We start from the raw sequence: 72,089 nt of genomic DNA, 5'->3' as shown, positions 1-72,089 counted from the left end.
AAATTTGTTCAAAAACACGCGCTGAGGTCATTATATTTATTGTCTTTGTTGTCATATTATGTCTGAATACGGTCGAGTTTACGTTAATTGTTTACGTACAATTCAATGATGATCTGGGTATCATACTGATGAAAAAAGTTGATGATGGTGACAAGATTATTGCCTGGATGGACTTTGCAAACTCCTTCTTTATTCCAATAAACTTCATCGTAATTGGCTCAGTTTATATCATTGTTAATCTACTTCGCGTTAACGTAAACAAGCAAGTTACCAACAAACATCGTAACAAGTCAGTTACAATAACATTGCTGGGAGCAAATATCGTCTTTGTCTTAACTATGTCTCCATTTGTATTCTTAAATATTGTTAGATTTCAATTTAATTCAATTTATCTGTTTCTGACAGTATCAGACATTTTCATGTTTCTCTCCGATATGAATTGTGCTCTAAATTTCTTTGTTTACGTGCTAAGTGGGGCTAAGTTTAGATCAGATGTGATGCAGTTACTCGGATGTAAAATAGCAAAGCCTTAATAAAATGATATGTTACATAGACAGTACACCTAAAACCAAAAAAATAAAATAATTAAAAAGCCATGAATGCCATGGAATGGATGTTTAACATGAAACATGAAAGTTGAACTATTTATGGAGTGATATGATATTTTTGTGTTGGAAAACATGGATATAATTATAATCAAAGTGCTGCAGCACTGAATGCGACGGACATGCAACCGGAGAGACATTAAGGCTTCTTTTAGAAAAAACAAAACAAAAACAAAACACAAAATATATAACAGAGAAAATTCGTTCCATACAAGTTCGAGATTTGTAGAGCAATATATTGTGTGTCCCAAACTGATATAATTCAGATTTTCTACTTTCAAGCACTTAAATACAGAATGAAATTTATGCCTAAAAACTCTGGTCAAACTTGTAAATCAGTGTCCTTATCGATTTATTCCAAGAAATGACATGTAAATAGAAAAAAAATGTCAACGAAATATTTCTAAAATAAAACCAGGCAAATAAACTTCAAACATAAATTAATACATTATACATTTGAGAATGCTATTTAAAATTGCTTCGTGTTATATCATAGTGGGCATAAAGACAATAAAATATAAGTCATTTGTATTTTTTTATGTCTCATTAAAAAAATTTGGTTAAAATCATCAGCAATTAATAGTGTATTTTTTAGATTTTTTTTATTTACAAGGTAAAGATGTAGAGGCCAGAGCACATCGTTTTTATTTTAATTTAAATGTCACTTAAGCACAACAGTGTTTAGTTGTCCTTTTCAATTTCACACCAAATTCCATTTTCAACTTGTTTGCTTCTTACAATTGTATAGAATTTCTAAAAGTATTGGTTTATTACATGTATAATGTGTACTCCCTAATCGCCTGTCCACAAATCAGAACAGGTGAAGCAGAATCTATTTTTAGAATAGCGAAGGTTAACTCATATCATGACCTAGAAAAATATGTAAACAAACCACAAGAATCGGAAGTAGAACTGATATTATAACTTCCTTACCATGAAAGACTACATGGCGGTCAAGTGTTGAAAACTCTCTTCTTACATGCATTTTCAAAAATAGATATTTATACTAACCATTGTACTGTATCTAAGATATTAATTACTGCTGAATATTCAGCTAAACCCGCGGTATGAGTCATGAAAATAGTTCTTCTTTTATTAATGCGCGAGTTATCCTAGAGTCACGAAAAACTTTTGATTAACTTTCGATTTGTTAATAATAATGTTTTGTATAATGAAGAAATATTTATTTCCTACTAATAATGTTTTGGAACTCAGAGGTTACACCTTTATTGTAGTATAATTTGCAGTCCTACTTTTTCGACAGCGGTAAATCGTTTCGGCAGTAATTTGCATATTGCGCAATAATACTACGGGACTACAACGTTTTTATCAATAATATACGTTCATATTTTAACTTGGATAACTTAATTTGAAATTGAAAAGGCTAAATATGGAAGATTTTAAGATATCCAGACAAAGTATGGGAGTTTTGAAGGATCAAATTCATGTACTATTTCTTGGGCTGTTAATCGGTTTAGGACACACTGCGCGATTGTAGCCAACGAATTCCCATGTAGATGACTTAGCTCTGAACGCGCCTGAGGGCGCGTCCGTCGCAAAAAATCGAATTCTAACGGATGGAGCACGTAATGAAATATTCTATGACATGCGCAATATTTCTAGAAAATAAAAATATTAATTTAGATCTTTGCACGTTCTGTATTTCTTAACTTCCAGCATTTATTTCCTTTAAGTTAACAAAAGATAAAGACTACAAATGAAAAACCAGCATATGTATTGTGTAGAAACCATCGCAGTACGATTGTGCTTTGTAATTATTGACGAATAAATGCCTGTATTGATATAACCTACATATTTATTTGTTGATTCATTTTTTAAAACAAGGTTATAATATTGATTAATAATGCATAATTTATATTTGTCTGAAGGAACTGAACGAAAACATAATTTATGTTAACCCATTACTTCATGAGCATTTTGTGAAAAATTGCTGTTTTCATTGAAAAGTCTTCCGTTACAAGTTCAAATTTCTATAAAACTATAAAAACTGCTTCAATACTAATCAAACTTGGCACAAATGTTGACTGGACCATTGCCTTTGTAACAACATGCCCAGGCTTAAATTTCCTGTTACCATGGCAACGAGGGGACATCTCAAAATTGCCAAAAACCACTATTTTGCGTTGATGTTTTCCAACAAAATTTATTTCAAAGTGCTGCAACTTCTCATTGGATTGAGATAGAGTCAAATGCTTTCCAGCGTTGTTTACAGGTTACCTTATTATGGATCTGGGGTCATTTTTAGCCTCTCACAAGTCCAAAATTTTCTTGGCGATGAGGGGGACTGCCGCCTCCTTCAAATCCCCCCAACAAAAGGGGGGCACATCCCCCTTCTGGCAATTCCGTGATGTATCTTTTGGTTGGGGGCCCGCGCAGAAAAAGTCGTCACTTTTTTCAACAACATTTCTCAAACAAAAACAAGTGTTGGGGCCTAAATAAGGCATTTTTTCACCATTTGAGACAAAAAGGGGGAAGGTGAAAAGGGCGTTAAAAGGCGTGTATATCGGATAATGGGTTAACATGTTTATGCGCGTTTTTGTACATATTCAGTTAAGATTTATAATAAGTACGTCCCTTTCCTTAAAACATTTCATGCATTCATCAATTATTTCATCGTTGTAAACGTCGAAAAGCTTATGGATCTAGCTTTTCATCTTACTCTGAAATAAATGTGTTTTTTTCTGAGACCATGCTTAAAATATGACCGTTTGTTTTGATGACATACCTGTTAGTAAATTTGTTATATTATTGTACACCTCTTATCATATGTTAATATGCTGAGTGTATCAAACTTGAAACTTGAAAACCTGTGTATTCTTTGTAAGAGTTTGTGTTACTTGTTATAATTTACACGTATTGAAGGCCAGATATTCTTAAAAATAAATAATTAACAACCTATTTCTATGTCGACCCTTAATAAATATCCATATTGTTAGATGCTATTAGGTTTAAAAAGCAACAGGCAAACAATTAAGACATGCTGCTTCTTGCTTGTTTGTTTGTTCGCTTGTTTGTTTGTTTGTATTCAGGAAGATATATTTATACGATTAATTCAAATAATCTTAACAATGTTCAACGATTTGTCATATGCAAAAAGTTTTCTTGATGAATTTTTTTAGTTGTTCTGGTTCTGTTTAATATAGTCTCGGTTTCATTTCACGTTAACTTGTTTTATTCTTCAGTAATGTAGGACTTTTAAATTCTAAAACGAAAATTGTGTCCAAGAGAGGCATGAGATAAATGTGTGCTTTAAATAATATCTTCTCGAACGGAAGCTGTGAAACTGTATGTGGTTGTTTTCACTTTATGCTCGTCTGCTTGAGGGACTCGAATTTTACTTGTATCTCCAGTGATCGTCTGATTGCGTGTTGCTGTAAACGTATTAACATAACTATTCGGAAGGCTTTTAAATATTTTGAATCTCAATTAATCATAGCAATAATTATCAAAATAACAACACGCATTTGCGAAATGATTCGTCCTCAGGCAGTCCTTGCTGAAGCATTCGTTTAAACATAAATGCTGTCACACGCTATCGTTCACGCGTTTGCCTATAATTTGTGCTGATTAAAAATAATCAGAATTATTAGTGTAAACGTTTTGCATCACATTTAGAAGAACCATCGTCAATGTATGCACAAAGAAAATATTTTCACAAAATTCTATTATGGATATCCACTAATTTTTAAATAATACGAGCTCTTAATCTCAGGAAAGATTCTCATATAAGATGTCTAATATGACAAATGTTGGTATCAATGTATCCCAAGACAAAAACAAATTGTTGGAACAGGCTTCAAACATTATATTGTTAGAACGGTTAAAAACTTTAATTTTGTGTGAATGGGGCAACAGTTTACATTAATTTTCGTTCGAGAGATGGTTACGTATTCAGGTACGCTTGAACGGCATAATGACCACAAAAACTATCTTAACCTATTCGAACCTATTTTGGTCGTGGATACATGTTTGCATAACGATTGGAAGAGAACTGAGAATCTCCAAACCGTTTTAAATCAAGGAAATTTGTTCAAAACCATGCGCTAAAGTAATGATATTTATGTCATATGTTGCAATGTTCAATCGAAGTACGATTCAATAACGATGTTGATATCGTATGTGTGAAAGATGATGACATTATTATTGCCTTGATTGAATTTACAAACTCCTTCTTCATGATAATTGCCTATTTTCTCCAGCATAAAACAATACTTTAACACTCCACCAATAATTAAACTTTCATTTTTCACATTTTAATATTCATAATATTTAAATAAATGTTATTTTCTATTTACTTGTTTCTGATGTACTGTCTATGTAACAATTGAATTTATTTCTACAGATGACCTGTTGACTTTAAAGCGACCGTGTGACATACAAATACATAAACACGCATCACAGGATTTGTCTTTTCATACGAGAAAGGGACAAATAGCTGTTTGCCCTCTTTATTAAGGGACAGTTTTTAAGAAACCTGCCATTTCCTTATTGTTAAGGAAGTTACATAAACTTGTTATATATACAACAAAGAAAAAAAACTTAGCAGGGCATATGTTGGTGTTTTTTTAGTTCGTTTTGATATTGTATAATGTTCATATTTAATTTCTTGGAAAATCTTCAGTTTACAGGTTTTTCCACTTTTCATTCCATGTATATAATAGAATAATTATTTTCTTTCTGCAAAACATGGACGTTTCAAAAACTTAAATATAGGAGATATATTTCACACTTTTTAGCAAATATTAAAGATCCTGTAACACAAATATTTATGGTTTTATATTATAAATATGATGTTTAAATGTAGTGCTGTCAATATAGTAAATTCCAAAAGATATAACAGCATTTACATTTCATGTTAATAAAGGGAGGTAATAAGAAATTTATTTTCTATAAAGTCCTATAGTCAATTTTTTTCAATTTTCAATAAGAAATGTATGCATATATTTTAATGATTACATATAATGTGAACAAATATTTGCAGTACATACTTTACATATTTTTGATGTTTGAAAAATGTTTCAAAAGCATAATTATATACATATATAAAATTTCACTTAAGAGTGGTACAACATACATGATCTTTAACCTGGGACATTTTTGCTTAATTACGCATGTGTTTTCTTAACTGACTGTATACTCGGTTTATCCTTCTTGTAATAGAAATGCCGACTTTTTATTAGCTTACTTTTTTAATGAATTGTTAACGTTTTGCACCTAATTTTTCAAGGAGGCATCCAGTTTAAATTTCTTTCTGTGGCAAGTTATAAAAGGAGTAATTTGATTGGCTTATATTATATTCATATTATAATAAACGGATCGGTTTCTAAGTTATTTTCATCGTTGTTATCCGATCATTTGTTAGTTCATTGCCTGAATACGAATTAATAGCCTACACTTGTCATTGTTAGACAATTTGGTACAGTACCGTCTAGATCGGTACAACAAGGCTCAAGCATTGATTTTAGACATGTTTAAATATAGATTCGGGCCTTAAAAGTAAACACTTCCAAGCGTTAATATAATTCGACTGCTGTCAATTAATAATTTCATATAGCAGTATTAATCTTAAATAGAAATCATTCCTTGAAAATTATATAATAAACATTCCATTCATTTACCTAATACATTCATAATTTAGACTTGATTAAAAGATTATTGTTTATTTAAATTAGCTTGGTTGTTATTTAATCCTGGCGACACACTTACGGAATACCATTTTTTTTTAATTACGTCCAAAAGGTGATCATTTTATGTCCGAAAAGTTCTTACTATAAACTGGCAAAGAGATGATGTGTTGGGCTACGAGAACAAAGATTAAACTTGGTCAGCCGACATTAGCGATACAGATCCTTAACCTGCTAGTTTATAAAATGTGTTTCATATGCTTACAGGTTTTGGAGCAAGAAATATCAAGACAGAAATTTAAAACGTTAGTCAGCAGTAATAACAGCTGAATTTAGATTTTTCATTAATGTGTATACAATATCTCTTTTTAGAAGGAATAAAAGACTTTATTTATCAAAATTGTCCACCAAGTGTTTTTTCAACACGAACAATATGCATAAAAGTATGCTTAATTGCAGTAAGCTATTAATTAATGTAGCAAATACATTTTAGGGTTGGTCATAACAATATTGAATGTTCAAAAAATGTTCTAATATATCAAGAAAATGTCATTGTTAAAAATGCACGAAAGCACTGCGCTGGAGAAGGAGATTTGTTTCTTGAGATAATTAAATAATTTGAATTAAAATTTCATAGCTAATGGAGTTACCGTCACAAAAGTTACATCGAGTACAACGTCGCGTATTTTGAAAAGCGTTGTCTTTATTGTGACGTCACATGACATCAACGTATGACGCCGTAAGATAGGTACGTGCACGTTTTAATTCTTCATTACATGTATTTCGTTCTTGTTAAACTTGATGTAGAAAAACAAAAAAATCTTAGTGTTTTCCTTGTTGGATTGTTTGAAAATAAGTAAAACAAATGAAAAAGTTATAACCATTAAAAGTCTACGTAATTGTATGCATGCATAACGCATCACCAGATAGCCAGACAAATGGTCCATGAATCACAAGTATCTGCTGTCACCTTTAACATGTTCGTTGACTTTTTTTGCTGCTTATGTAATTGGTCAACTGATAATGCATATTTCAATGAAGATTTTTCAAAACTAGATGTCAGTAACTTTGATTTTCGTGAATAGATTTATGAAATTCGTCAAGGTAGGCTGAATTGGGTATATCTCTCAATCACTGGCTGATAGCTGAGCAAAGCTTGTGGTGTGTTCCATGTATTCATATTCGTACATTGATCACATGAGTTTCCATCTTGCAAGAGAATCTTTCCTAGGATTAAGATCTGGTATTATTGAAAAATCATTTGACATGATTCATTATAGTTATGGGTGACAAGAAGTCTGTTTTTTGTTTGTTTGTTGTTGTTGTTTTTTGTCAGCACAGAAATTGAACGTCATACTACAATAATGATTATTATACAGCAAAAATTACAGGGCAATCAGGGCACGACATTGAGGTTTAAACGAATGCTTTCGCAAGAACTGCCTGAGAACGAGTCAATTTATGAATGTGTTCGGTTATTTTGAAATGATTTAGTTATAAAATATTTTAAAGCCTTCCAGATAATTTTTTTCATTCATCTTTCACCTCATTTTAAGCCTTAAGACCCGTTAGTTTATGGTGAGACTGGTAATATTTGAGAGCTATCAAGAGGAATAGCATAAAGTAAACAAGAGGGCCATGATGGCCCTGAGGTCGCTCACCTGTATATAGGCCCTCCACCCCCCCCCAACATTGCAGGGCCAATTTAACCAAAGAGCTTTTATTTGCACAAACTTGGTAGACACCCATAAGAAGATGTTTCATGCTAAACATCTAAGCTCTAGCTCATTGGGCTTTTTAAAAGAAGATTTTTTTAAAGTTTTTACTATACACATATAGTTAAAAACAATGACACCCCTGGGGCCGGGCCAGTTTTGACCCTAGGGCTTTTATTTGAACAAACTTTGTAGACACTTACTAGAAGATGTTTCATGCTTAATATCTTAACTCTAGCTATTTGGGTTTTTTCAAAGAAGATTTTAAGTTTTTGCTATACACATATAAAGAAAATCAATGACCCCCGGGGTGGGGCCAATTTTGACCCAGGTCTTTTATTTGAACAAACTTTGTAGACACTCACTAAAAGATGTTTCATGCTTAATATCTTAACTCTAGCTATTTGGGTTTTTTCAAAGAAGATTTTTTAAGTTTTTGCTATACACATATAAGGAAAATCAATGACCCCCGGGGCTGTGCCAATTTTGACCCCAGGGCTTTTATTTGAACAAACTTGGTAGACACCTATTAGAACATGTTTGATGCTAAATATCTTAGCCATAGCTCTTTGAGATCTTTAAAAGAAGATTTTTTAAGTTTTTACTATATGCATATAGGGAAAATCAATGACCCCCCCCCCGGGGCGGGGCCAATTTTGACCCCAGGGCTTTTATTTGAACAAACTTGGTAGACACCTATTAGAACATGTTTCATGCTAAATATCTTAGCTCTAACTCTTTTGGTTCTTTAAAAGAAGATGTTTTAAGTTTTTACTATATGCATATAGGGAAAATCAATGACCCCCCGGGGCGGGGCCAATTTTGACCCCAGGGCTTTTATTTGAACAAACTTGGTAGACACCTATTAGAACACGTTTCATGCTAAATATCTTAGCTCTAACTCTTTTGGTTCTTTAAAAGAAGATGTTTTAAGTTTTTACTATATGCATATAGGGAAAATCAATGACCCCCTGGGGCGGGGCCAATTTTGACCCCAGGGCTTTTATTTGAACAAACTTTGTAGACACTCACTAAAAGATGTTTCATGCTTAATATCTTAACTCTAGCTATTTGGGTTTTTTCAAAGAAGATTTTTTAAGTTTTTGCTATACACATATTAGGAAAATCAATGACCCCCGGGCGGTGCCAATTTTGACCCCAGGGCTTTTATTTGAACAAACTTGGTAGACACCTATTAGAACATGTTTGATGCTAAATATCTTAGCCATAGCTCTTTGAGTTCTTTAAAAGAAGATCTTTTAAGTTTTTACTATATGCATATAGGGAAAATCAATAACCCTCCGGGACGGGGCCAATTTTGACCCCAGGGCTTTTATTTGAACAAACTTGGTGGACACTTATTAGAACATGTTTCATGCTAAATATCTTAGCTCTAACTCTTTTGGTTCTTTAAAAGAAGATGTTTTAAGTTTTTACTATATGCATATAGGGAAAATCAATGACCCCCCGGGGCGGGGCCAATTTTGACCCCAGGGCTTTTATTTGAACAAACTTGGTAGACACCTATAAGAACATGTTTGATGCTCAATATCTTAGCCATAGCTCTTTGAGTTCTTTAAAAGAAGATTTTTTAAGTTTTTACTATATGCATATAGGGAAAATCAATGACCCCCCGGGGCGGGGCCAATTTTGACCCCAGGGCTTTTATTTGAACAAACTTGGTAGACACCCATTAGAACATGTTTCATGCTAAATATCTTAGCTCTAGCTCTTTGGGTTCTTTAAAAGAAGATTTTTTAAGTTTTTACTATATACATATAGGGAAAATCAATGACCCCCTGGGGCGGGCCAATTTTGACCCCAGGGCTTTTATTTGAACAAACTTGGTAGACACTCACTAGAAGATGTTTCATGCCAAATATCTAAGCTCTAGCTCTTATGGTTTTTTAAAAGAAGATATTTAAAAAATTTTCTTTCGGTTGCCATGGCAACCAGAGTTCTGCATGGAATTAAATTCTTTGAACAATTTTTAAAGGTGACCACCAAAGGAACATTCCTGTGAAGTTTGGATGAAATTGGCTTAGTGGTTTATGAGGAGATGTCATTTAAAGTAAAAGTTTACGGACGGACGACGGACGGACGGACGGACGGACGCCGGACGAAAAGCGATCACAAAAGCTCACCCTGTCACTTTGTGACAGGTGAGCTAAAAATGCGCATACAGTTTGATCACTTCAGTTAGACAGGAAGTTATTTAAATTGCCTCTCTTCTGCAGCATTTACGTTGCAGAAATAAAAGGATATAACGAACAAAACATGCGTTATAGGAAAACAAAACAAACATTAAATAAAGCTCAGACTACATTAAGACCTAGGATAAAACAATTAACACCTACCACCACTACAGTTATATCACAAGGTTTTAAAATTTCGTTAACTTATTTTTAATTAAAGAGGTCATTTTAGTGAACATACTGTTTTACCACCAACCATAAGATTATAAATTAAATTATGAATTTCAATATAATTTCCTTTAAATTAACAGTAGATATAGCCTTATATCCTTCAAGATTACAAATGTATGTACAATTCATATAGTCTTTTCGTGAAGAGTATATTCTATGAAAATTGTTTCCTTTTTTTAAAAATACATGTATACTGCACTCTTTAATCTGAGTACAGAGTGAAGTAATTTCAGATCTCTCACAGATGAACAAAAGGAATACAAATCGAAGATAAACCAAGAAACTTTTCTGAATATTATTTGATTGACCCTTCAGTTCTACTCTGCCTAAAATAAAGCACACACGGAGCGTCACTTAATTGAGCTAAAGTCTCCCTCTACATTCTCTACCAGTAGAGCTGGAAAGTCGCTGAAATGTAATTAAAAAATGTCAGTGTAACTTAATAACAAACAAAAACACTTTTGCAAAGCCGTATGTTGTTTTCGTAATTGTAGTTTTTATCCTTTGTATAGGAAATAAATGCTGCAAGTACTGAAATACAGAACATGCAAAGATTGAAATAAATATTTTGTAATTTTCAAATAAAATTGTACACGCGGCCTACACTGTTCAGAACGTGTTGCATTCGTAAGATTTTAGGAGTCGTCTATATCATAAATGTCCATGTTCTCCGAACGGCACATAAAAAAACGAACCACTCCTGTTCATAACTTCATATTAACACCCGAGCTATGTAAATTGTTGTTTTTTTACCTCAACAATACCGTCTGTGTAAGATAGTATTGAATCAAGCCTTTTTAATCTCCTCTTCAATTTGATTCTTTAAGTCCGAGTAACAGCATCACATCTGATCTAAATTTAGCCCCACTTAGCACATATACAAAGAAATTAAGAGCACAATTCATATCCGAGAGAAACATGAAAATTTCTGCCATAGTCCAAAACAGATATATTGAAATGTTCATTCCCTCTGTACTAGGAACGATAAGATGAAAGAGTACAAATGGAGACATAGTTAAGACAAAGACGATGTTTGCTCCCAGCAAGGTCATGGTAACTGACCTGTTACGATTTTTGTTGGTAACTTGCTTGTTTACATTAACGCGAAGTAGATTAACGATGATATAAACTGAGCCAATTACGATGAAGATGATTGGAATAAAAAAAGAGTTTACAAAGTCCATCCAGGCAATAATCTTGTCACCATCATCTACCTTTTTTATCCATATGATACCAATATCTTCATTGAATCGAACGCCAACTATTACCGTAAACTCGATCGTATTCAGACATAAAATAACAGCACAGACAATAAATATAATAACACCAGCGCGTGCTTTTGTACAAATTTCCTTGATTTTAAACGGCATGGCGATACTTAGTACCCTTTCAACAGTTATGCAAACAAGCATCCACGACGAAAACTGAATGTTCGAATAGGTTAAGATAGTTTTTGTGGTCGTTATGTAAGAGTGTATGCCGTACAAGCTTATATTATTTATCCAATGCAACCATCTCTCGAACGAGACTGACAATGCAAGAGACATATCAGAAACTGCTAGAGCAATGAAGAACGTTGATGTTGAAGATTTTCTGTTCTGCTTCCGTAACATAACTGCAATTATCATAATGTTTCCGAAAAGCGATAGTAAAACCAAACCAATTATTGCCCAATTTACACAATTCCGTATAGTTTTATACGGTTCCGGAAATTCAAAGTTTGTAGCGTAGCTCCAATATTCATAATTGTCAATAGATATATTTGTACTTCCATTTGCCGTCATTAAATTTTCATCATTATCAATATATATACCTATACTTTCATTCACCATCATCAAATATTCCTCATTGTCAAAAAAAATATTTTGACTTCCATTCGCCATGATATATAATGTTTCTTCACTCAATTATAATCACATGTGTTAAAAGTCAGTGGACATCAGTAATTGTCAATTTTTTTAAAGTCTTTGCTTGTTATCTTCTTGTGATAGGAGCACAGAAGTTGACGAAGGTTTTAGCAAAAGTGCCGAAATAAGACCTAAATGATCAATTTCATTATGCAAATTACGACACGATAGCGCATGTCAAAATACCGGCTAAAATGATTGACTATATTATCTAGGGACGACTTGATACACAAATGTATAGGATTGTTTTGATGACAATTGATATAATCAATTGAATTCTATTATATTATCTAATTATAAGCCTTCAAGGTAATTTTGTTAATATAATCAATTGAATTCTAATATATTATCTAATTATAAGCCTTCAAGGTAATTTTGGTTGAAAATCTACAACTTCATTTTATACTTATTAACAAACAACACGCAAGCTGAGAAAACTTTGTTCGACAAGTTAATGTAAGTGGAAGACCACTCAAGAGGAATAATAATTATTAAGTAAAATCGGTATATACGATTTGATTTTATGACCATGTGTTAATTAGAGACAATTAAAAGTACAACAACTCAAAATCTCTTAGCACTGATATAAGCTGCATATTAAACAATAAAGAAAATCAGTATAAAAAACAAGATTGCATTTGAGAAAAATGCTATGCCACCGCATTAATACAATACTAAATAGTGGTGTAGGAACAGATTTTTTTTGTTTCTATACAATTTTGAAGATTGTCATAATGCATAGATCCCTGACCTTATAAATAATCTAATTCTTATTATCAGATAAGTGGTTAAATCTGTTGTTAACTCAATAAAAGATCAGAGTAGGAATATATCAATGCACGCGAGTCTAGTGAATTTGGTGGTGAAGGTCATATTTCACACAGCCTAAATTTCATGACTACATCAAAGGACAACACAGTAAGACACTTTGTCAAAATCTAGGTCAGCTGAAATCAAAGTTCACTTTACATCTTAAATCTGTGCACATGGTTCAAATTTCATAGCTGTACATCAAAGGACAAGAAAGTAGGTCACATCATCAAAATCTAGGTCACCTGATATCAAAGTTCAATTTTACAACTAAAACTGTGCACATGGTCAAAAATTTCATTGCTGTACATCAAAGGACAAGAAAGTAGGTCACTGTCCCCTTGGGCAAGGCAAAATTTTGAACCCAAGGGTTTAATTCAAAACAATCTTGATACAGGTCCACCAAACAACATTTCAAGTCAAATATATAAGCTGTAGCTTTCTCCCATTCAGAAAACATTTGTTTTATTTTCTGTTTTTACTATGTGTACATACTGAGAATCACTGCCCCCGGGCAGGGCCAATTTTGACACCAGGGGAAAAATTTGAACAACTTTGGAAGAGGACCTATAGATAATATTACATAGCAAACATCAAATCTATGTCTTGTACCTTCAGACAAAAATATTTTTTATTTTTTTACTATATGTACATAATGAAAATCAATGACCCCCGGGCGGAACCAATTTTTGACCCCAGGCTATAATTTGAACAATCTTGGTAAAGTTCACTTCGCAAAGTCTCATGCCATATATTTAACCTCTAGCCTATGTCAATTCAAAGAAGAAGATTTTTCAATTCAGAGAAGAAATTTTTCAAGTTTTTACTTTATACATATAAGGAAAACTATCGCCTCTGGAGCAGGGCAATTTTAACACTAGGGGCATAATTAAAACAACTTTTGTAAAGGACCCATAGATGATATAATATATCAAATATCAAAGCTCTAAGCCTTGTACCTTCAGACAAGAAGATTTTAGAATTTTTTACTATATGTACATAGTGAAAATCAATGACCCCTGGGGATGGGGCCAATTTTGACCCCAGGGCTATAACTTGTACAATCATTATAGAGGTTCACTACACAATGTTTCATGCAAAATATCTTAACTCTAGCATTTGTAAATTAAGAGAAGATGATTTTTTAAGTTTTTACTATATACATATAAGGAAACCTATGGCTCCCAGGGCGGGGCTAATTTTGACACTAGATGACAAAAATTTGAACAACTTTGGTAGAGTACCTATAGATGATATCATTTAAAAAATATTAAAGCTCTAAGCCTTGTACCTTCAGATGATAAGATTTTTTGACTTTTTTACTATTATGTATATATTGAAAATCAATGACCCCCCCGGGGCGCGGGCAATTTTGACCCCAGGGCTATAATATTGAAACAACTTTGCTAGAAGTTCACTTCTCAATGTTTCATGCAAAATATCTAACCTTTAGCATTTGTCAACTGATAGAAGAAATTTTTTCTAAGTTTTTACTATAAGTTTTTACTATATACATATAAGGAAAACCAATGACCCCTGGGGGCGGGGCAGATTTTGACCAGGGCTATTAATTTGAACAATCTGGGTAGAGGTCAACCAGACAATGCCTTATGCAAGATATCTAAAGCTCTAGGCCTTTTTTTGGTCTTTACAAGAAGGTATTTTTAAGTTTTTACTATATGTATCATATAGTGAAAATCAATGACCCTGGGGCGGGGCCTATTTTGACCCCAGGGCTATAATTTGAAACAATCTTGGTAGAGGTCTACCAGACAATGCCTTATGCAAAATATCTAAGCTCTAGGCCTTTTGTCTTTACAAGAAGATTTTTTTAAATTATTCTTATAATTCCTTTTGGTTGCCATGGCAACCAGATTTCTGCATGGAATGAAATTCTTTGAACAACTTTGGAAGCCCTTCACCCAAGGATCAATCCTGCCAAGTTTAGTTGAAATTGGACTAGTGGTTTTTTCACAAGAAGATTTTTTAAGTTCACTATATAATCTATATAACACACACACAACACAAACAAACACACACACAGGTGAATCGCTATATGCCACCGCATCGCAGATGCTGCGGTGGCATAAAAACCAACTCAAAAAGCTGCAAAATTAAAATGTTGGAAGCTCGGTTTGATGGATCGAGTCTGTTCACGGACGGTAATCATATACAGCAAGCTAACGTCCATGCACCCTAATGCAGGTTAAAAAAGAATTCATCATTGAAACATGAATGATTTGTAATTTGATTTTAGAAACATCCGCAAATGTTCAAAAGGCGGTTTTCAAGGAACCTTCAATGTGGTTCATGCTTTTCCATGAATAATAAGAAGGGTATGGTCCCGAAATAAAAGAATCTGCCATTAACGAAAAAAAACCTTGGGCGGATCTTTACAAATAGTAGGTCAAAGGATATGACGCTTGCATATCACAGATGTCAAAAGACAAATTAAAAAGCTTGGAACATAGCCTAAATGTTAATTAAACATTACTCAAGTAGTAATTATGGAACCACATTACCAAAAGAATTTATATTTATATCACAGGCACACACAAGTTTCACACAAAAAAATAAAGTAATACCGTTGGAGTGGATAAAAAAAACATGTATCACTAAAATGAAGTCCGAACATTGTGTATATACAAAACCAATTAAAAACTGTTGTGTATAAAAATTTTGCAAACAACTGAATTCCATACAAAATTAATAAAACTTAATAAAAAAATTCCTAAAATTATTATTAATTTTGTAATTCAAAATGACAATATCAATATACGTTATACAATATCTAATTTAAGTAAAACTCTTTGATTTGGTGACCACTGCATTATACCAGTCAATTAAATATGATAAAGTAATTTATAGTTGAAGTATCGTGTTCTATAACAATTCTGATCCATCGGGGCATTTGCGTTTCGGGAATTCTACACTTATCGGGTGACAAGGTGAAATAATTGGAAAGCCCATTTTCTAGACTAATTTCCCTTTTCCCAATAGTTTATCAATGTTAATGCAAAGTCAGTTAAATAGGTCAAGGTTCATTATGGCTGTAGTCACGTACAAGCATCGCACAAATTACTGTTGATGTGTATCTCTTGATTTTATATTTTATACGACTGAGAACAAAATTATGTAATACCGACTTCTTTATTTTTTTTTCATTTCCTGTCTGTAATAACAACGTTACATGAACATAAGACGTCGACACTCTTTACAGGGAAAATGGAAACACGTCTAAATTCCCCCATGCCCCTAGACCGTTTAAATGGTATTCAAACTTTCAATACTTAATTTAGCTGGAAAAATGAATCCAGTGGACCAAATATAACACAACATGAAGTTATTTTGAAACATTTTCCTTTTTAAATTTTTAAAAAAGGTGTTCTGCTAAAAATTTTTTAATCACTGTTTCTCAAATTTATTGGTGACAGGTCTGTTCTGAGAAATAAATTAAAATTGTTGCAACACTCTTTCCCCGTGGTATGCCCCCCCCCCCGTCCCACCCCGTGTCACACGCCTTAACGGTTCCCGTCTTCGACCCCCCACAGTATTTCAGTTTCAAAAAACATTTAAACGTGCTGTAAACAATACTGCCGCAAAGGAGGTAATTAAAAACACTTTCCCGGCCTCAAGTTCATTTTTTCCTTGACCTAAAATTTTACAAATATTATATCTTATCACTATGAGTTATTTAGGGCTAGCACAGCTTGGTGTAAATCTTCTATTACAATATCTACGTCTGCCTTTGTTGTACTTCTGCCCAGTGAAAGTCTTAAAGCATTTCTGGCAATACTCTCTGGAATGCCTGTAGCCAATAATATAGATGATGGTCTGTAAATATACAAAATAAGACAATATGATAATAAATGTACTTTACCTTTTACTTAGAAATATACATGTATTAAGAATGTGAAAGCTCCTAAGAATGCTCATTTATAAGGAAGGAATCAAGGAACTACAATATGCATCTTTATCCATCTTAGATCTACAACTGCATGTTATTATTTAAAAAAAAAAACAAATGACTATCATGACAGTCCATCTAAATTGACAACATCATATACGTGTCATGCTTCAAAATACCATGGACTCACCATGCATTAAAATATCATTGATTTACCCTGCATTAAAATATCATGGACTCACCCTTCATTAAAGTAATTAGTATCATAGACTCATCATTCATTAAAGTATCATAGACCCATCCCTCATTTAAATATCATTGATTTACCCTGCATTAAAATATCATAGACTCACACTGCAAAAAAAATATCATAGACTCACCCTACATTAAAATATCATGGACTCACACTGCATTAAAATATCAATGAATCACACTACATACAAATATCATGGACTCACACTGCATTAAAATATCATAGACTCACTCTGCATTAAAATATCATAGACTCACTCTGCATTAAAATATCATAGACTCACCCTGCATTAAAATATCATAGACTCACCCTGCATTAAAATATCATAGACTCACACTGCATTAAAATATCATAGACTCACCCTTCATTAAAATATCATGGACTCACACTGCATTAAAATATCATAGACTCACCCTGCATTAAAATATCATAGACTCACACTGCATTAAAATATCATAGACTCACCCTGCATTAAAATATCATAGACTCACACTGCATTAAAATATCATAGACTCACCCTGCATTAAAATATCATAGACTCACCCTGAATTAAATATCAATGACTCACACTGCATTAAAATGTAATAGACCCACACTGCATTAAAACATCAATGACTCACACTGCATACAAATATCATAGACTCACCCTGCATTAAAATACCGTGGACTTACATCATGGACCATCCTGTTTATAAATATCAATGACTCACACTGCATTAAAATATCAATGAATCACACTACATACAAATATCATGGACTCACACTGCATTAAAATATCATGGACTCACCCTGCATTAAAATATCATGGACTCACACTGCATATAAATATCAATGACTCACCCTGCATTAAAATATCATATACCCATACTGCATTAAAATATTATAGACTCACCCTGCATTAAAATATCATAGACTCAACCTGCATTAAAATATCATGGACTCACACTGCATACAAATATTATAGACTCACCCTGCATTAAAATACCATAGACTTACATCATGGACCATCCTGTTTTTAAATATCAATGACTCACACTGCATTAAAATGTAATAGACCCACACTGCATTAAAATATCATAGACTCACCATGCATTAAGATATCATGGACCCACACTGCATCAAAATATCATAGACTCATCCTGCATTAAAATATCATGGACCCACACTGCATCAAAATATCATAGACTCACTCTGCTTTAAAATATCATTGATATACCCTGGATTAAAATATAATGGACTTACATAATGGACCATCCTGCTTTCAAATATCAATGGACTAGTCCTGCTTTGAAATTTAATATGAATTCACTCTGGTTTGAAATAGATAACCAGTTGACTATATATGATATTCCTCTCTGCTTTGAAATATCATAAACTCAACCTGTTTTCACCAAAGTAAGTGCTCCTTACTTCCTATTAACCAAGTTATGATGACCTTTAAACAGAAGATACAATTCAGATATTACCTATTTTGTGCATGACATGCTGCACCTACACTGGCCTGTAGTCTTTGACACCTTGCTAAAACATTATGACCTGAAAACAAATTAAAATGGTCAGCATTTGATTAAGGTTCAATGCCACCAGTTCACATTATATATATGTAGAATTGTAAGGAATGTACAATTTGCTCATCTGGTTGGGATTTTAGAAAAAAACTAATGATACATCAATGACCAAATGGTTAGGGTCATTGAATTCTAAACACTAGACCCTGGTCACTGCAGGTATGAACCATGCAAGGGACTTTTGATTTGTTTAGCAATCAAACAGAATGTCAGTGGTTCCCTAATCAGGATGCCTTTACATGCCTGAAAAAATGCATAAAGTGAAACATGGGGTCTTCCTCCACAGTCTCTATATGACCTTTACAGTGTTTCTGTAATGTCTATAAAATCAATTCAATAAAAAGTACAATAACATAACTTGAGATGGAAGGCTTCATTGCGCCCCTTCTTGCATTATTTCAGCCATAAGAAAATGCAGCCCCTCATAACTTTCTTGCATTAAAGAATCCATTGTGTCCATATGCAAGAGTATTAAGAGATGAAAAAAAAATTTCAATTGTTCACCTCACAAATAGTTTATGATATTATTTTTACCTTTTCACAATTTTCCAACAAGTTTCACTACAGTGATATAACCTTTCAACATACATGTTTACTAACATAATTCATAAGAAACTTTACCTAGTAATTTGTAGGGACGTCCACTTTCCCCTCACCACTGTGGGTTCGAATCCCTTTGAATTCTTTTATGTGAGAAAGCTATCCAGCTAGCTTACGTAATCTACTCAGGTGCCCATTCTTGCCTGAAATAATGCATGGAAGGACACCTAAATTCTTCCTTCACCAGTAGAGCTGGAACATCGCCATATGACCTATACCATGTTGCTGTGACGTAAAACAATCAAACCTAGTCATTTGTCCTAATTGATTTTCTCCATGATACATATCATGCATTACAGTGATTTTTATCTTGTAACTAATCCTATGTTTCACTACAGTGATTTTACCTTGTAATTTATCCTGCATATTTAAGTGCAGTGCTTTTTACCTTGAATGTTACCGTACATGTTTCACCACAGTGATTTTTACCTACCAATTTACTGTACATGTACATGATTCACTAGAGTGACTTTACCTTGCAACTTATCCCCAAGAATAGAAACATTACAGGTGTTAGGTAGTCTGGTGCTGCCAGGCAATTTGCCATTGAAATGAAGCTGCCCTGGAAATGTCTCCTACAAAAATATATATACATTTCTTGAATTTTATGTGTATTTTCCAGGTTCATTTTACAAACTTTTTACATCTTTCATCCTCATGATTTCATCCATAAGAAATTCATGTGAAATTTTCCTCACACATCTATTTTTTCTTCTCATAAAATCTTCATCGTCCTTTTACAGCAAATTAAAGGATACTAAATCTATATCTTATGAAATATCTAAATCAAATTTATCAACTGGTAAAATTATATTGGTTCCATTATTATATGGTTGATACCCGAAAATGTTGTAACACAGAATGTCTGAATAATGTACGTAAACAGAATAAAATATGTTCCAGAACAAAATATTATTTTTCTAGTTTAAGTAGGGTTTAAACCATTTAGCAATGATTTAGTGCATGCGCCATCCGCTTTTAAGGCAAAAAAATACCATATCTATTTCATACAAGCATTTTGGAAGTATACTTTTTTTTAAAATTAATTCAAACAATAGTTTTTGCATCAGATATATAAATTTATACACTTTAACTACGGATGCTAGTAAGTGAATACATTTTCAAAATATCAAAAAATATGTACAAATGTACAATATTCAGTATGTTGAATGCAATTGTAACCTGAAATTCATTTAATTGTAGTTTTAAGAAAAGTTAAAAAAAAATTGTTTTTTGTAGGTGTTCTCATCACAAATGTAACTACACCATAATTGATCTAAAGAGTGGCCTATATATCAGGTCAAATGGTAAATAAGAAATAAACAAGAGCTGTCGGTAAGCAGCGTGCTTGATTATTCTCTGTGGTGATAGTAAAATAAGAGCCTGGATTATGTAGTATTTTCCATTTTCAAAAAGGGGCCATAAGTCTGTTAAAATCCAAGTTTAACATAGAGTTATGGACTTTGGTCAGTGACCATCAATTATGCTCTTGAATAAGTACCTTCAGTATGTTTGGAGATACCGACTTACAGGCAAAAACTTAGCCAAAGTGTGAAACGGATGCCAGGGTGAGTACAATCGCTCTTTCTATACTTCAAATACAAGTAGTTGAGCTAAAATTTGAAAGATTTTACATGTAGTTTGGTCTCCAAATAATCCCTACATTCTTCCATCTGTTGTTGATACATAGCCAGGTTTTTCGTCACTAATTCACAAGCCTATAAAAGTAACAAAATCAAGCATACTAACAGTGTATACATGGATACTAGACTATTTTTAGTACATGAATAAAATACAAGAATCCTGCAGCAAAATTCAGAAAGGGGCATAAATCAGTAAAATTCCAAGCTTCAGTTATAGTTCTTTTTACAATGAAATACAAATATCTCTTAACACATTTGTGCAGATTCAAATGAATACCTTCAATACATGTAATTATAGAGATGATTTTAAAGGCAAAACCTTCACCAGGACTAGTCATGGGATCATAATTCAGTAGAAATCCATGCAAAACTTTTGGTGCTTAGAAAATGACCAACTATTTTCCAAAAAATGTACGGTCCCAAACATATACAAGTAGAAAATTATAGGTGAAATTATGCCAATGATAAAAATGAAAATATATTTATACACATAAACCCTAATAAAGTGTTTCATTGATAAAGCCTTGGAAAGAAGTAAAGTTCTCACATTTTCTTTGAAAATTCTAGCTAAAAGTAGTTAATATTGATACAAAAGTTATTTGATTTAAACCAATGCCCTTTGAATCTGAACTTTATATGTAAAATTGCCATGTGTTTTTTTACCTTTCCAAGACCAGCAATCATTCCTGTGTTTTCAGTCCTGAAAAAAAAACATGATCACCATTTCAAAAAAAGTCATTATTTCTAGCATTTAAACAGCTTAAAAATTTATTACATCTTATTCTAGTAACTAACAAGTCTTATTCTTATACCTACAGCTTGATAAGATAAGATAATATAAGATAAGTGAATTTTATTATAGTGACATTGTGTTATGTACATACATAATAACGATACATATTTATTTTTTACAACACCCGGCCATGTTGGGCCTACAAGTCACTTAATCATATTTAATCATTTTCAAAAATATAGATTGATTAAAACCTATAACAAATACTCAAACAGTATTCACATAGGGCAGCAGTGGAATAGCGCTTTAAAGTATGTTAAAACACAGCTATAATGATTTGTAATCAAAGCCATCTTTTAAACTAACAATATTTTATAAACCTGTTCAAAGTATAGAATAAAACTGTTATCAACTTGAGTTGAAAAGGGACATAACTTTGATAAAATGTACCCTCAACTTGTGACTAAGGTTTTTTGTGCCATCTAATATAATACAACAGATGTCAAGTGTGAAAGATGAATAATTTTGATAATAATGTTCCATACTGAATTACTACATTTGACCTGATAGAAATCAAAGATTTGACCCTATCTAACTTAAACAATGTCATATATTAACCATAGATTAAAGTCTCTAATTATTCACTGAAAACAATTAATCTTAGGCTAAAGACAAGAATAAAATATTGCTCTGGGTTGCGATAAAAAAAAAATCACAAAACAACAAATAACAAGCATTTGATTTTTTATTTCGGGCATATACAGTAGTCCCCTTTCCGGTTCCCTCAATAGTTCTTTAATGTCATACCTCCTGTTTGCCATTTATAAGAATTGAGGTGAAAAATCTTTTTTTTGAAAATATCGACCAAAAAATAAAAAAAGTTTGTCTCATCACTAAGTGTTATTTTCCTGCTTGAAAGGGAAATTAGTTTATAAAACCTTTCTATTATTACGATGGGGTTTTTAAAAGCAAATCTAAAAGGAATGAAAAATTTTGGAGAGAAAATCCCGTTTCTCGAAAAAAACTAAGTTAAAGGGGGGGAATTTCTGGAAAAGTTTTGCTAGAGTTTTTAAACCTTCTAAAAAATGTTGGTGATAAAAAGAAAAAAATATGAAGTTTGAAGTAGATACTTAGGAAAAAAAAGTTATTTAAAAAAAAGAAAAACTTTTTTCCCCCTAAAAAATCAAAGTTAAAGGGATAATATTGAATTTTTTGTGCTAGAGTTATAAACCTTGTCATTTGATGTGGTTGATAAACCAGAATTATATTTAAAAGTTTAAGTAAAACATTAAGAAATAAAGCTTAGTGAAAAAGCTGAAAAATTTAAATCAGAAATCTTGAATTCAGGCTTTTGTTGCCATAGCAACCAGAATTTTTTCAACATAAGAAGAAAAGAAAAAGATGTGCAGTAATCTCCAGCTGCCATTACCCATATTTTCAAGTTTCTAACAATTATTTTTCATACTTTTTGATTATTCACTGGATCCGGTTTATGCTGTTAAATTTGCCTTTTATTTTCAGACTATTTGTTCCCATAGCAACCAGAATTTTCAACATAGGAAGAAAAAAAAACGACGTGCTTAATCTCCATACTGCCATCTATCCATATATCAAGTTTCATAAAAATATTTCAGTAACTTTTTGCGTTATGGGGGACCATTTTTGGGACGCGGCTGACAGGAAGGGGGAAGACAGACAGACGACGGAGGGGAAACCTAAAGTCCCTCCCTTAAACCGGTAGGGGACTAAAGGGTAGCCCAAAAAAAAATCCTTTAGACTTTTATTTTTTTCAAAATAAAAGAAATTTTTTAGAAAATAGGTTCCTATTTTTATAAAAGGGATTGCCCCCTCCCCCTAAATTTTTTTAGGGGTGATAATTAAACTTCATTTTTTTTAATAAAACTAACAGATCAGTAAGGAACCATACCCTGTTTTAAAATTTTTTTCCTGGCCTCACCCAAACGCATGGGATAAAATGGGACTTGTTTTTTCCAGGTCTTTTGCATACACACTCCTATTTTGGCCCCTTTTAAAAAGTATGAAATAATTTATTATAATTACCAAAAATTATACTGAAAAGAAATAAATAAATGTTCATGTTTTTCAGGAAGACTGGGCTTGCCCAACTGTGTTGCCTCATTAAATAAAGTTGTTATTTGCTTGCTTTCTTTTCCTTCACTTTCCCTTCCCTTCCTTTCCCTCTTCCCTTCCCTTCCCTTCCCTTCCCTTCCCTCCCCTCCCTTCCCTTCCTTTCCTTTCTTACTTACTTATGTACATAAAAAAATGAAATGAACATTATATATAATATAAAATGACATATCTTTTTATAACAACACCATGTCATCTTTCAACATCAACGCTTTGTTAAAAATAAATATTATTATTCCAAGATTGGCACAGACTGGGCCAGATAAATATATTATTCACTGGTCAAAATAGACCGGGAGGGACCGGAGAATAGTATTTTCTGTTCGGTTATACATGCAGATGTGTAGCAAATAAAAATTGTTATTATTAAGTTTTTAATTGTGTTCTGCACAATGCATAAGCCTTATGACATAGAGTATAACAGGGATGTGCTGGTCAGATGGGTAGTGACAATCAAGTTAACCGAGCCCGAGCCTTAGTTACATTAAGCAGGTTTCGTAATTCCTAGAAAGTATGAATGCATGATACACAAAAGTTAAGTCCAACACGATCATTAACATACTGTTTAATTCTTTATGTCTGGACAAACCATTCAGCATTTGTAGCAGGAATTTCTAAATATATACATGTACTTACTGAATAGTGAACAGTGCAGACCATGGATGTGCTGGTGGACCCTAGTCTGCATTGGTTGCATGAGAGGCATGGGAAAAATCTGTTGCCACCAGCAGGGTACCTTGGATTTAAAAAAGTGCCTCGAGCTTGGCAGAGAGTGATATGTGAACAAGAGTCGTCCATAAGAAAGCGTACTTGACTATTACCAGTACTTGCCAGAAAGCTGGGAGTTACAAAAAACTTAACCAAACATGTTTTGTAAATGCCAACACCCTGGTGAGAATGATAGCTTTTCCTATTATACAAATATAACAGCCGAGCAAAAACTAATCTTACCTTATGACCAACCACAGTGAGATAGTCTACTCCAAGTTCGTGGACGTCTACAGGAATCTTGCCAATAGCTTGTGCAGCGTCTGTGTGGACAAAAATTCTCTCTGTTTCACCTGGATGTCTTGTTAATGCCTTTATAGCATCATTGATTTCTTTTACAGGCTATAATGTACATAATTGTGCAGATTACCAGGTATTGTATATCAAAAGAGGATTTATTATAAACTATGTAGTCACAAGAACATTTATGAAAACAATGATAGAAAAATGTGTCAGTGAGTCCAAGTTGCTTAATCCAAGAAACATATATAAATAACTTTATGTTATATTCAAACTTTAATAACTGTTTACACAATGCATGGATGGAATTCTGTGAAAAATTAATAACTCTAGGTCTAGATCAAAAACTTCTGAGTAAAATTTCAGATCATTTCCTCACACTTTTTTTCTCTCCCAGAATTATTAGTCTAATTGTGAGAAGCATGTGAGTCTGTGATTGTATATGAGATATACCTGGATAATTCCTGTCTCATTGTTTGCAAGCATCACTGTAACCATGATTGTGTTTGACCTTATGGCAGCCAAAACATCCTTGACCTCTAACCTTCCAGTGACCTTGCACAGTGGTACATAGCTTATTTCTAAAAATAAACGATTATAACTTAAATATCTTAATATTAGCTCATACAGTCAATAAATATTTTAAAATTTTCACAAAAATGAAAAACAGCTTTGTTAATATTGAAATATGAATAGGTCCATTTAATATATTTAGTATGGTAAAGGTGAAAAACCTGCTTGACTTGTATCTTGCAGATGTTGTAGCATAACATTTACAGCTGGGTGCTCCATATGTGATGATATGATATGTGGCAAAGGTTTTGCATGATCTCTACTTGGGGTACGTGATTTCGTGCACACCTTGTGAAAGTATTCTACAGCTGTTTGAAGTATCATATTGTCTGCCTAGAAAAAGGTCAAAGAATCAAAATTCAGGTAATTTCATAGTAAATTTTGTTGGGTTTTATGTTGCACCAACACATTATAGGTTATATGGTAACTTTCCAGTTTAACAGGTGGAGGTAGACCTTAGGTGCCCTCCATGCATTATTTCAGACAGAAACTGGAAATCCTAAGTAGAACCACCAACGTTCTGTAAGCTAGCTGGATAGCTTCCTCACATGAAAGAATCCACAGTCCCTCTTGAGACTCTAACCCACAGCAATGAGGGGCAAGTGCCTTGAAGTCAACAACCTGAACCACTTGACAACACACGCTCCTAATATATATTAATGTGATGAAGGCATTTGAGTTATATAAATCGCAGAGTAGTATAAAATGGAGATTTAAATTGTTTGGTTAAATTCATATTGTCTAAATGAGTTCCTATGAGTTCCTTGTCTCAAGCATTTCTGAAACAAAAAGATGCTTTCCATGTATAATTTCTATTGTAAGTCATAAATAAATTATTTAACCTACACTTATTTACCTTACTTTTTCAGTTGAGTTTTAAGGCACACAATTATGTTGCACATTTTAGACTGTATAATATTTTTTCAGCTTTACTGGTAGAGAAAGACTTTGTATATCATTTCTATTTCAGGTATGTTCTGAAGGGCATCTGAGTAGAAACACCAACATTCCTTAAGTGAGTTGGATAAAAATAATAATAAAAAGATAAAAATAAAAACTAGAAATGTGTCATCACACCACAGATGCCCCTGCATGCAGCCAAAATTTCAAATGTTGTAATATTTAGTTCCAAATTTGTTTGCACAAACTAATTGTTTTCATTTTAAGTTAAAACTATTCAATGTTCATGAACAAAAAACATTTTTATGTTACAGGCACTGAAACTATTCAGTGTTTTGTAAATTGCATATTGCATTATGTGTAGCCAAACTAATGACTACATATATTTCCACAAAAGTATGAGTGCTGAAACTGAAAATTCAAATTTTTCCAACATTCAAGAGAGATAACTTTGTCCATAATCATTGAACCATGATCAAATTCAAACTTGAACTTCTTATTCCTAAGATGTATCAAATTTGAGTTGAATGTGTACAACAATTGGAGTGATAATGAACGGAAACTTAAAATTTCATCAAGGGGTATAACTCTGTCAAAAAACATCGGACCATGACCAAATTCCAACTTGACCTGTATTTTCTTATGATATATCCATTGGTCAAATTTAAGTTGAATGTGTGCAACTGTTACTAAGATAATAAACGACAACTGATGATGACGAAATGATAGAAGGACGGAAGGATGGAAGGACAAAAGGACGGAACAGGGTAACACTATATGCCCGGGCCATAATTTATGACAAGAACATAAAAAAAAAACAAAAAAAAACATTGATACCTCTGTGCCCCCTGATGTAAAGACAATATCTGAAATAAAACATGAATTATCATTGTAGTACATTCAATAATTTATCACAATCACTCTCAATTACTCAAAATCCTCTCCAAGCATAATCATTATGTGACAGAAATACTGTAAAATAGTAGACATTTTTAATATAACTTTAATATTTGTTGTTATTTCATGCAAATGCTAGATAACATTCCAGCTTGGGGTACTTTTGGTCAAAGGAAAAATATTTGTTACTTTTTAAAACCAGTCTTTTTAGGTGCATTTAGTATAGTAATTTTTTAACTGTGTGAAATTGTTTATTTCAACAAAAGCAAATACCAAGCTAAGCAAAATAAATGAAATAATATCTGACAATAAAAATGTGAGGAAATATCTATCTGTTATGATACCAAAATGAACTTCAGCAAATTTGTCAGTTTTGATATCAGGAATTTCAGTTTGATTGGGAAATTTTTTGAAAGATTGGAAAAAAATACATTGTATTTGATGTTGGGAATGAGTCTTGTAATACTTAGGTGACACTGTTAAAAAGGCGTTGTATGCATTGTTAATGTGAACAATTTTAATGAACAGCCAACAGTAAACAGGCTAGTCTGGCTGTATTTCCTAAGGCACAGACAGGTTACATCTGCTGAAACAAGTTATCTTACATTATAGTTTAATTACAACTAAAGCTGTGCTTGTGTTATATAAATGTAAATAAATTGACAACATCTCAACACCAGGAAAGATTAAAGTAGCTAGAATATTTATCTCAACCTTATTGTCATAAAGATAAACTGTATAATGTATCTATTACATTTATAATTTAAAACTTAAATACCTGATGATTTGGCACCCAGCATTCTTGCAACATTTTCTCTTGCTTGATCTATCAAAGCTTTTGCACTCTTTCCTGAAACAAATTTATCACATGAACTATTGAATATGCTGTTTTAAACTTCATATTTTCAAATATTTTATGCTTTTATTATTAATATTTTTTTCACTTCATGTTATTTTTTGTTGGGTTTCACATCACACCAACACAGTCAAGGTCATAATATTGAGAAAGACCTCAGATGCCTTATTTCAGGCACTAAGGGGTACTTCAGTAGAACCATCAATATTCTATAACCTAGCTTGATAGCTTTCTCACATAAAGAATTTGAAGATGCTTGTATGGCTCAAACCTACATCAGTGAGAGGCAATTAAAGTGGCTTAAAGTCAACAACCGTAACCACTTTAAATGAATAATAAACAGTGCAGACCACTATCAGATGGCATGGATATACCTTACAATAAGGGTCTGCACTAGTAACATGGGCAAAACCCGATTGCCACCAACAGTCAAAGGGATCAATCATTATAAACACTTTGTATCAGATGAGGGAAAAGTGTTCACAAATTAGAGATTTATGATAACCAACTTGGCCATTATTTAAGTGAGGTAACAAAGATCATTTTAAGGCTGTTTTATACATAAAAAGAATAGCTGTCGATAGGGCAGCATGCTTGACAATTAACAGTGCTTCATTGAAACAAGAGTCTGGATAATGTGGGTTTTTCTTGTTTAAAAAAGGGTCATAATTCTGTCAAAATCCATGTTAATATTATCGGCCTTGGATGGTGACCTCCTATTTTGATCTCAAATAAGTGAGTGAATTTTCAACCCATTCCCTTTAGTAGTTTAAAAAACCAACTTGCATTCAAAAACTTAACCCAAGTATGATGACATGGATGCCTAGGAGAGAACAAAAGCTCTCCCTATTCTTAGAATAGCCAGGCTTAAAATGATTATCATGAAAATTATAATCAATGGCACTTTACTCTTACCAGCATGGTGTGAGCTGCTTGGATTTCCCCAGGCACTTTTCAATGCATCTTGTATACTCTCAACCACTTCTGGTTCAAGAGGAGTTGTAGCATTGTAATCTAGATATATCACACTGGAAAAAAAACTATTACACAATAGTTACATAATACAGCTAGGGCATTGACTGCCACATCTAGTTATAAAGACCTGAGGTTCATATCAGGTTCATATTTGAACTGTAGTCCTATAGATATGATATCGCTTTGAGATATTTTTGCTTCTAGCCAAAGCAGTCGGGCTTGACTGACATAAACTATAACAAGCCCAGAACGTTGATATATTGGAATATTTGAACTGTACCATTAAACAATGTAGTTCAAGAAAATTTTGAAAGGCTAGTCAATCATACGATGTTTCAATTTCTGTCAACTAGTACTGCTTTAGGCCACAAAACAGTATCCTGTATATGGTGTGTAGTTTATTTTGGAAAGAGTATATAATGATAATTTTCTACACACTAACTAGTTAATTAAAATTTTACGTGAAAGTCTATATACATGTATTAAAACATTACACACTGGAGAGTTTTATTAACATGACATCAAAGCGGACATACTCTTTAATTGTTATTGACTTAACATCTCTGTAAGTAAATAAAAAACGCTACTGTTAAGTGTTTTGTAATCTTATAAGATGCATGAAGATCGCTGAGGCATTGCAAAAAAAACACATCAAAACACAACAACAACTGGTCCCTCTTTCAGTCTTTTGATCAGTATTTATTTATTTATTTATACATTTTAGGAACATAGCACATGATACAAAATATAAAATCATACAGTTAAGAGATAACATATATAAATCATATATATAAAATGAGATCATAAAACAGCATAAAAGAGCACACTTTTGTCATAAAAAATAAAATAAGAGGTACTATGCACCTATGGATAGCCCATTAAGCTAAATGCTTATTTCCAATGGGGTCCATAGAAATAAAAAAAAAACATAATTTTAACCCTTTCCCCCCCCCTAAAAAACAAACAAACAAAAAACAACAAGATAAAAAACTAAACTAACTAACTTTGGTCAAAATTTTGGTTGAAAAAGGAAATATATTTATAAAAGTATGCCATAACAAGGTAACATTTATTACAGGTCAAGTATTTAGCTTGCATAGCGTTGCACACACACAGAAGTGAATAAAACGGTGACAAAAACATGAGATGTGCGCAACAAAAGAATAAAACATACCCATCCATGTTTCTCAAATTATGTTTCTACTTTGACACGTTCTCGCGGAAAATCTCCAAATAAAAGAGTATTGTGTAAGTAGGTTGTAGAGTACTAAATTACAACATTGATACACACTAATTCATGTTTAACGTTATCCGGTCTTTTTTAAAAAAAAAAAACTCTCCAGCCAGAAGGTGTCGGTCCCTCTCAGTGCTTGTCCTATTTATTCTGTTGTAAATCAGGTACATTTCAGGCTTAATTCTTACAATAAGTAAGTATCATGATATAAAATTACACTCACTTTTATAGATAATAAATGCAATTGAAAGTAAAATGACCGCCAAATTTCATTTAAAAATTAATGTCAGAGTTGTTAATTACATGTAGCTAGTATGCTGAAAAATAACTCATTTCATTCTCTTTCCCTTTTGTATCAACTGGTCCCAGTTTAGAATAATAATATGCAGATATATACAATACAAATACTATATAAATGGAGTAAATCTGATTTTTGATATAATTATGAGGTTAAACGTTTTAAATTGGTAATTATAATCAAACACTTATTTTAAGTAGATAACATACAAAGTTAAAAAGTTGGCCTCTGACTTAACATGCAATAACAAAGAATTACTAGAATACATGTAGTACATATTTTCATGGACCAAATATACACTTATGCCTATATAGTAGTATAGCGCTAACATTTAGCACCTCTTTACATATTGTTTGTATAATGCTATAATGACATCACGCTAAAATACATGCACGGCCGTGCAGTACAATTTTTCGCAGTCGCAAAATCAGTACAGGTATGTGATATAACAAATTTATACATCAATATGATCTTTTTACAGTTAATTGAAAATTGTATAAATGATCTCATTTTACAAATAAATTTTGATTTAGACAACTTTTATATTGAAAGTGAAAATTTTTGATTGCTGAAAAATAACAATTCAAACTATTCTACAATAGAATATTTATGATTTTACTTAGTAGTCAGCTTTATTTGTCACCAATGAATACAATGTATTTTGTATTTTGAGACAAACGAAATCATTTACGTTGCTGATATCTGTTTGTAGAACGTCTAATGGCTAGAACGTACTAGGTTACAAGATAATAACGAACAAATCAGTTTTATAAATGTTTTCAAAATGGGAGCAACGCACGTGAAATGATGTGCAAGTGCAAATATTATGACTTTTGTGCTTAATTTCACGTCATAGACAAAAACGTGAGAATAACAGTTTTATGCTTAGAAGATGTAAATAAAAATAGAAAAGCTCTACCTTTTATAATTTAATACAGGAATTATTTTGCTGTTTAAAGTCTTCTCACAACTCCTACTTAATTACCTTGTAAATAACATAAAGGTCAGAGTCTTGCGTTGTAACATGGCCAGGGATTGGCTGAAAAAAAGTGCAAGGAAAACCGTAGGATTCAATTGGACATGAGGTGATTGGATGAAAATGTGGTATTTTTAAGTATGAAAACTAATTTAGAAACTAGCACGATATTGTTTTCTAAAGAAATAGAGGGTATTGAATGAGTGTAGATTTAATACTAAATTTATTGAACATGTTGAATAAAATCATATTATGCAAGCCTCTGGCGAGCAAAATGTTGTTTTATTCAACGTGTTAAATAATAAGGTATTGAATCTACACGAGTATAATATTCTATTTCTCACATATATAAAATATGATTGGTAAACTGTTAAAAAAATGTTTATATATAGAGTCAAAGTGTTATTACACTATAGTGTAATATCGTTTTTATAAATTGGCTTATTACACTCCTGCACCGCTTTTTATGTGATAAAGTGAATATTTCATAAGTCTCTATGATAATTTGTGACTTGGATATTTGCATTTATAGAAAGTGTATGTCAGTCCTGTGAGTGGCAGAAAATTCTAATGAAAAGGGGGTGTCATTTTGCCAAAAATTTGGTTGGCTACAGGACCATTTTTATGTGTCAGGCATTCAGCTAGAAAAATCACCTCTTTAGCATGAAAACTCCATTTTAAGGTAGGTTTAGCAACCATTTCTTATAATGTAAGTCTATGGAAAATCAATGTGAGTGTCTGACCTAAAGGCCGAAGCTGCAAGAGTACGGTAAGAGTTCGTGTCGGACGGAATATAACGTTGGTTTTATTTCTGTTGAAAGCGTAAGCGGCCTTTCCAAAATGTAAACAAACTGACGATATGGCAAATTTATTTTACGCCTCTGTGACAGCATTAAAGGCATTCGGAATCGTCATTATTGAAAGTGTTCGAGCCATATCACGTATTAGTTTTACGAAAGCAAAATGTATTTCTGATGATATAATTCTTATAACCGGAGGGGGCAGGGGTATTGGAAGACAGTTGGCTCTTGAATTTGCAAATTTTCAGCCTAAATGTGTATGTGTTTGTATATTATCTTTCATGCAATAAATCACAGATATATAATATTGAGCTCCATGATCGCATATTCAAAATATATTCTTTTTCAGACAAATGCAGAAAAAAGTGTGTTAGCACTGTGGTCAAATATCCCCAATATGTTTTGAGAGAGTGCAGATCATTCCATATATATTCTATTATATCATATATATGTGCAGCCTGACCAGGAATCGAACACGGAACACTCAGAATACTGTACCGCGGCTCTAAAGACTGAGCTTTCCAACTACTTAATTACAATTCATCTATCATAAATAGTGAACAGTTCTGAACCGTGACATGCTCCCCTGCTATATTGAAATTCGTCCTCGTATTTCACAGAGTTACAGAGCAAAGTAAATTGAACTTTGAGCTATATTCAGTTACGGCCCCACGTTGGGCGTGAAATGTCACAGGGTCCGAAAAATGTGCAGCCTGACCGGGACTCGAACCTGGGACCCTTGGACTATTGTACTGCGGCTCTACTGACTGAGCTATATGGCCGCTTACACTTAAATAGAGAACAGTTCTGAATAGTGACATATATATATAATGCACCGATGGACAGTTTTCTTATCTGTAGAATAATAGAATTTCGAGTAAAGATAACCAGTTTGTATTTCCCTGTATAAATCATATAAAAATGGTCTGGGAAGCACTTCTATTTCGTAACTTAATGAAAGTAAGACTTTTCTGATATTACAATTTGTTGGAAATATTGAGTAGCATGTGACTGAATGAATCCACACCCTAACAATTAATTTTTAGTTATCCAAATATTGATTATGGAATTAGACCTGCCTTACTTTACATTATTATCATGTTTTCAATCACAAAATCACAAATTTAAAAAGATATAAATTCCTTTAAGCTGATGGCACTTTATACTTGTTGATTATCTTGATTCTTCAAATTGTGTAAACTTAATTACACCAGGGATTTGCATGGAAACTATTAACATAATGAGAATTGAAAATTTCATCCTAAAAATAGCCTTTAAGTTAAATCCTACTGATGTCAGAATGATGATTGAATGCTGGCATTGTATGAAATGTATGTAATGCTCAAGTCCACTGTATCTCAGACTTTGACAATTGGGCAAACCATGCTTCACAAGTTGTCCATATCCCTTGTTATTTTTGTCCCAAAACAAAACAAACTGCAATGACCCAGCAGGGGAAGGATTTTCCAAGGATTGATTCAGATTGAAAAGTTAAAAGCAGGTTTTCTCTGTTTCATGTATTGCAGATTGTAATATGGGGAAGGAATGAAGATTGGTTGAAGAAAACTGTTGCTGACATAGAAAGTCGTGGTGTCAGATCAACATACAGAGTCTGTGACGTCAGCTCAAGGGAACTTATATATGAAAAAGTAAGAGTTAACCTTTTATCTGAACCAAAAGTTATATGTCTCTAAAACCAGTATACAATGCTGTTTACTGAGATTGAAAATTCCACTCCGCGCCGCGTACACTCATAATTACAAGAAAAATTTAGGAGAACTCGATGCAGGATGAGTAGTAAAATGTTGTCTGCACATTGGATTTAGAAGCTACTCGTCCTGCAAGAAAATATTTTTGGATGCCTGGTCTATACTGTTGCTTCTTAAAATTTGTATTCTGAAAGCAAAATCATTTTTTTTTTCATATGAGTTGTTCAAAGCAGGGCAAATCCTTCACAAAAATCAGACTGGTTAAAGAGTCAGGTGGTTAATAACAAATGATTTTAACATTGATTCCGTGTTATAACTGTAGGTCAAAGAAAAGTTTTGTTTTTTGTTGTTGTTCTTTTCATTATTGATCATAATTCTATAAAGAACAGACTCAATCAAACCAAGTCTGCAACATTTTTTTTATTTTGCTGTTTTGGGCATTTTTAGGGAATTTAGTTCTTTAGAAGTTTTACATGTAATCAATTTTGTCAATTGTCTTACTCTTTCGAAACAAATTTGTTTTCTTTAAGAAAGAAAATAATTATGAATATTGTTAATTAAGTATTTTATCATAACCTGCAAGGTGTTTTTTTTTTTTACAAATAGACTTACTCCGGACTTACGAATATTTTATGTTTTTCTCAGCTAACCCAAACAAATTTTTAAAGTTACTTCTTCAAAAATAATAGTGCACTTTGAAGCTTATGATAATGGTAAAGGTTTGTTTGTACCTACAGATTAGCTGGGAAAACCCCACATTTGCAGAGTTCGGTATAACATTGTTTACATAATGTTTTTGCATTCATCATGATATTGAAATAACTGTAAACAGCTTTTGAATGTTCAAATAGGCAAGAGAAATACAGGAGACAGTAGGGGAGGTTACTATTCTAGTAAACAATGCTGGTATATTGTGTGGCAAACCGATAGAGTTCCTTCAACCGGAGGACATGAGGCATACATTAAAAGTTAACACCCTTGCTCAAATATGGGTAAGTGTGCTTACAGTTCTTATTTTGGGGTGTCCATGGAAAACTGGTTAAGGTCGTTGACTTTAAGCTATTTATTCACTGCTGTGGTTTTAAATACTGACAGGGACTTTTGATTCTTTCATGTGAGGAAGCTAACCAGCTAGCTTATGAAACGTCTGTGGTTCTACTCAGGTGCGCGTTAAGCCTGAGATTATGTAGGGAAGGGCACCTGAAGTTTTCCTCTACAAGTAAAGCTGGAACATCACCATATGAACTATATGACCTATACTGTGTTGGTGTGATGTAAAGCCAAATCAAAACAAACAAAAGTTATTATGTTAAAATATTTTTTGTAAAGTGACATTAATTAGTTAAAACATCATTTAGTTTAACATGTTTAAACATAACATTGTAGCTAGTTTAAACACAAATATTATTTGACAAATAATATCCTTGGTTTAAACAATATTTTGTTTAAATATTATTTATTTCAAACAATATTTAGTTTAAACAATATTTAGTTTAAACAATATTTAGTTTAAACATTATTTAGTTAAAACACTATTTAGTATACACATTATTTAGTTAAAACACTTTTAAGTTTGATAACCATTATTTAGTTTAAACATTATTTAGTTAAATCAATATTTAGTTTCAACATTATTTAGTTTTAATATTGTTCAGTTTAGACAATATTTAGTTCAAACAATATTTAGTTTTAATAATATTTAGTTTATATAATAAATAAAATTTAGTTTTACCATTATTTAGTCTTACTTGATTTTGAAGCTTGTATCCTATTTGTACCACTTTGAAGTTCACTAACAACGGTGACTTGCTGAAAATGGCCAGTACTGGGTAGCATTTTTCATGAGATTTTCAGATTTAATTTATCATGAGAGTTTTTCCTGACTTTATGCTTAAGTTTAAACTTACTTAAATCATGACTTATATAAATGTTCAAACCACTTGCCCCTCACCTCTGTGGGTTTGAATCCCGACAGGGACCTTGGATTCTTTCATGTGAGGAAGCTATCCAGCTAGCTTACGGAACGTCGGTGGTTCTACTCAGGTGCCCGTTCGTGCCTGAAATAATGCACGGAAGGGCACCTGGGGTCTTCCTCCACCAGTACAGCTGGAACGTTGCGATATGACCTATACTGTGTCGATGTGACATAAGACCCAAATCAAACAATCAATTATATAAATGTATCTCACGAGGAAGTATTGTCATGACCATAGTAAAATATCTTAACCTTTTACCCCATGAGCATATTGCGAAAAATGGCCGTTTTCATTGAAAAGCCTCCTGTAACAAGTTCAAACTGCTATGAAACTATGAAAAATGCTTTAATACTTATGAAACTTGGCACAAATGTTGACTACACCATAGTCTCTGTAACAGCATGCTCAATCGTAAATTTCCTGTTACCATGGCAACGGGGGGACGTATCAAAATTACCAAAAATGACTATTTTGCATTGTTTTTTTTTTCCATCAAAACTTCTCAATGAATTGAGATAGAGTAAAAGGCTTTTAGTTACCCTAAGATCTACCTGAGGCCATTTTTAGCCTGTCACTGTCCAAAGTTTTCTTGGCGATGAGGGAGACTCCACCCCCATTCAGACCCCCCAAACAGAAGGGGGCACATCTCCCTTCTGGCAACCCTCTGATGTAACATTTGGATGGAAGGCGGCGATGAAAAAGTGGTCACTTTTTTCAACAACATTTCTCAAACGAAAACCAGTGTTTGGGGCCTAAATAGGGCATTTTTTTACTGTTTGAGGCCTCAAAAAGGGGGGAAAAAGCTGTCGAAACACGCTTATATGAGGGAAAAGGTTAAGAGAGTTTTCTCCCTTTGTCAGTTTTTTCTATGTATATCAAATAAATATATTATAATTTTAAAAATACAATTAACCTTTACATGAACTTAAATTATTAACTTCTTCTGTTATTAAAAAAATAGAAATGATAATACAGAAATCCATGTTAAATTTTAATAAGAAGGTCATCTATGATCATAAAATGTTTTTGTTAGCTATTTGGAAACACTGATTTAAAGCTAAATTTATCAAATTATATTTTATTTTTTCAGACTATAAAGGCATTTTTACCAGGCATGATCGGGAGAGGTCAAGGTCACATTGTATGCATAAGCTCCTTGCTAGGACTTCTGGGATTGAAAGGAGTGTGTGACTATGTCACTTCGAAGTTTGCAACAACAGGTATGTGGTCATGCTCCGCCTTCTCAACCTTTCTGTAGGCAAATTTTTACTTTCCAGCTGGTTGGGTTTTATAACACAGTAACACTGTCAAGGTCATTTGTCATAGGCACTTTTGGGGCTGAATAAAGTAGACTCCAATCTTATAACCTTTTGGGGCTGACTAAAAAAAGCCTCTAATTTAATAAAAAAAATCAATTCCTAAATAATTTGGAATGCTGAATGATCTGACAGTCACTATTATGAGGTCAACTTCTCTTGACCTTTCAATCAGCCAATTAGTGACCATATTCTATTTTTAACCATTGGGGAACCATGTGCATAATTTTCATGATATTACAGTAGAGTTTTCATGTTTTATGATTTTATTTATTGGAGTTTCATGATTTGTGATTTTATTTATAGGGGTTTCATGATTTGTGATTTTATTTATAGGGGTTTCATGATTTGTGATTTTATTTATAGGGGTTTCATGATGTTTGTTTTTATTGATAGGAATGATGGATAGTTTAATGCAAGAATTAGAAGAGTATCCTGATATACACACAACTATAGTCCATCCCTATCAAATAGACAATGATATGTTTGCAGGGATGCAAGTTAGGTATGGTATCACATTGACTATGAAGAATATGGAGAGCTATTGTACTCACTCTAAGGCTGGCATCACACTTTAGTTAAGTTATTGCTTGCAAGTTAGTATTTCCAAAATCTATGGAAAAGAATGCAGCATTGAAACTTCATACCCTCATTTGAGAGTGTTATAGAAGGCCACTGTCCAAGGCCTATAACCTTTACATGGATTTTGATGAAATTATTGACATTTTAAAATCTGAAAAATTTCTTTTTCATCCAGGATCTAGTTTTACTTTCAAGCACTGAGATTAGTTGAGCAATCTTTCCCACTGACAGCTCTTGTTTGGCTTTGTTGTATGGCTTGAGAATTATAAACATAGTTGTTAAAATAACTTTTAATCTTTACCCAACAGAAGCATGGTTAAAAGAGTCTCCATGGTAAGATGGTAATAGGTTAAAGTTTTTGACACCCTCACTGCTGTGAGCTCAAATTAAAGTTTTTTTGTTGTTTTTTTTTTCATACAAGGAAGCTATCAAGCTAGTTTTTGAAAAATCAATAGTTTTGGTCATTATCTCATAGAGCAAATTTTTACCTGAAATGGTTGGAAAATTAAATTTTTGTATATTCCCTAGTATTTTGTTAATAACATAGTATGGCACCACCATAGAAGAACCATTGTCTGACTGTAGAATACTAAAATTCCTCACTTGAAATAATTATTTCAATAAGGCAGTGGGCAGTATTAATAAGTTAACAGCTTCAAGCCATTTTGCCATGCAGGTCTCCTATGAATAAACAGTAAACTCCATTCTTGTCCTAACACTTGTTTTCAAATTGGTTGGAACTTGGCTCTTTGATATAAAGATATCCTGGATATAGCAATATGAATTTTGCAGCCCCCTGAATATTATTATAAGCAAGGTTTACTGTACATTAAATCATAAAATGAATGCATACAATTTGAAATAATGATAGTGTCTTTTTAGCTCACCTGTCACAAAGTGACAGGGTGAGCTTTTGTGATCGCTTTTCGTCCGTAGTCCGTCCGTCGTCCGTCGTCCGTCCGTAAACTTTTACTTTAAATGACATCTCCTCATAAACCACTAAGCCAATTTCATCCAAACTTCACAGGAATGTTCCTTTGGTGGTCACCTTTAAAAATTGTTCAAAGAATTTAATTCCATGCAGAACTCTGGTTGCCATGGCAACCAAAAGAAAAAACTTTAAATATCTTCTTTTAAAAAACCATAAGAGCTAGAGCTTTGATATTTGGCATGAAACATCTTCTAGTGAGTGTCTACCAAGTTTGTTCAAATAAAAGCCCTGGGGTCAAAATTGACCCCGCCCCGGGGGGTCATTGATTTTCCCTATATGCATATAGTAAAAACTTAAAAAATCTTCTTTTAAAGAACCCAAAGAGCTAGAGCTAAGATATTTAGCATGAAACATGTTCTAATGAGTGTCTACCAAGTTTGTTCAAATAAAAGCCCTGGGGTCAAAATTGGCCCCGCCCCGGGGGTCATTGATTTTCCCTTTATGCATATAGTAAAAACTTAAAAATCTACTTTTAAAGAACCCAAAGAGCTAGAGCTAAGATATTTAGCATGAAACATGTTCTAATATGTGTCTACCAAGTTTGTTCAAATAAAAGCCCTGGGGTCAAAATTGGCCCCGCCCCAGGGGGTCATTGATTTTCCCTAAATGCATATAGTAAAAACTTAAAAAATCTTCTTTTAAAGAACCAAAAGAGTTAGAGCTAAGATATTTAGCATGAAACATGTTCTAATAAGTGTCAACCAAGTTTGTTCAAATAAAAGCCCTGGGGTCAAAATTGGCCCCGCCCCCGGGGGGTCATTGATTTTCCCTATATGCATATAGTAAAAACTTAAAAAATCTTCTTTTAAAGAACTCAAAGAGCTATGGCTAAGATATTTAGCATCAAACATGTTCTAATAGGTGTCTACCAAGTTTGTTCAAATAAAAGCCCTGGGGTCAAAATTGGCACCGCCCCGGGGGTCATTGATTTTCCTTATATGTGTATAGCAAAAACTTAAAAAATCTTCTTTTAAAGAACCCAAAGAGCTAGAGCTAAGATATTTAGCATGAAACATCTTTTAGTGAGTGTCTACAAAGTTTGTTCAAATAAAAGACCTGGGGTCAAAATTGGCCCCGCCCCGGGGGTCATTGATTTTCTTTGTATGTGTATAGCAAAAACTTAAAAACTTCTTTGAAAAACCCAAATAGCTAGAGTTTAGATATTAAGCATGAAACATCTTCTAGTAAGTGTCTACAAAGTTTGTTCAAATAAAAGCCCTGTGGTCAAAACTGGCCCGGCCCCAGGGGTGTCATTGTTTTTAACTATATGTGTATAGTAAAAACTTTAAAAATCTTCTTTTAAAAAACCCAATGAGCTAGAACTTAGATGTTTAGCATGAAACATCTTCTTATGGGTGTCTACCAAGTCTGTTCAAATAAACAAATAAAAGCCCTTTGGTAAAAATTGGCCCGGGGGTGGGGGGGGGGGGCTATATACAGGTGAGCGACCTCAGGGCCATCATGGCCCTCTTGTTCATAGTATCGTCCCATTGGACACAAACATTTATAGAAGAGACTATTTGAAAGATAACCATAGATAAACAATATTTATTGACAAGACTTTTTGTGAAATAACATTGTGATATATAACAGAGACAACATATTTGTGATTGTGCATTGTGCTTGTGATATGTGATACATTGTGACACTTATAGTGCTAGTGACATTTAATACCTTGTGACATAAGGTTGTGATACTCTAGTGTTTCTGAAATTACAAAGTGCTTCTGCCACATCGTTGTTTCATTGGAAACTGTTAGAACTGCTCCAGTGGTAGCTTTCCAGCATAGAAAAGGTATGTCTTTGCTGAAATTAATGGGTAAAACAGTAGTAATGAGTTTCAAGGCTGAGTTTGCTTGTTCTTAAAAAGAAAAAAGTCAAGATAAAATTAGCTTTAGACTATTTTATTGATCCTGTTAATTAATTCCAATTTTATTAATATCAGCTTTATCAGTGTAAGCAAATGTGAATTAAAGTAGCTTAAATCGGGATTTTTAAGCAAATGCCAAATTTTGACAATATTTTTGTAAACTCATTCTGTTAACATGAAAATATGGTTTTTGTGCCTGAACTTTTCTGATTGCAAAACACAAAATTTCATGACCTAAACATGTTTTTATGTTGTAAAATCTGTAACAAAGAGCTGTATCTCATCTCTTGCTTATTTATCATTTCAGTTAGACATGCCACTCAGTAAAGCATGGAAGAAGGCAAAGGCCAGGAGGGCAATATTGGTAACGAGGGAGCAGACGTTGGCAGAAGATCCTGATGTAGTCCCTGTCATAAGTCCCGTCATTATTCCGGCAGACAGGGCCCCATCAGCACCTGTCATAGGTCCGGTCATCGTGCCGGCAGACATGGTCGCTGGGGCAACTGATGTAGGTCCAGTCAATTTGACGGCATTCATAGCCCAAAAAGCACCTGATGTAAGTCTGGTCAGTGCACCAGCTTTCAGGGCGCTTGAAAGTCCGTCCATCAGTACGGCAAACACAAAACAAAACACAAACAAAACAAATGCTATATATTCCGAAATGGAACATATATTATCTCGAAACTCAAATTTGAATCAAAGAATATGCAATACATCTTCTGCAATGGAAAAAGAACAAAGCAAACTTGTGAATAAGTCTTATGAGTCATATTGCACTGGTATGCCCTTCAGCTGCTTGCCGTTAGTATTTGGTTCTTTCAGTCAAGCAAATAATAGATTTTCTATTCAAACTAGAGGTAGTCAATGTACTATTAACTCATTATGTGCTTTGATATATTCAAAATATTCTGATTTGATAACAACAGAAAATATTGATGAGGTCTTAAACATTGGAGATGAGCTGTACAGGAATGTTGTTAATAATTTAAAACAACTTGGTAGATTTAAGCATTGATTGTTAAGTCTTGATGAAATGCCTGATCAAGTGAATGTTTTGTCCAAAGTTGTACAAATAAGAAAAGGAAACATTGTATCAGGATTGACTATTCAGCATTTCGGAGATACAGACTTGCCAACTTTACATCAAGCCTTGTATGCAACATTTCAAAGAGCAAACCATGCATTGGTCATGATTGGATCAATTTGTTCTGCGGTGTTTCTTAAAGATGAAGAGTTTTGGCTGTTTGATTCACATTCACATGGAGAATATGGACTGTCAAATGTTGATGGAAAGTCTGTATTGATGTCATTTCATAAACTTGAAAACCTTGTCACATTTATGTATGCTATGTATGAAAGTGCAAATATTGATATAATGAGCCAATATGAAATATTGCCTTTAAACTTTAATGTAGTTCAATGCACTTCACAATACCATAATATGTACATTAACAATCAGCAGAAAATAACTGATATCAGCAAAACTGATGCTGATGATGTTTGGCAAACAGTTTCTTACAAAAAGCAAAAGAAATCCACTAACTTTTCTGTCATGCCAAAAGATGAACAATTATGTGAAGTAGTTAAAAAAAATATTAAGCAACAGTCTATTGACCATAAAGTAAAAGAAAGGACATATAGTTATCCTGCAGTTGGGCTTAAAAAAAAAGTAAAAAATGATACAATATTGATTGGGAAGTACTTTAAACACCAATACCAAAAACAGCAACAGAAGAATAAAGAAGAAGAAAGTGATAGAAAAGCCTACATGAGACTGTACATGCAAAAGCGAAGGCAAAGTGATCAATTCAAAGTAAAAGATAAAGAATTCACTTTAAAGTCAAAGCGAAAAGCAAGGTCAGACGAAGCATTCAAACAAAAAGAAATTCAGATACAAAATAAATCTAAAAAAAAGGCAAGGTCAGATCCACTTATTCTAGAGCAAGAGAAAATAGCTAAACAAGAATCTCGAAAATGTCCCAAATACAAGCATAAAGAATTGCAAATACAAAATAAATCCAAACAAAAGGCAAGGTCAGATCCACTTATTTTAGAGCAAGAGAAAATAGCTAAACAGGAATCTCGAAAATGTCCAGAATACAAGCATAAAGAAATGCAAATACAAAATAAATCCAAACAAAAGGCACGGACAGATGAAGCATTTAAACAAAAAGAAATACAGGTTCAAAATAAGTCCAAAAAAAAGGCACGGTCAGATGAAGCATTTAAACAAAAAGAAATACAGGTTCAAAATAAGTCCAAAAAAAAGGCACGGTCAGATCCACTTATTTTAGAGCAAGAGAAAATAGCTAAACAGGAATCTCGAAAATGTCCAGAATACAAGCATAAAGAAATGCAAATACAAAATAAATCCAAACAAAAGGCACGGACAGATGAAGCATTTAAACAAAAAGAAATACAGGTTCAAAATAAGTCCAAAAAAAAGGCACGGTCAGATCCACTTATTTTAGAGCAAGAGAAAAAAGCTAAACAGGAATCTCGAAAATGTCCAGAATACAAGCATAAAGAAATGCAAATACAAAATAAATCCAAACAAAAGGCACGGACAGATGAAGCATTTAAACAAAAAGAAATACAGGTTCAAAATAAGTCCAAAAAAAAGGCACAGTCAGATGAAGCATTTAAACAAAAAGAAACTGATGTACAGAATAAATCAAAACGAAAGGCAAGATTAAATCCATATACATTAGAAAAAGAAAGAGTTGCTAAACAACAGCGGAGATTAGATGAAAGAAACAAAAGCAAAGAAAAAATACTTGATTGTAAAAGAAAATCTGAAAAACGTAAAAATCCATTATTTTCAGAAGCAGAAAAGGTAACTGCAAAACGAAAAAAAGTGGTAATGATATAGAAGAGTGTATTGCGAAATTCCATCAAAACATACAAGAAGGTCCCATCTATGTTTGTAGTTCATGCCACCAGACGTGGTTTAAGGAATCTGTATCAGAGGTCCTTACTTTTACTTGTAAAGACAAAAATAAGTACATAACTGGTCTAAAGTCAGTAGCTGAAAAAGAATGGATATGTGTTACATGTAAGCATAATATTAAAAAGGGGACATTACCTAAATTGTCAGTTTTGAATGGAATGGAATGGCCAACAAAACCAAAAGAATTGGAACTGTTTCCTCTTGAAGAACGCTTAATAGCATTACGTATTCCATTTATGCAAATTAGAGAACTACCAAGGGGACGTCAGTTATCTATAAAAGGGAATGTTGTGAATGTTCCAGTTGATATCCAACCAGTTGTTAACACTCTACCAAGACCCATGAATGAAAACATTACTGTAGCTGTGAAATTAAAAAAAAAGATGTCTTTTCAGTCATGTGCATTTTCTGAAAATGTTCGGCCACTTCGAGTACTTATTGCTTTACATTGGTTGATGAACAAAAGCAATCTTTATAAAAATGCAAATATTGACATTGATGAGCAGTGGATAAAGGATGTTACAGAAAACAGTAATGAAGTCATAAATGAATTTTTCGAGTCAAAAGTAACATCTGAAATCGTGCCAGAGTGTGACACTGATAACAATGTAGATGCATTGAATAATTCTCGTTGTTCGAGTGATAATGCCTCACATGTATTGCACAAATATTTTGAGGAAAATGTTAAGCTATGTAAAACACTGGGCACTGTTGACTTTGAAGACTGTGTTGGTGAAGTTATTGACTGTGCAAAAGTAAAGAATGCTGAAAATAAAAGTTCTCATTCAGCACTAGAAGATTTGTATGACTCTGATGCTGAAGAAGTTACTAAAGAAAATGTTGGAAATATTGACACTCTTTTAGATGATGCAGATATTGAAAACAGACATGCTACTTTTACATTTGCACCTGGTGAGGGTCAGCGACCACTTAGTATTTTCCAAGATAAAGATTCAGAGTATCTGTGTTTTCCTAGTATATTTTGCGGTCAAAGGCGTATTGATAATGAACACAGAAAAGTACCAGTTCATTATGGTGACATTGCCAAGTGGGAACTTCGAAGTCAAGATAGACGTGCAGCAAACAGTGTGCCTAACATATTTTTTAAATTAAAAAAAATACAGATGAAACAATTAAATGACAAGTCAAATTTAGCTGTTAGAAGAATTCAGACTGGTACAAACAAATTAACTGCTGCCCAGGCAAGAAATGGTGAATGCATGGATACAATTGTAAAAAATGATCAAGGTTACTATTTGTTCAAACAGCTGAGAAACAGTCCAGCTTACTTAGAATCCAGAAAGAAAGATGTTTATGCAATGCTAAGACAGTTAGGTATACCAACTTGGTTTATGTCCTTGTCTTCTGCTGATACCAGATGGACGATAAAAATGATTCAGTCAGATCCAGTTACTTGTTCAAGGTTTTTTGACCATAGAGTTCAAGAGTTTATAAATACTGTTCTTAAAAGTGATCATAATCCATTGGGTAAAGTGACAGATTATTTTTATAGAGTTGAATTCCAACAACGTGGATCTCCGCATATTCATATGATTGTGTGGGTTGAAAATGCTCCAAAATTAAATGTAGACTCAATTGAAGAGATAGCAGCATATGTGGACCAGTACTTAAAATGTTCAATTAACAATGAATTTGTTGGGGCATTGGTAGACATCCAAATCCACAAACATTCAAGAACGTGTAGAAAAAAACAAGATCGAATATGCCGATTTGGTTATCCATTACCACCTCTGCAAAAAACAATGGTGTTATTTCCTCTTGAAAATGACAAGGATAAATATCTCAAACAGTATGCAAAAATCCAGAAAAAAATGAATGATCAGAAACATGGATACAATATGTCTTTTGAGAAATTTTTGTCAGATATTGCACAGATGAATGAGGATGATTATATCAAATGCATCAGAAGTTCATTAAACTCTCCCAAAGTGTTTTTGAAAAGAAATCCAAATGAGATACGTGTAAATTTATACAATGATGTAGTATTGAAAGCATGGAAAGCAAATACTGACATACAATTTGTCTTGGATCCATATGCTTGTGCCATGTATATTGTTTCATATATAATTAAATCCCAAAGTGGTATGAGTAATCTTATGTATGCTGCTGCAAGGAAGCAAGAAATGGCAACCTAGATATAAAAAGGCAAGTAAGACACATTGGAAATGTGTTTTCAAACAGTGTTGAAGTGAGTGCACAGGAAGCAGTCTATCTAGTTTTGCAAATGCCCTTGACCAGAAGTACAAGTGACGTTGTATTTATAAATACTTCTGTACCAAACCAAAGAGTACAATTGTTAAAGTCAAAGTCTGCTCTTGATGAGTTGCCTGCAGACTCAACTGATATCATGTCAGATAACATCATAAAAAGATATTCAAAACGTCCAAAGGCTTTAGATAACTATTGCTTAGCTGATTATGTGTCACAGTTAGAAGTGATTTACCCAGATGATAAGGAAGATATAAATAATTCAGAACAAAATGATGATGAAAAACATGATGAAATGTCAGGAGATGAATATTTTGATGATTGCCAAAACATTTGCATACTGAAAAGTGGTATAAAAATCAGAAGACGCCGTAATTCAAAAATCATAAGGTATGTAAGATTTAATCGTAAAACAGATGAAGAAAACTATTATAGAGAAAAACTACTTCTCTTTTATCCCTGGAGAAATGAAGAGAGAGATTTACTTGGACACTTTGCAACACACAAAGTAAAGTATGAATCAGTCCAAAATGCTGTAAATGAAAAATGTGCATGTTATGAACATCATGTTGATGAGTTAGAATTAGCAAGAAATATGGCTGAAGAAGAATACAATGCATATGATGAAATTGCTCCTGGAACTCGGCAAGAAGAAGCAGAAACTGCTGAAGAAGAACCAGTAGAGTCAGAAACATTTATCTATTTCAATCCAGATAGAGTAAGTGAACAAAGAGAATATGACATTGGCATAGAAATTGGTTGTTCCATTTCATCTGCACAAATAAGTTCTAATGAAAATATTTTATCAGATGAAGAGTACAGAGCTCTTCTGCGTTCGTTGAACTCAAAACAGAAAGAGTTTTACAATCATGTTGTTCACTGGATAAAAACTAAAGATGCACCTTTATATACATTTCTTTCTGGTGGTGCTGGTGTTGGTAAAAGTGTTGTTATAAGAGCATTGTATCAAACACTATATAGAATGCTTAATTTGAAAGAAGGAGAAAACTCTGATGATGTAAGGGTGCTCTTGTGTGCATATACTGGAAAAGCGGCTTTCAATATAAATGGCTCTACTATTTCGTAGGCATTTAAGCAGAAGTACAAACAGTCTGATCAAACATTAACATGTGACAGCTTGAACACATTCAGATCCAAATATCGAGATTTATCTGTTGTCATAATTGATGAAATTTCAATGGTTAGTAATACTATGATGAGCTTCATAAATCAGAGACTGCAAAAATTAAAAGGCACTCGCAAACCATTTGGAGGTGTAAGCATTATCGCAGTGGGAGATTTATTCCAGTTAAAACCTGTAAATGGTGATTGGATATTTAATGATTTAAGTCATGATGCTGCATCTTGGTCCATGAACTTATGGAAAGAACTGTTTCTTATATACGAGTTATCAGAAGTAAAGAGACAAAAGGATGATTTACCATTTGTAGACTTATTAAACAGGCTGAGAATTAACTCACTGACAACAGAAGATAAAATGGTTCTTAAAGGTTGTGAAGTTGAATCCAGTGCTAAGAATTATCAAGTAAACTCCCCACATCTATTTGCTGAAAACTATTACATGCATATTTTCAATGATACACTGCTAAACAGTTCAAACAATCAAAAAGTGTCCATTCTTTGTCATGATTCTGTTGTTTCACCAAAATTATCAAAGGATAAACAAGAAGAGGCTATCAAAACATTGCCCACTGATCCAAACAGAACTGCTAATCTTCATTGTTCATTGGATATTGTTATAGGGCATGTTGTATGATTTAACTGTCAATACAAATACTGAAGATGGCCTTGCAAATGGTGTGTCATGTGTTGTAAAGTTCATAGAGTATAAACTGAAGGAAACACAACGTCCTAGTATCATATGGGTTCAATTTGTGGATTTGAAAGCTGGTTGTGGAACTAGATTAAAATATAAAAGTCGAGGCTTTTATCATGAACAAATAAATGAAAATTGGACACCAACATTTGATATCACAAGGACCTTTACATATAACAAAAAAACTTTTGAAAGGATCCAGTTTCCATTACAACCTTCTGCTGGGAGATCAGTTCATAGAGCACAAGGAACAACACTTGATAGTGTCGTGATTGACTTTATCCCAAAGAAAAACACGAAAAGTTCCTCACCTTCATTACGTTGCATTAAGTAGAGTAAAGGTCTTTTAGAAAAGCTTCACATTCTCAATTTTTAATGAGCAGGCTTTACAAGTTGATGAAAAAGTTAAAACAGAATGGAGAGATTGCTTAAAGATGCTTCTCTATGAATTGTGTTATGTTCCCTTGGAATCTATACATTTATTTTCAAAAATGGATTTTAAAAATCGCATTCAACAATTGTAGGTCATTAAACAAGCATTTCATTGATGTGAAACATGATCAAGGATTGTTGTCTTGTGATATTATTGGATTGGCAGAAACTAGATTACATGGAAAATGATAATGATACTTCTTGTCAGATACAGGGATACCATTTAATACGCAATGACCAGGTTGTACTGCATCAACATTCTGAAAGACCTCCACATGGGTTACTTATTTATGTCAAAGCTGATGTATTAGTAAAATCTGCAGACCGCTTTAGCTCCCAGATTTTTGAATTTGTTATTCTGAATGTTTGCAAGAGGATTAAGTGAAATGCAAGTTGTAGTATTGTATAAATCACCAAAAATGTCAGATTCTGCTTTTCGCACTATGCTGACAGAGAAACTCTTTCCACATTTGGTACCTCATAAGCCTTTAGTTATTCTGGGTGATTTTAATATTGATGTTTTAAATTGTCATAGGGGTGTTTTGCAGACTTGTATGATAAGCTTAACTGTAAATTACATCTTAATGAACCCTACAACTGATAATCTATCAGCATTAGACTTGATAATAACAAATATTGATGCCACTGTGGGTACAGTAGAAACTTACTGGTCAGATCACAAAAAATTATCTACTGTTGTACAGAAAGAATCTCTACATAATAAAATATGGTGCTAACCCAAAAACAGCCATTGCTTTACTTACCAGCTCTTCTTAAAAATTTCACCATTTTACAAGATTTCTCTTCAGATATCTTTGTCACTCAGACTGTATTTCAACCTAACACTCTAATTTCAAGTCTTTGTCTTTGTAATAAAAAAATGTTTAATTTACTTGTAGTCTTTGTCATTGTCTTACACTTTTGTACACAGTGACATTGGTCACAAAATATTGTGACATAGATTTTTATGATGTTATTGACGCATTTAACCATTTGTCAACATATTATGTCAACAAAAACTAGTGCAGATTTCAAACTAAGTTAAATAGGTTCAGAAACTAAGCCACCCGATCAGAGCTTTGGGAAACCTTTGTAAAACTGAGATCACCTTTTACCCAGTTTAATTGAAACTAGAAAGTTTGCCTTCACAAACTCTAAATACAGGCATTCACCCATGCCTCAGGTGAGCGACCCAGGGCCCTCATGTTTACCCTTGTTCACAGTCCGATTAAATTGTTACATTCTAACTTGTTAGTTGTTAAACAGTATGAAATAATCTTTTTCAGATTTCCAAAACTGTTCCCACCATTAAAGGAAGATTATGTAACAAAAGCTACAGTACAGGCCGTCCTTAACAACAGACATCAAATCACTCTTCCAGTTTATTTCTATATGATTCTCTTTTTTAGAAGGTAAGAAAGTAAGTAAGTAAGTAACAACTTTATCAAATGAGGTTTCTGATCAAGAGAAAAGGACTATAAAATAAAAATATTTCAGTGTGTACTGTACACAGACCTATACGTTTTTCTCTCCAACAGTCAGGTTTCAGGCATAATGATTGCAGTAAAACCTGGGATAAAACCCACCTTTGAATAAAGATCACCCTGCTAATAATGACCACTATTTGACAAACCTTCATTGATAAAGTAGAACATACCGTATAAGTACTTATTTCTGCGGGCTTAATATTCTGCGATTTTTGTTAAAATAAGGGGTTTTATATATCTGCGTATCTTATTTCTGCGGTGTCATCATTCTCGCATTGATGTTTTTTATTTCTGCGTTAAATTAAAGATATTTTTACAAAATTAACCGACACAAACAGACAACATTTCAAGATTTGTTAATGTAGCATGTATATAAAAATTTCCGGTTAACTTGCAGACGATTGATAATGTGTTTCGTCGTAATCATCATGTATTGATATATATACACGTAAATAAGCAAAAATTAACAAAGTGCGGTGACATCAGTTTTAATACTATATGTGGAGAAATATGAAGTGTGAATAATAATGGCAAACTCGCTCGTAGACACAAGATATTGTACAAATACAAAAGGGTATGTTTATTGCATCCGTCAAACTACAATAGTTTTATCTTACAAACAAAAACACAAGCTAATTAAGGGTGAGCAAAAATCATGAAACATGATATTTATTTAAACAAACACTTTTTTTTTCTATTTTTTTTTCTAAATTTAATATTTTATTCTGGACAGATATAAAAAGAAAAATTCCCATCTACAAAAGCTGATAACGGAACATGGTAATGTAATTAAACAATACCGGTAGTTGACATATTCCGACATATAAATCTGAACAGGCTCAATTTTCTGTGGTTTTTAAATCTGCGGTGTGGTTATAAACCGCAGAAATAGCAGAAATAAAGTTCCCGCAGAAAAAAGTACTCATTCGGTAGTAATCTCCAAATAATGACCAATTGTCTTTAAAATAAAAACAAATCAGAATCCGTAAAGAATGTCAAAAAAAAGGCTAAAATTGAAAATGGTGCAGACTCAGTTTGATTTAGCTTGTCAATGGATGGTAGAAGGTACCATCCGCGCCCCACCTAGCACTGGCTTAAATAGAATTCAAGATTAAAACATGAAAATGGTGAAATTTTAAATTTAGAAACATCAGCAGCAAGATGCATTCATACGATGGTTATCATTGAAACCTTCAATGTGAGATGTTCTTGCCATCCCATGAAACGCAGTGTATGGTCCCTTAGTAAAAAGAATGCGTGTGCCTTCAATAAAAACACAATGGGCGGAACTAAATAAAAATGGGATTAAACGGATTGGCTTCTTTAGATTCTTAAGTTTGGCGTCTTTAATCATTTCTAATTAGTTTTGTTTTGCTTATGTATATTTGGGATATTTCAGTGTACTACCCGTCTCATGTATGGTACCAGTTCAGAAGTTTATGGGACTAGACAAAGTGATGGACAATTTTGATTGGCAGAAGGCAGCGGGTTCGGACCTTACGTCTACAGACAAATTGTGTGATTCTTGAAAGGGTGCTATTTATATACATGTACATACATATTTTTATTTATATATAGGTCTCAAAAAAATGTTTATTGTCTCTTTAAAAAAAGATTTTAATAGTCAAAGGGTAAGCTTATTCTCTTTATTATTATGGAAAAAACAAACTTTGTTTTTCATTTTTAGTTGTATAGAGCAGATTTTGTCATTTCATTTATTATTTTTGAATTTCTATAAGAAAAATCAAATAGAGGAACAATCACAATACTGTTGTAAGTCCTTCTTCATTTCATATAAGTTATTGCAGTTTTGCTGTCAACTCTCAAAATGGTGCATATTAACAAATATGATGTTAGAAAACTGTTTTGTACATAGGTTTTTAAATTACTTTGCATGCTGATATTTTACTGCTGTCAATATGCTCTTTCTTTAAAGTGGATTGGTCTGCATTGGACATATTTTCCGTTGATGAAAAAAAAATAATAGAAAAGTATTATTTGGATATTCTTATAATTAAAGATAAGAAAAGTATCATTTGGATATACTTTTAATAAAAGATATTTCAAGATATTTCTTGTAACACATTGATACAATCCTAAGTGATTTAGTATGAACATTTATATCCGGAACAATAGCATTTTCTTCTAGAGCAATTTATTATTTTGCTTTTTATAAATATATGTCATATTGGTACATGTATTTCACACTTTACAACAACATCCATATTTAACTCTATTGTGGTTTGTTTGTTGCCACATACAACACTAAATACCTTCAACATAGTTATTATTAGTGATGGAAATCGGATGAAATTTGTCCCAATTGATCATCGGTTCATTCGGATTGGACATAAATGGTAACTTTTCGAATAAAGTCGCGTTAGAAAGAAATAGGGAAGTAACATTTCTTCCCAAGGCATAACATAGAACTTCATTTAGCACTTTTCAACACATTATATAGGCATAATTTTAAAATTGATTTTATTTTTCAATGGATGTCAAATAATAACATTCACATCACATTATATTACTATTGTTTACATCACGTATTGATCCTGTTCAACTCCAAATTGTCTCTGAGATGATTTTTTTGCGATCGGCGAGGTGTTCCTAAATGAAAATTACCATCTTTGATACTTTAGACATTTCGACGATGTCACGGAACAAATTTTTGTGAATTGATTATTGTCACTTTACATAACAGTAACTGATTATCGGCGACTTGCGACAATCGGAACATCACTAGTTGTTATTTTTGTTATTAGACAACTTCCAGTATTGACCAATTCATTTTAAAGGAGCTCCACTGAGGTTCACAAGCATGAATTTATAAAATAAAAAAAAACAACTTAACTGAACAACTGTGGCTTTTAAAATGGTAAAATATGATTAAAAAAAATAATCTAAAATTGATGTTTTACATGACTTATAACCAGATTTACACTTTTTTTTGCCGGGTTGCACACTGGTGAAAACCCTGGTTATAGTATGATGAATGTTGGACGGGTGGATGGGTGGTGAACAAATTTTCGTAGCAGTTTTTTTTTCAGTAGTTTTTTTTTTCACAGCCTCTTGATATTTGGCATACAGCATTGACACATGGTCCTAAACCGTTGAATTTGATTTCACTGCCTCATGATATTTGGTATACAAATGCAACCCGGTCTTTTCTGTCTTGGACCCATTTTAAGTTCATTATGCACAATTAAATTGATTTTTTCTGGATAATCAGAGTTGAATGAATGATTTGAAATTTTGCACACAAAGAATAAGTATAGAACTACTTCAAATAGTACAATAACCTGGAAAGAAAATATTTCCAGTCCCTTTATGTCAAAAACACCTCAGTGGAGTCCCTTTCAAGAAATGCTTTTTACTATTGTGCAAGTCATGTTTATGTATTTGATAGATATTTTACTTAAACTTATTCAGTACTACATGTATATGGACTACATTACTAAATATTATTGCCATTACTTATAGTAATATTCAAATTATGCAATAGAAATAGGCCAAATATTATTGTGTATACATGTATGCTAATTTGTTATGGAAATAGCCATGGAAAGATGCTGCAGATAATAAAAATTGATTATAGGCCATGGAAAAGCATTCAACATAACTATAACAAATTATGAAAATAAGCCATGGGAAGATGCTGAATATAATTACAATTGATCATAGAAATAGGCCATGGAAAAACATTTACCATTGATATAACTTACTATGAAATAGGCCATGGCAAAAGACTGCATATAATTGTAATTGTGGAAATAGCAATGGAAATAGGGCAACATTATTTTTAAATAACTATGTAAAAGGGCCATGGGAACGTGTTGCATATTGATATAAATAATTGTTGAAATAGCCATGGACATTGTAATTTGTTTAGTCATGAAAATACTGTAATAGGGCATGAAAATGAACTCGTCATTATCATAATTTAAAAAGGTCATGGAAGTAGGTCATTCACAACAGTTCTAACGTTGTTTTTTTTTTGTTATATTGTAATTTATTTTTATACAGTCATTTTCAACATGAAAGAAAATCTTCGGTCACAAAGGTGTGTCAATGATCAATAAAACATAAAAATTTGAATTCTTGCATAAATCAAATGAAAGACTTGAAATAGAACAAAATCTGCTAAGAATAGAAAGTAAGAAATATTCTCATAAATTATCGATTTTTTTTGCGATTCTAGCCAGATTCGAGTAAAAAGCATTGCCACACTTTTCATTCTTGGGTCATTTTGGAAACAAAATTAATGATTATCTGGAAAAAACAGGGAGAGGGAATGATTCGAAAATTTGCACACAAGTAATTGGTCCAGAATTACATCAAATCAGGTACACAAATCTTGGTCCAAAAACTTCAATGGAGTCCCTTTAAGGGTAGGATTGACTAACATTGATACGAGTATAGCACATTTTACATATACTTTTTATAAACTTCATGTGAAATACACATAGAAAATTATTCGTTATTAATCTGTAGGAGTACTTATTTTACAAATATTTAGTATTTATACTGTATTTACAAATGTATTATATACACAAATATGTAACAAAATGATATGATACTTTTGTTTAGTGTTCATTTTTAAATACATATATATACCTCAGATCAGTTATATGGGTGTTATCTAAAAGATATATTGCCATATAGGCGACTGAGTTATTCTTACTAATATTATGTTTTTAAAAAAATCAACTATATACATGTATTGAATGTGAGATAATTGACTTATTGTATTTTTAAGAGTCATCAAATTACTGCTTGTGCTGAACTGTAATGAATTTTTCATTTTTGCAAATTTAGTGAGACTGCTTCAATAATTACATAGTGCTGAATTATTATAAATATATTATGAATTCTTGTACTTAAAACCTGTAATATTTATCTCAAGTGGACATTATTGTTTTAAATCATTAATTAAAGCTGCATGCAAAATATTTCAATAAAATCAAACTTGAAAAAAAAATATTCTGAGATTTTCAGAAAAGTAAAAATTTTCAAGATTCCAGTAATAATTCACAGGCTTATACATGTGCAATAAATGACTGTTTCTGCAGTATTTATCACCGTATCTCTACTGCGTGACTAACAGGGTAAGCATTTTCTTTGCATATGAGGTCAAAAGGTCAAGGTCAACATTTTGTGGACATTAAGAAGCTTTTGTTTATCAAGTTAAGGACTTGACTTAGTACTGGATTTGAATAAGATAGTAAAATGATCAATGATGTTTATGCATTATTTATACTTTTTTTAATCCATTTCTGATTTGTCTAAGGTCTAGGTTATTTTATTTGAAGGCTATTTACACTGTGATTTTAAAGCTGAACACAAGCAAAGGTTCGAGTCCCATAACTCTAATATGGATTTTCACTGAATTTTTGAACTTAGAAAATTCTACATTATTCAAGCTCTTGTTTTACTATTGAGCACTGAGAATAGTTGAGCATGCTGGCCTACTGACAGCTCTTGTTTATTTTATATTCTAAGTATTAGATACATGTATATATTTTGTCTTCCTTATGTTTTTCAAAAGGTTGTCAAATTAAAAATTTTGACACTGAATTACTTAATTATTTTTTTTCAGTTACCCTTATTGTAGATTTTTTTGTTTGTTACTGTGTTGTATTTTAGATCTATAATATATAATAATATATAACTTAAATATTTGGTGCTTTGTTTTTTTTTGTTTTTTTTTTTTGTTTTGTTTTGTTTTTTGTTTCTTTTTGTTTTGTTTTTAAATATTAGTGTAGAAGAAAATTGAATAATTTTAATATGGTGCTAAGTTTTTTAAAAAAATTTATGGTATAAGAAAATAGAATTCTTTTTTATACTGTTGCTTTTTTGTATCAATATGTATTTGTTTTCTATTGATTCTGTGTAAACAGTATTAATTTAGGTATAATAGTATTAGTTAATTTTCAAAATATTTATTTGTGGATATAAAAAATATTATGAGCCACGCCATGACAAAACCAACATATTGCGTTTGCGACCAGCATGGATCCAGACCAGCTTGCCCATCCGCGCAGTCTGATCAGGATACATGCTGTTCGCTGTCAGTTTCTCTACTTGTAATAGGGTTTGTAAGCGAACAGCATGGATCCTGATCAGACTGTGCAGATGCGCAGGCTGGTCTGGATCCATGCTGGTCGCAAACGCACTATGTTGGTTTTGTCATGGCGCGGCTCATATTATAACTGATGACAATCTATAACAATAGTGCATTGTATAGTTATTATCTAAATTTACTGTATAGTATTACAGTTTTGAAATGACATCAAATTCAACTGCAATAGGTTATCTTCGGTATATGTTTTGTTCGGAAGAGAATATCAATGTGTGAATATTTATACAAAATGATGATTATCAATCTTTTTCTTTTTGTGTGTGTTTTTTTTTTGTGTGTTTTTTTTTGGGGGTTTTTTTGGGGGGTTTTTTTTTGGTTTCTCCCTCTTTTTTGTTCACATTTAAACACTTTGCTGGTGTTATTTCCCCCTTTATATTCCTGAGATAGTAATCTTTCAGATGTTACACCACACCATTAGTTCTGATAAATGAGGAATGATTATGACTGATAACGTTGAAACAAAGGTGCTTTTTTTTTAAATTAAAGGTTTTTCACCTTTTATGTGTACTTAGATATAATTTATGCAAACTTTTTAGGTTAATTTTGTTTTGTGCTTTTGTAATGTATATACAATTGTATGAAAAAAAATATGCTGGTATATTTCCTTATAAGCCAATGGGGCATGAATGAAATCATGCTAAACGGTTTAAATAACAGCATAATATGTTGTACTCGAATACTTTATTCTGTTTTCTGTTTCCGTACAATAATCATGTGTGTTAAATGGCATGGATTTTTAAAAAATGATTCATGAGATGTTTTTAAGATCCCTTTAAAGAGTCGACCCTAAGATTATGGAAACCATATAATTTAACTGTTAATAAATTTTATAATTTTAAGATATTTCATATTATTACATGCTTTTCGGTGGTTTATAGAAATATATCAGTGATATAAAACTGGTAATTTCACTGTTTGAAACAGTGAAATTATCACTTTGATAATTTCACTGTTTTGAATTTAAGCCCCTTACGTTGTTTCAGTGAAATAGCAGCGTGCACAGTACTGGGTACCAACTTAATGACGTGACATCGTAAATGACGTCACGTTGTATTATTATTTGGCGCGCTTTTCATTCAGTATTAGGTTAAATGTCTTATTAAAACGTTTCTTTGCATGTAATAAAAAGAAAATTTGTTTAGTTTAGTGTAAGATTGAAATATATTTCACCTTGTGAACACCAAAAGTTCATATTTCACTCGTGGCTGCGCCACTCGTGAAATATTCCTTTCGGTGCTCACTCGGTAAAATATATTCCGATCTTACACTGAACTAAACAAATATCCTCTATATAATTTTATAATTTCATGTTGCCTTTAATATTATGGTTGTTTTAATTTTATGAAAGGAAGGGTAAAATTATTTGATCTTCTCTATAACTTTAATATATAATCATTAAAATGCTGACTAATAATATGTATCCTTTTCTTATGTAGTCTTTAGAATTTTTTTTTGTCCAATAGAATTGCAGTATTTCAAATGAATAGTAGCACATTTTCGTTTGTACATTGGTAAATTAGCTTTAATTAATCAGTCTAGTGAATCAACTGTTTATGTAAAATAATTTCAAACACTTTAGTATAGGTTAGTAAATGCTCAGTCGTAAGCATTTAGCAAATTATATTTGTCAAGGGCTTGAGCCTTTGTTAACCAATGTAATTTTGTAAATACTTACTATTGAATTCTTACCTTAACTAAATGAAGGGTCCTGAATACGGACCTTATAAAGGTGTTGTGCTAGACAAATTTTCCCATCTGTATACATTTAGATGCAACAAAAGGAAAAATTCAAGTAAGGTCGTTGTAAACAGAAGGTCGTTAAAAACAGACAGTGACTAAGGCAAGTTAGACTTTAAAGTCGTCTTGTCAATTAAACATATGAGCCGTGTCACGACAAAACCAACATAATGGCTTTGCGACCAGCATGGATCCAGACCAGCCTGCGCATCCGCGCAGTCTGATCAGGATCCATGCTGTTCGCTTTCAGACCCTATAACAAGTAGAGAAACTAATAGCGAACAGCATGGATCCTGATCAGACTGCACGGATGTGCAGGCTGGTCTTGATCCATGCTGGTCGCAAACCCATTATGTTGGTTTTGTCGTGACACGGCTCAATTATTATGATATAATGTCTCCTCCGGTTTTTGTTTATTTTGATTATTTGTTGTTGTTGCTGTTGTTGTTTTTTATTTTTTTATTATTTTTTTTTTCAATATTTAGAATAAGTCAGTCAATTGTCTCGATATATATAAATTAATGTTTTAGTTGAAGTTTTTGTGTTCTTTTATAGTGCTAATCAGTAACAACTAAACTACTGCAGTATTCATATTATTTTGTTATTTCTTAATCCAATTCGTTCTACATGTATAATACACTGCTTGTAAAATATGTTTTTTGGTATAACTGTCAATATTTTCTAGAATTCAAGACTCCAGGGCTGTCTAAATATTGTACAAGATGACGTGTGCATATGTCCTATGTCATTTAATTAGCGTTTATTATTCATGACATATACATAATGCATATGATGACATTATGTTAATCACTTACGTATTACCTAATATCTTGCAACCCGCATGTAATACATGGGTTTATTGTCACTTATTTATGAACATATTAACCAATGACGATTACGTGTTTAAGTGACGCATTTTGATGTTTGCATTGATTACTCCTGTCCTATTTCGTACAATTAACCTTTACAGTTCTGGCGGAAACAGAATTAAACCCACGTGACCAGTGGAGGGCAAGGTCAGCCGGTACATCCGTGCCGTCTGTTCATGGTCTGCACCGTTCGTCTGCACCGTCCGGTAGTAAATATTGTTAAAGTTTGATAACAGCTTTTAAAAAAAATAAATAAAGCAGACGACACAATTGATTTTTGTCGTTGTCACCAACTTGCAGTTCAGCATTGGTTTACTTATTATATACATTATGTACATATATTTAATGAAATTAAGATAATTGAGCTGAAAATACTTCCCTGTTTACCCCTAATTTCAAACGGCCTAGTGATTTAAGAAGCTGACCTCCAATCACTCGCCTCTCTGTTGGTTCGAAACCTGCACTGGACTTTAATTTCTTTCATGCGACTAGCTATCTAGCTAGCTTTCATAAGGTCACTGATTTTATTCGGATGCCCATAAGTGTGCTAGAAATAATGCACGAAAGGACAGATTAGGTCGTTCTTCCCAAGTAAAGCTGAAAAGTCACAGTATGACTTCCGGATTTGATGGAGCCAAACCAAGACCAAACAAAAGCTGTGGTTTTCCGGTGTATAAATAGTAATTTAATAATTGAAGCAGACTCACGCATAAAACTCTTACTCACGAAGTTCCTAGTTAATGCACGGTCCTCTACGATTAAAGATTTGCCTGTGGGAAATGCACGTGAGTTTAGTATACTGTGGTTTTTGTCATTATTGTTTTATATCCCGTTGATAATTAATAAATCACAGAAGACAGATTGGAAACAAAATAGATCTGTTTTATAATGAATCATCTCTTTAAAACCGCTAGTCAAAAATATTGCACATCTGCACGTTTCAGTATACATGTCATTACATTCAGGATATTTTTTTCGAAAGTAGCTATATTTAGTACTTGGTTAATATTTTTTTAATACTCAAAAAAAATTAAAGAATCAAATTCAGACTATGACAAAAATTCCAAGTTAATGTTCTATTATTGTCTTCTTGTAACCGTCTAGAAGGGAATTGACCAGCAAAAAAAATGTGTTTAAAGTTTGATGTTCGATATATACACTGTTCGATATATACAATGTTCGATATATGCACTATTTGTTTTTTCCTGATTGAAAATATACATGTTTAGTATGAGTAATAATCAGGAAATAAATGGCTGAATGAATTAACTGTTTGTTCCTGTTTCATAATATATTTACCCAGTGGTTACTGTTTATAATATATCAATGAAACCTGAGTTTTTATAACCAGGGTAAATTTAATCAAAATGATTTTTACAGAAAAATGAATTAAACTCATTACTTTAAACAATTGATTATTGATTATTTAAAAACAATTTTTTTTAAACAGAAATATTCGATCAAGTCATCATTTGGTGGCTTATAATAATTGCTTTGCTCATAATTGTTTCAACATACGTTTGTATATGTTTGTTGTCGCCGGAAAACTGCACGGGAGTTTTTAACACACTCCTTTAAAGTACATATTTTCATCTTGGAATAAAAGTATTTTGCTTTAATCATTGACGAGCCTTGCCACATGTATTTGCTAAGTGCATTTCGGATTAGACTGCACGTCCCTGTAATTTGTCTAGACTCCTAACAATAATCCTTATTAAGTCATCGCAAGCATTAAGGAAGGCGCATCGTCGATAAACCACGGTACATATTCCGTACATACTACATTATCTAATCGGTTACCCACGGTATATATTCTGTACATGCTACATTACCTAATCGGTTACCCACGGTATATATTCCGTACCTGCTACATTATGTAATCGGTTACCCCCTGTACATATTCCGTACATACTACATTATGTAATCGGTTACCCACGGTACATATTCCGTACATACTACATTATGTAATCAGTTACCCACGGTACATATTCCGTACATGCTACATTATGTAATCGGTTACCCACGGTATATATTCCTTACATATTACATTATGTTATGTAGTTACCGACGTTAAGGAAAACGAGAATAACTAATTTCATTCTATGGAACGCCATGACTGACTTAACATGAGTATACTTTTTTAATAGATGTGAATTTATTAAATGGGTGCGCAAAAATGAATATTTGGTGTTAATTCTCCTCGATAAAGTAAACATGTGACAATAAGTATATGTATACATGACATCAAAACATTACTTTTCGGTTAATATTATATTTGTTAAAAACATACTTGTGATGATAATGTTTGCTTTTTATGCAGATTATTCACATTGCATGAATTCAAGATCAAACAAACATATGTATATTTTCATGTATTTCCTAAGTGTATCTTCCCCTACCACCACATTTTCATGATGAAAGGACTTTATTTTTTTACAAAAAATGTACAAGTAAACGAACTGGTATGCTAATTTATTTGAATTACTTACAGAAGTAAAAAACGTTGTTGTCTATATTTTACATAAAACGCAAATTTTTCAGTGATTTATTCGAGCAATCTCTGCTAATGGATCACAGTTTTATTCAGATTTGATGAATTATAATGTACCGAATGACCACCCTTATATACAGTCAACCCTGTAATGAAAGACCAGTGTTCAATATATCATGTTCCTCAGAGCCGTTATACGAGTATACCGCACGTTTTATCAGGAACATAGATTAATATATGAATATAATTTTCCGAGTACAGCCATACCTGTAAACAAAGGCCATCCAATGGAGATACTAAAAGTGGCCTTTTTAGACAAATGGTCTTTATTTTGAGGTTTTTCTGTTGTTTTATATCAATGAATGGTTGTTGAGAAAAGGCCTTTATTGACCGTGTGCTCTTTATTCGGAAGTGGTCTTTAACACAGATGTTACTGTACACGTCCTTCCTCAATTGTTTATCTCTGGATTGCCTTAAAAGCGCTTTGGCGTATATCTAGTTCTAAGATTTTTAAGGGGATCATTAAAAATTGCCAGTAAACAAAAAGCATTATTTTTAATTTTTCACTTTTTTGGAAATAATGTGTAAGCCACGACCTGCACGGCCACATCACTAATAAGTTAGAACGTTTTAATTCAACGTGCTTCGATCATATTACCACGCTGTGCTTAAAAACGGGACATCGATTATTATAAGATAGCCAATTGGTTTAAACATATATTTATTTAAGCTCGATCGCGAAACAAATTCTTGCACCTTATATTAATCACTTTCTAGTCCGCTTCCCGGAACCAACCAGTACTGGTGTCATATGAAGAAAGATGGTCGTGACCCGAGTAGGGCTCGAACCCATGGTCTCTGGGTTGAGAGGCAGACACCTTAATCACTAGGTCACCACTCCCCTTAAGATAGCCAATTGAGTACTTTATCAGAGATAATAACTAGGAGGACGGTATCTCCGTACAGGCTGACCATACTCTGTGTAGGTCAACCGATAACGTATTTTGTTGATTTTATTGAAATTCCTCAGAGTAACAATGAACAATACCAAATTCAAGGTAGGACAAGTCCATTAGACAATGTCAGTAAAGTAGGGGTTATATGTCCTTGAGTTGACATTCTTTCGACCTCTAAGACATAGTGCCAAATGATCATATCAGCTTCATTCTTCAAATACATTTACACCTCTATTGCATCAATTGCTTCATTTGACACAAATTTACTTTAATATCTCACCTGCGTCATTTAACCATGCTTTCAAATGTGTTAAAGTAACATTTTATTGTCGTAAAAATTCAAACATTCCTTTTCATTTCAATTTTATTGTCCTTTCCAAATGTCTTTTGAAACTTCAAAGAAACGAATATTTTGACTCTACACGAAAAGCGGATGTGTTGATCGTGATTCTATTTCCGTCCACTTCCGCGTAAAGCCGCTAGGATCGCTTTTTACATTGGCGCGTGTTTTAATTGTTTACGCCCATTTAAAAACTCGCTTGGAAACAGTGACATTTGCTGAAGACTGCACAAAAAGAATTCACGTTTTAAGGTTAAACTTTTGGAAGTAGATTCCGTCATTTTGATACAACAACGCTTAAACTCTATACAGTAAGACCTAAAATACAAGAAGGAGGGATGGGTGTATGGCTACGGTTCAGTTCAAGTCGTTGGTCCGAGCCCAACTAGGGACAAGGCTATATATTTCATCATGCAACAACAACAAATGATAAGTCCAAGAAGCGAATTAAGGTGATGTGTGATTTATGGAACCCTAGCTAAATCTGCTAGTGGCATCTGAATTCCCCCCTGCAATTAATACAGACAAACATGAGCCAGGCACGTCCGCGCCGCCTGCACGGCTCGCTATTCAGTCAATTTTTGTTCTCAATGTTCTCTTAATATCAATAATGGTTTTGTCTAAATTTAAAGATGGACAAGTTCATTAAATATTTAGCATGGTTAGAGTTCAATAATAATAATGTACTTCACGATCGGACTTAAACAACGACGTTCCTGAAAGCCGCACATTTTTATTAAATTTATTAAATAAATTTTGTATGTTTTAAGATTTTATTTCTTGACGATTTTTTTATTATTTAGAATCTTTACCTAATACACCACTCTACGCGATAACTGTATATATTTTTCTTTTAATAATTTGACTATTGTGAACATATTTTCTATTCTAGCTTTTACATGATAGCTATAATAAACACGCCCGTCATCTTTTGATAACCTCTGTGCGATGCCTTAACAATAAAATATCATCATTGTAATTAGATAGATCAGCCTTATCTTCATTTGAGCTCAGTTCTAACAAGATATACGCAAAAACAATGATGATGATGATGGTGAAAATGATGATGATGATAGTGATAAAGATGATGATGAGGATAGAGATAAATATGGTGATGAAATTGATAATGATGATGATGATGGTGATAAAGATGATGATGATAGTATGGTGATGATGATGATATTGATGAGGAAGAAGATGATGACGATGATGAAGATGATAGTGATGCCGATGGTGATGATATTGATGGTGATGATGATGTTTTCCTTGGTTGTGGTTGAAGTGATAAACCAATAAAAATTATCATGATAAAGTATAATAATGATAATAACAATACTGTTTATAAAAACGTAATTCGTTAGAAAATGAGATAAAAAAAACTACATATTTAATTTTTTGGAAAAAATTAAATGAAAGTTGCAGTCTTCAAAGACCAAAGAACGCCTCAGTGAATAACGCTTTATACCATACTTCTTTAAGCAGTGTTTTGATTTTAAAAGAGTACATACATGTCTTGGAGTATACACAAAATACGAACAAAGGTGTTTTTTAAGAACAAAAACAAAAGCGTAGAAAAAAAAAGGAAAAAAAACCCCAACATTATGAAGAAAAAAAACAACAATCAAACAAAAATCACTTAGAGGCGATACGGCATATATTTAACAAAGTTGCGTTATTGGTCACAGAACAAAACAGAACAGAACATTATTTTATTTTGACTTGTACATAGTACATAATCATACATAGTGCGATAATAGATTGATAGAAATGCATAAACAATACATTTTCAATACTAAATTTTCAATGAGTTAAAACAAACAAAGACAATGTTACGTTACATTTTAATGACGATAGTAATTATTTTAGAATGTTATTTCAAATCAACAAAAAATGATATTATAGTGTTAGGGATAAAAATATATAAACGCAATTAAATTTACACGTGTATATAACAGACGTATCTTCAGAAAAAAATATATACGTTACTTAACCATTTATTTATCTCACACGTTCAAACTTTACAACCATGCTTTCCATCTTATTTTTTATACATTTTACTTTTTTCTTCTGCATTTTAATCCTAAACGATTAATTAGATAATTTGTAAGTATTGTGGTTTTACATTGCGTAAGATTATTCATGTTTTGGGGTTAAAACCAACCAAGTGACGACTGTCAGTTTTATTAACCAATGATGTTAGTTGATTAAAACGTTATTAGAAATTTACGTTGGTATCAGAACGTTGTGGCCAACCCTCAAACCTCTACGCGTTTTGTTGACAAGTATGCTTTACCTGCACGTTCTGACCAGCTGTCAAAAAATATTAATGATATTTGACGTTGTTTTCTATGTTATTGTCTACGGTACATCGCCGCAATTTACGTTGATTGACGTCTCCGTTCAACTGAAGAACGGTACTGACAGGTTTTATTCTCGACGCAAGACTAAAACATCGTAATGAATGCTTTTGGATCATTTACGGTATTTTTTCACCGACCCATACAATTGTCCACATAAGAGTTGATGTTTCATAAGGTAAACGTCCAGTTTATTAAAGGAAGCGGTTAGCTGAAAGTGCAAACCCAAGGATTAAACTTACATCCCTCCGCAAGATGAATTCCAAGTCTTTGATAATCCTGGTGCTTTGTGGCATCTTGGCACTTCAGATGACCCAAGTCGAAGGTGATTATATTTTTTCCAAATTTAAAATTTAACTTTTCCCTTTTTCAAATTTTATTGATATTTTCAAGATGCTTTAATGTGTTCTTTGAATTATATGATTAATGGCTAGTTTGGTAAAGTATATTGCTAAATTGCTGAATACAGAAAGTTTAAAACTCGTAATATTTGTTCTTCTGAAAGATAAAGCGCGTTTTGTTGTAGATTTCGCATACATAACAAATGTTTTTGTTGTTGTTTTCATCTTGTTGATAAAATGATACATATGAGGTGTAAACTCACGTGTTTCATTAATAGTGGATATTATGATAAAAAGGAACTTTCCAACTTTGATGAGTATAGGATCTAATTGTAATTTATTTAACCATACACATGACTGTATGTTCTCTTTCCTCGCAAACTGTTCACACTTGAATTAGTAATTAATGTCTTATTCTTGATGCTTTTTCTATGAATTTTTGCTTGATTAGGTAATTAAAAGTTATTTATTATGACAGATTGGCAAACATTATTTTAGTTAAATGATTGTAATGTATGATTCTAAATGTATTACATGTAGATTCTAGCCTTTGTTTCATTACACTGTTTAGGACTTTATTTGAAATTATCTAGGTGATGTTTTTTAATTAATAGGTATATTACTTTCTCGTGCATCAGCATAAAATGTGTTTTTATTCTGTACTGTTGGATACTACTTGTTAATAGCCAATCCGTTTTGTTCTGTTAAGGGTGATCAATTATTCCAATAAGAATGTATATAAGCGAGATCAATTATTCCAGTAAGAATGCATATAAGCGAGTTCAATTATAAGAATGTTTATAATGCTGCACGTTTGAAACGTCGCTTTTCATTGGATAATCGTGACGTTTATATAGTTTCATATACACGGTTGCTGTCGATTCATGAAGAAATCTTACTTTTTTTCTCTAAAAAATCATGCTTGCTGTATTATAAATTCGTTATAAAGATTTTTTTTGACAGGTTATATGGCCAAATATAAACGGCTGATTGCAATATAACCCTCGCCTGGCGGCTCGGATTATATTTACAAATAGCCGTTTATATAGGGCCATATAACCTGTCAACAATCTTTATAACTAATAAAATAAGAGAGATCAAGTATTCCAATAAGAGTGTATATAAGGTAGATCAATTATTCCAATATGAATGTATAAAATATTTTTAAATAGTTATTCATCGTTCTTATGAAGTTTTGCATGTTTTTACTGGTGATTTAACTGTTGTTCTTTATCACCATATTTCAACGCTGATACTAACGGAGTAAACGCAATTCTTGCAGAATTTGACACATCATATGATTTTGTATGGAATGCCTCAGACTAGCTAAAAGTAACTTTATTTTTCCACCTAACAGTAGGATTTTATTGAGTTTTGAATACCTTTGGAGTTGCATAATTCTCAGTAGGGTTCTGATTGCGCGCTCCTTTAAAGTGTTTTATCGTTCAGTTCTACTGCAGCAGCAGCAACAACAACAACAATAACAAACACGTGTTGAATGAAATTTTGTTATAATATGAGTAAAAATCAGGACGAACGAAAATCTCATACAAACATATAATATTTATAACATACGCTAACTATTCATCGATTGTGCGAGTTTTTCTCTCATAAAATTTTTGATGGCAGTTGGGCCCCTTACTATTAACCGGCAATAGTAATCGGGGGTTAAAGTTAGTTTAGATTCATTTTAAAAACAAAATGTGAAAAATTTTAAAAATTTTTTTTTTGGCAAATTTGACGTAAAAACATTCATGCTCCAAAAATTGTAATCCTTTTTTGTTAAAACAAAAGGTTCATTTAATTGAAAATATTTTTTTATAAAACACCAATAAAGCGCCAAAAGTTATTGTCATATCCTTTAAGGTTTAGATCCAACGAAATGCTGTACAGTACAGTTTTATAAAATGCAATACATTTTATGTTTGATTCTTTATCATTATTTGACCATGCATATATATAAATGGTATATCTACTTATAATTATCTGTTTAAGCAAGACATTAAAGTGACATTATGCCCATTTTTGCTTTGCCAAGTTGAGCTTAATTGGCTATATATATTTCAAAAGACTGACTGTTATAATTTATCATTTTAATGGGAATAATTTGTCATGTTCTATGTTGAAAGTTGATGACGTCAGAAAATATAGAATTTCTTACGTGACGATTTATTTTGATATTCCATGATTTTCTTATTACATCGTTTTTGTCAATACTATTTCTTATTATTCTTGTGATTAATCAATACTCTCTGTTTGAAGGCCTACAAATACTTAATATTTCAAAATAACATTTCGTTTCACTTTTAACAATCTTTTGTTCTTTTATTTTTGACATACTATTTTGACTTCTTTATTCAGTTGTATTGCATTTAGATAAGTTCAAATCTACAGAACTAAGAATTGGGAGTGGGAGGGGGGAGGATTGATCTCTCATATTATAAGAACTTGGACACAACCCTTTTGCTATTTATCATTTCCAAAATGTGTTCTTTTTGTGTATATAAATTTATTAGAATGAAAAATCATTAGACTGTTCTTTACTGCGCAGTTTTAGTTAAAAGTTTAATCTCTTCACACGCTCCTTTGTCTGCCCCTTTCACAACTCTTGGGATTTTTACCTAATATTAAAGTTATTTTGAACCCTAAGTTTGCATCCTACCCATACGTGCCGTCTGATCGTCCTCTACACAGTTTACTTATTTTGAAATTTCCCTTAAAATGAAGAATGATTTCGTCCGGATTGAGAGATGGACAAGTCCATTTAAGACATTTAGTGTAATAAGGGTTAAACAGAAGTCATATTTTATTTAAAATATCCATTTTCTTTTTCATTACTCTATTATATCATACGATTTGAAATTTCATCTTAAGTGATGGAACCGCGCAGTTTTAGCCTTCTTTAATTTTAGGAATACCGTTTTTACTGATTCTGGATTATCCAAGGAACTTTACGGAAATAAAAAACAAAAATACTTAAATACACTGTAATAACAAGTCATTAGTGTTGAAACGTTTAAACAAATCATACGTTCACATTTCATTTTTAAACAATCATTCATTTTCAATTGAGTGGATTTTCTTTTTTAACGGAAATAAGTAATAAACGTCGAAAAGATGTTAATTGTAATTGTTAGGTAAGGAGTCCCTCAAGTGACATAATACAAACATGTTTTCTTTTTCCTTTAAATAAAACATAAATTTTGTTACTGCGAATTGCTTTTTTTGGGTATAAACGCATAGCCAACTATTATGTTGTGTATACCAAATATATAAGTAAACAAAACTATACTTGTACTTGACAACAAAACCAAAATGAGTACAGTGTCATCTTAGGTTTTCCGTACAAAAACAGACACAAGAGCCTTTCTAAATTATAGTTCACACAGTGCAAAATTTCTAGCCATAATTTGCGCGACGATACAGTTGTATTGTACTTTTTTATTTTGCTAAGTCAGTGCAAACACGTATCTTTATTTGATTTATTTCAGTAACGGAGACGTTTACACATGTACTTCAAACGTGCATTATGGGGTTTTCGAGCGTTAGAATTATCTACGGAAGACCGTTTGCTCGATAATCAATTATTTCTTAATATAGTCATATACAGTAACATTTAGCGGCGTGTGATATAACATTACAACCATACTAATGACAATAATGCAAAACAAAACAATCTCTTTGCTGAATACATATTAGACTATTGTTTTGTAAACTTCAAGCACGCAAATCCGAAAATGATTCAAGTATTTTTTCGAAACGTTCGTCGCCAAAACTTTACGTGTGCTATCAGCTTTTCTCTTTATACTCAATGACTCCTTAAAGATACCGTAGAATCCGCGGAATGTAAACTCACGTTAAACATGCACTAAATTATATTTTTATCAAGACAGCTGCATACAATCAAATAATAACAAATGGAACATGAAAAATAATGATGTTTAACATCACAATTTAATGCATTTACAAATGACAAAATATATGCACAAGTCGTGCATGTAAAGCAGCTTAAACAATCATGTTTATGACGTGCGCGTTCAAAAAGCTGTCTCTATAAAAAAAAAGATTTTTTTCTGTTTTGTTTACTTAATTATGATTATTCAAATTGTTGTTCTTAATAAAAACTGTTTTTCATTTCCTTTGATCTCCATTCAAGCGGTTCATACAATATCAGAAATTAAATGAAATCTTCATTAACTGTTGGGCACTGTTGATCACTTCCGGTTACTCCCATCCGACATCTTTAATATGAATAACGATAATATTTCTTTTTTTTAATCATGACAAGTCGCATTATACGTTGTAAATGCATATTATAGTATCAACCCACCACTTTATAGTGGCCAAGAATCCGAGACAAACGTTTTATTGATTATTTTTCAGGTATATGTTACACATATGTATGCCGAAGACGATGTGTATACCACGCACCGCGTTACGAGGAGTATGCTTTCCGTTACTTGTGGCCCAGAGCTTGTGGAGAAACAGCAGTTCGTAGATGGGGAATCAAAGCTTGCTGTGTGACTTACGGACGGTACTAGAACGAACACACTACAGCCACGTGGTCGTTGGTAAGTTAAGAAAATATTTTTTAAATAAGTCTAGAAAGAACACATTTTAACCACCTGGTCGTTGGTACGTTACGAAAAAGTCTTAAGATTAGCCTAGAACGAACACATTTCCACGTGGTCGTTAATAAGTTAAGGATTAGCCTAGAACGAACACATTACAACCACGTGGTCGTTGGTAAGAAAAGGATGATCCTAGAACAAACACATTTCAACTACGTGGTCGTTGAAAAGTTAAGAAACCATTCTTTAAATTAACCTAGAACGTAAACGTTTCCTCCACGTGGTCGTTGGTAAGTTAAAAGAAATTCTTCAAATTAGCCCACAAACTATTATAAATGATCTACACAACTGGAAAAAAAGCATTATGTAGAAGGCGAGACATTTCAATTAATTAAATGATCGACTTCAGTATAAACAATGTTTTCGCTAATGGGCATTTATTATTTTTTTCTTTATATAAAGTATTTCTCTTTTTTGCTGGTATGATTTTTTAATGCTAACATTGAATGATTCAGCATTTTTCAGTCTTGTTGTTTCATCTACAACATTCTATCAAGCAAAAAAGAGGCAGCTATTATAACAATTTAAATATGTGTTAAGGACATTCCGATAACGTCACATGCTTTTTCCCCTGAACATTTCAATACAAATGTACGAACAAGATACAATGAATGGGCTCGTTCTTTTTATTTATCATTCTTTTATCTAAGTAATTAACTAATCAATTACTATATTGATTATATCATTTCCTTATATATGTACGTCTAATTTTACGTGTGATATGATTGTTGCGCCATTTGTGTGACGTTTTTGTCGCCATATACGTGTAAATTAAATACTTGTATAAGTATTGCATAAGTGAAACACATTAAATGATTTGCAAATACCGGACATGTAAGAAACAATTTCTTAGTTGTTAAATTTTGTTGATATAAAAGCATAAATAGACCCAAAGGAGTCTTTAATAATTTGAAAGCGTGTCAATGAAAAACTAATTGATGTTACAGAAGCAAGAAATCGTGTTTATAGAAATATAAAAGATAGGAAAACATGGTATTTTAATTACCATTTTGTGTTTGTTATTTTGTGAGTTGCTGTTAATAATTGTTTTATGAACATGAAGTCTTTAATCTGTCACCTTTGTACACCGTTTTTTGTTACCAATAAAAAAGATATATCATACTAAACGTTAGTTTAACAACGTGTCTCTAAATGGCATGCTTGTTTGTCGTTTTCAAAAATTGAATGACCTTTATTAAAGTACAATTACACCAAACAGGAACATTCATTTTACACCATGATAAAGCACAACATTTCGTGTTTTATTTGTTTGTATATCCATATTTTATGTTGCTATCTGTCCTTTATCTTCTTAATGGTCAAAGAGCGGCTTTGAACGACTTTCGCTCACGGTAAATTCCGACAAGAAAAGTAAATGAGCATGAAAAGACATTCTGTTTTAACACAGTAAAAGCAAATATCATTAAGCAATAAACAACAGAACAGACAGTATTTTGACTAAAACATAGTTATATATATCATTTTTAAACATAAACATGAAGAATAAACCTGTCACGTGTATACAACATATCACAGATGTTCAAAAATATTATTTTGCATGTACTAAAGACAGGACTACATATAGAGGATATTCAAGTTTCTTCTATAAAAAAAACAGAAATCAAATTTCATTGAGTGGTATGAAAATAAATATTTCACGAGTGGCAGTAGCCACGAGTGAAATATGATAATTTTCATACCACAAGATGAAAATAAATCCTGTATTATTGTTAAATTATATGTATGTGTAATAAAATATGATTAAAGTAAACTAAAAAAAGTAAAAGGTAGATCAAACATATGTGGTACATCTATCTAAATTAGAAATACCTACACTACATGTATATACTACTCATACATCAGTTAATAGCGGGGACTACTTTCTATTAATGACGAATTAGACAGAATTATTACATACAGTGCAAAAAAATAAACGCAATGAATTCATCGGACAGACGCAGCAATACACAATGTGTCAATGATTACGTCACCAAACATGCCCGCAAGGTCCTGCACAAAGACGGTTTTGTATTTTGGGTGATTGACTGATTGTCTCTGTTTGGTGAAAAACCTTTATGTTACACTATTTTTAACTTTACATCCATCAACTGTTCGTAAGAATTCAACATTCTTCGTAAAAATTCGACATATTTCGTAAAAAAACCGACATTCTTCGTAAAAATTCGACATTCTTCGTAAAAATTCGAAATTCGTCGTTAAAATTCGGCATTCTTCGTCTCAATCCGTCGTTTGTATATTAATTTAAAAAACAGCTATTTGATAATGATTTTGTGTTCCGGGTGAAATAAACGCTTATCTACAATGTAATTTGTAAATATCACGTGACACAGCGAGATATGACTATTTTAT

General features: G+C 32.5%; 3 protein-coding genes and 1 long non-coding RNA gene across 4 annotated transcripts in view; 2 read left to right on the top strand and 2 right to left on the bottom strand.

The window, feature by feature from the left end:
* Nucleotides 1-11,200: 11,200 nt before the first annotated feature.
* Nucleotides 11,201-12,498, bottom strand: LOC132726553 (C-X-C chemokine receptor type 5-like). Its single transcript, XM_060711886.1, has one exon. It carries the CDS (start codon nucleotides 12,272-12,274, stop codon nucleotides 11,201-11,203), a length of 1,074 nt encoding a protein of 357 aa, XP_060567869.1. The 5' UTR covers nucleotides 12,275-12,498.
* Nucleotides 12,499-16,724: 4,226 nt separating this feature from the next.
* LOC132726554 (selenocysteine lyase-like) lies at nucleotides 16,725-30,482 on the bottom strand. The gene is made up of 12 exons (XM_060711887.1): nucleotides 30,344-30,482; nucleotides 29,110-29,222; nucleotides 28,117-28,188; nucleotides 27,279-27,307; nucleotides 25,703-25,874; nucleotides 25,422-25,549; nucleotides 24,880-25,070; nucleotides 21,743-21,779; nucleotides 21,071-21,154; nucleotides 19,912-20,011; nucleotides 18,735-18,804; nucleotides 16,725-16,942 (listed from the first exon to the last, which is right to left on the bottom strand). The coding sequence occupies exons 1-12, from the start codon at nucleotides 30,349-30,351 to the stop codon at nucleotides 16,792-16,794; spliced, it is 1,155 nt and encodes a 384-aa protein (XP_060567870.1). The 5' UTR covers nucleotides 30,352-30,482; the 3' UTR covers nucleotides 16,725-16,791.
* A 2,003-nt stretch (nucleotides 30,483-32,485) lies between these two features.
* Nucleotides 32,486-51,816, top strand: LOC132726560 (short-chain dehydrogenase/reductase 3-like). The gene is made up of 7 exons (XM_060711897.1): nucleotides 32,486-32,734; nucleotides 34,004-34,126; nucleotides 35,038-35,178; nucleotides 37,253-37,382; nucleotides 37,875-37,983; nucleotides 49,655-49,780; nucleotides 51,255-51,816. The coding sequence occupies exons 1-7, from the start codon at nucleotides 32,537-32,539 to the stop codon at nucleotides 51,382-51,384; spliced, it is 957 nt and encodes a 318-aa protein (XP_060567880.1). The 5' UTR covers nucleotides 32,486-32,536; the 3' UTR covers nucleotides 51,385-51,816.
* A 13,042-nt stretch (nucleotides 51,817-64,858) lies between these two features.
* Nucleotides 64,859-72,089, top strand: part of LOC132726564 (uncharacterized) — an 8,827-nt gene continuing 1,596 nt past the window's right edge. The window contains exons 1-2 of the long non-coding RNA XR_009625215.1: nucleotides 64,859-65,072; nucleotides 69,472-69,659. This is a non-coding gene — a long non-coding RNA (uncharacterized LOC132726564). The remainder of the gene's footprint in view (nucleotides 65,073-69,471; nucleotides 69,660-72,089) is intronic.

Source organism: Ruditapes philippinarum, unplaced genomic scaffold (assembly GCF_026571515.1).
Source record: "Ruditapes philippinarum isolate M1 unplaced genomic scaffold, ASM2657151v2 ctg955_1_1_1_1, whole genome shotgun sequence".
NCBI classification, from domain to species: domain Eukaryota; kingdom Metazoa; phylum Mollusca; class Bivalvia; order Venerida; family Veneridae; genus Ruditapes; species Ruditapes philippinarum.
This window is presented reverse-complemented; position numbering and strand designations above follow the sequence as displayed.

Bases quoted from the DNA above. Each gene is read 5' to 3' on its own strand.
- LOC132726553 (XM_060711886.1), bottom strand. From the start codon at position 12,274: ATGGCGAATGGAAGTCAAAATATTTTTTTTGACAATGAGGAATATTTG.
- LOC132726554 (XM_060711887.1), bottom strand. The intron at 25,071-25,421 runs GTATATCTCATA...TGTACATTATAG, and splicing joins ATGAGACAGGAATTATCCAG to CCTGTAAAAGAAATCAATGA. The intron at 20,012-21,070 runs GTAAAATCTTTC...ATATTTTTGTAG, and splicing joins ATTTGGAGACCAAACTACAT to GAGACATTTCCAGGGCAGCT.
- LOC132726560 (XM_060711897.1), top strand. From the start codon at position 32,537: ATGGCAAATTTATTTTACGCCTCTGTGACAGCATTAAAGGCATTCGGA. The intron at 37,383-37,874 runs GTATGTGGTCAT...TTTTATTGATAG, and splicing joins TTCGAAGTTTGCAACAACAG to GAATGATGGATAGTTTAATG. The intron at 37,984-49,654 runs GTATGGTATCAC...AATCTTTTTCAG, and splicing joins TTTGCAGGGATGCAAGTTAG to ATTTCCAAAACTGTTCCCAC.